Source organism: Saccopteryx bilineata, chromosome 1 (assembly GCF_036850765.1).
Source record: "Saccopteryx bilineata isolate mSacBil1 chromosome 1, mSacBil1_pri_phased_curated, whole genome shotgun sequence".
NCBI classification, from domain to species: domain Eukaryota; kingdom Metazoa; phylum Chordata; class Mammalia; order Chiroptera; family Emballonuridae; genus Saccopteryx; species Saccopteryx bilineata.
In genome coordinates, this window is record NC_089490.1 from 89,259,305 (window position 1) to 89,322,839 (window position 63,535).

General features: G+C 46.3%; 2 protein-coding genes across 3 annotated transcripts; one reads left to right on the top strand and one right to left on the bottom strand.

Moving 5' to 3' along the window:
• Nucleotides 1-343: 343 nt before the first annotated feature.
• EIF3L (eukaryotic translation initiation factor 3 subunit L) lies at nucleotides 344-33,506 on the bottom strand. The gene is made up of 13 exons (XM_066258555.1): nucleotides 33,376-33,506; nucleotides 32,819-32,867; nucleotides 31,153-31,363; nucleotides 25,136-25,215; nucleotides 20,880-20,941; nucleotides 15,774-15,843; nucleotides 15,093-15,166; nucleotides 8,300-8,471; nucleotides 6,113-6,267; nucleotides 5,068-5,238; nucleotides 2,807-3,304; nucleotides 1,442-1,522; nucleotides 344-566 (listed from the first exon to the last, which is right to left on the bottom strand). Exons 1-13 carry the CDS (start codon nucleotides 33,406-33,408, stop codon nucleotides 528-530), a joined length of 1,695 nt encoding a protein of 564 aa, XP_066114652.1. The 5' UTR covers nucleotides 33,409-33,506; the 3' UTR covers nucleotides 344-527.
• Nucleotides 33,507-40,966: 7,460 nt separating this feature from the next.
• On the top strand, nucleotides 40,967-54,134 carry ANKRD54 (ankyrin repeat domain 54). Of its 2 annotated transcripts, none has more exons than XM_066258569.1 (8): nucleotides 40,967-43,103; nucleotides 44,895-44,942; nucleotides 48,787-48,885; nucleotides 51,509-51,580; nucleotides 52,054-52,101; nucleotides 52,175-52,299; nucleotides 52,532-52,639; nucleotides 52,983-54,134. In XM_066258569.1, exons 1-8 carry the CDS (start codon nucleotides 42,779-42,781, stop codon nucleotides 53,055-53,057), a joined length of 900 nt encoding a protein of 299 aa, XP_066114666.1. In that variant the 5' UTR covers nucleotides 40,967-42,778; the 3' UTR covers nucleotides 53,058-54,134. The 2 variants fall into 2 exon arrangements, with proteins under 2 accessions (XP_066114666.1, XP_066114677.1); XM_066258580.1 differs by having other exon boundaries at nucleotides 42,964-43,103; nucleotides 48,792-48,885.
• Nucleotides 54,135-63,535: the final 9,401 nt, after the last annotated feature.

A 63,535-nucleotide genomic window follows, 5' to 3' on the forward strand; every position in this document is an offset into this window, starting at 1 on the left:
TCAACAGTAGCACTGCTAACCCTGAACTGTAACATGTGGGCAGTGTACATGGGCTCCTTGTGGCACGGCTCCTGGCAGCAGCCAGTGTTCACGGGCACTTCCGCTACTGTGCCTGCAAATTATGGCAGGTCCTTAAATGCTCACAGGATTCTCAACAGGTGCAAGTAAGATATTGAATGTAAAAATGTCCTGTGAACTCTATGGCACTTTAAGAATACAGAATTAAAATAATTCAACTTAAACACCAACAACTCACATACTGGGAGAAAGCATTGTGACACGTGGGAAATTACTCCTGTTGCCCTCATCCACAGATGCTCCCCAACAAGAATGAGACGACAAATCTGGCTCCAGAGAAGATCCTTTACTAAGACCTATATAAACATTTTAGTCCTTGATTCAAATCAACTTCAACTCAGTCGACAGCAGGCTGATGGCTGGGCTAGGTAAAGGCTTCCCAGTGGCAAAAATGCTCCCCACCAAGGATGACATCAAAATAGGTCCCTGACTAATGTGAGTATGAGTGCTCAGGGTCTCTGTCCCATCTTCTTCAAGGTTCGATTGAGCTAGAAGAGAAAGGGAAACAGAGTTAGAGAGTTTTCACCAAACGTTTCCGTACAGTCCGCATGATCACAAGCCAGACTCCGGGGGCTGGCCCTCTGAAGCCAGGGAGGGGAGTCTCTGATGTGTGCGCGGTCAGCTCCTCTGTGTCAAGTCCATTAGGTCCTCCACCTGACATTCACAGGGCCTCTCACAATTCTTGCAAACTGTTCTGCTACCTGCCCTTCACACTCAACAAAAACACACTCAACACTGCTCTGCCCATTTTATACTCAGGAAAGGGATTCAGGGTGGATCAACTTGCCAGGGCTGTATAACTACCCTGCAGGAGGAGCCTGGCGGCAGGAACCACAGCATAGGAGTGACCTCTGCTGGAGGACTCAAAGCAGCAGGACACAGTGGCTCCAGCTATGGCCACAGTGAGGTTCAATATCCTTGAAATATTTGGCCTGACCCACAAGTCCTCTCCTATGGCAAGACATGGAATGCACCAAGTCTGTCAAAACAGAGCTGCTCCCTGTCCTGTGCCTGTAGGAACTGGCCAGACCTGTCTAAGCAGCAGAGTTAACTGCCAACTGGGGAGGCACGGGTGAGAGCAGGAGCGAATCCACCCATATTAGGAAATACGAGTGAGAGGAGGCTAGCTGGCCATCTGCAGTGGGAGATCTTGGAAAGAGAAGCTCCAGAGAAGGCTGACACAGCAACTCTGGCAGGCCCAACTCCTCTCCCCAAACCCCAAGCAGTCAGCCAGTCTAGCTCAGAGACTTAAAGGGTCAATTTTGGGCTTTCTTAAAAATAAAAAGCAAAAAATTTAAAACTCCCCATGCAGTTCCTAACCTCTGTCTCCAGCCCACACACCTCTCCCTCTCAGACCACTAACCTCCTCAAATTTGTGAATCTGCCGGATGAAAAAATCCCCATAGCGCCTGGCGACTTTGGTGTCTGCGATGTGGATCATGTCCTGTGGGAAAAGCAGTCAGACAAAAGCAGTGAAGTGGAGCCACTGATGGACTGAAGATAATCATGCTGCTAATTGCTAGATAAAGCCAGAGAGTGCTTTTCCAGTTATTAGCAGCTTTCTTTCTAGATGACTGATTTTTATTTTCTAGTTAACTTATTTATTTTTGATTTTTTAAATTGATTTTATAGAGAAAGGAAAGGAGAGAGAGGGAGGTAGAAACATCGATTTGTTGTTCCACTTGCTTATGCATACTTTGGTTGATGCTTACATGTGCCCTGACTGGGAATTGAACCCACAACCCTGGCACATTGAGTGGCGCTCTAACCAACTGACCTTTTTGGCTATGGCTTAACTCATTTATTTTTATTTTCCAGTCTTTTTTGTATGTATGTATGTATGTATCTACCTATTCATTTTAGCGAGAAAGAGAGTAAAGGACAGATAGGGACAGACAGGAAGGGAGAGAGATGAGGAGCAGCAACTCATAGTTTTAGCAGTTGTTCATGGATTGTTGTTTTTTTTAGAGACAGAGAGTCAGAGAGAGGGATAGATAGGGAGACAGACAGGAACAGAGAGGGATGAGAAGCATCAATCATCAGTTTTTCATTGTGACACCTTAAGTTGTTCATTGATTGCTTTCTCATATGTGCCTTGACTGTGGGCCTTTAGCAGACCGAGTGACCCCTTGCTCAAGCCAGTGACCTCGGGTCCAAGCTGGTGAGCTTTGCTCAAACCAGATGAGCCCACGCTCAAGCTGGCGACCTCGGAGTCTCGAACCCGGGTCCTCCGCATCCTAGTCTTACGCTCTATCCACTGCACCACCGCTTGGTCAGGCAATGGATTGTTCACTGATCACTCTCATACATGCCTTTATCCGGGGGGCTCCAGCTGAGCCAGTGACCCCTTGCTCAAGCCAGCAACCATGCGGGTCATGTCTATGATCCCATGCTCAAACCCTGCATTCAAGCTGGTGAGCCCGTGCTCAAGCCAGATGAGCCCGCATTGAGCACCTTACATAATACTGCAAACTGCCCTTCATCACCACTACCCCAACTCCGTAACACCTGGCACTTCTAACCTACCACATAGTTTCATTACAATGTTTACTATTTTTTTTTAAACCGGAATGTCAGCAAAATGGCAGAAATCTCTGTTTGTTTACAATGTATCCTAAATGCCCAGAACAGTGACTGGAAGACAGTGGCAACTTACTAAATATGATATTTATCGCTAATGGTTGAACAGAGAGCACCCCACACAACCCAGCCCAGGGGGCGGCCATACCTTATCGATGTAGAAGTCAACCTCAGAGGCTGACTGGAACTCGCCATCTAGAGCGGAGATGCCGCTGGTCCAGACCAGGTTCTTCATTTTGTGCTTGAAGACAAGAAGCTGGATCCGGAACTCCTGCTCTGTGAGGTCCAGGAAGCCGGCCAGCTTTGCCACGGGCATAGTGGTGTAGAGCTTAAGGAAGCTGCGAATGGTTGAGAGCTGGGCCTGCTGCTGTACTTCATCAGAAAACACCTTCAGCTGCTGCAAGAAGGGTTCCTTGTGGTAGTTGGGGTGCACGTTGTCATAGTTGGGAACCACAGGAGACAGAAATTTGGGGCAGGAATAGCTGAAAAGCTCCTCGTAGACCTGCGGGTCCCCCTTCTGCATGCGAAGCATCTTATCCCCATACTTCTCCCGCAGCTGCAGGTGAATGCTCTCGTCGATGCGCATGGGGTACATGGTGAGGGCGATGGCCAGCAGTGCGTGCATCTGCTCATTCTGCTTGTTAATCTGGGGGCGGCATGAGATTGGTGTGAGGTCAAATGAAAAGGACTGTGGTCCCCGCAGCTAACATGGCCCCACCATTCACCCAAGCACACTGCACAGATTTTTGGCTTCTCCCTTTGTCTTGCACCAGTTAACTTTCTCAATGTCTTTCCCAAGCCTCCTTCTAGCTTTACTCTATTCCAGCCTAGTTCTCTCCTGGATCCTTTAACGATATCTCTTAGTCTCTCCATTCTGCCACACACATCACTGGCAGCAGGTCAAGCCTCCCACATCAGTTATGATCAAGTCACCTAGAAACCTGTGATGGAACTTCAATGCCAAAAAGAAAAAAATTTTATATTCATTTTGAAATGTCCCCTAATTTTTGTGAGCGGCATACTTTGCTGGGTAATGAAGGTTACCCTAGAATCTAATACCCCAATTTGACAACTGTCCTGTTCTCCAGCCAAAATGATTTACTGTGCTGCTACATCACCATCTATTTCCAAGTTGCTCAGCTCTGTTTTGCCTAAAAGCTCCTCCCAACTCTATGCATGTTTTGGACCCATCCTCCTCCAAAGCAAATTGCTTAAGCACAATACCCACATCTAACTCATTTTTAAACATCCACAGCCCAAAGAACATTCAGCAGTATAGGCACTCATGGAGAATAAATTTAATTGGTGTTAAAAGATACTGTCCTAGGCCCTGGCCGGTTGGCTCAGTGGTAGAGCGTCGGCCTGGTGTGCAGAAGTCCTGGGTTCAATTCCCAGCCAGGGCACACAGGAAAAGCACCCATCTGCTTCTCCACTCCTCCCCCGCTCCTTCCTCTCTGTCTCTCTCTTCCCCTCCCCCAGCCAAGGCTCCATTGGAGCAAAGTTTGCCCGGGCACTGAGAATGGCTCTGTGGCCTCTGCCTCAGGCACTACAGTGGCTCTGGTCACAACAGAGCGAGGCCTCGGATGGGCAGAGCATCGCCCCCTGGTGGGCGTGCTGGGTGGATCCCGGTCAGGCGCACGTAGGAGTCTGTCTGACTGCCTCCCCGTTTCTGGCTTTGGAAAAATACAAAAACAAAACAAAACAAAAAAAAACACTGTGTTAAAATGCATACTAAAATTGCAAAAATTTAGCCTGAGCTGTGGTGGCCCAATGGATAAAACTTAAGACCTGGAATGCTGAAGTTGCCAGTTCGAAAACCCAGGCTTGCCCGGCCAACTACAACAAGTTGATGCTTCTTGCTCCCTCCCCTTCACTATTTCTCTTTCTCTCCCTCTCCTCTCTCTAAAATCAATAAACAGGCCCTGGCCGGTTGGCTCAGCGGTAGAGCGTCGGCCTGGCATGCGGGGCACCCGGGTTCGATTCCCGGCCAGGGCACATAGGAGAAGCGCCCATCTGCTTCTCCACCCCCACCCCCTCCTTCCTCTCTGTCTCTCTCTTCCCCTCCTGCAGCGAGGCTCCATTGGAGCAAAGATGGCCCGGGCGCTGGGGATGGCTCCTTGGCCTCTGCCCCAGGCGCTAGAGTGGCTCTGGTCGCAGCAGAGTGACGCCCCGGAGGGGCCGAGCATCGCCCCTGGTGGGCGTGCCGGGTGGATCCTGGTCGGGCGCATGCGGGAGTCTGTCTGACTGTCTCTCCCTGTTTCCAGCTTCAGAAAAATACACAAAAATAAAAAATAAAATAAAATAAAATCAATAAACAAAATCTTTATATATATAAAAAAAATTTAGATGGCATTTACCAAAACCTGTTGGCAAGGCACCAAGGGGTCAAGTGGTCAGAAGCCCCCTTACCATCTCATACTTGTATGTGGTCCTCTGGAACATGCTCTTGGTCCTCTGGATATAGAGGAGGATGTTGGCAAAGACCCGGATGGCATCCTGGTAGCGGCGCATCATCAGATATGCAAAACCAACATAATAGTATGTGGTGACCTGGCACTCGGGCACACGGGAGTACATGCTCTGTGGAAAGAGATGGAAGAAACATCCATGAGGCCCAAGACCAATTCATCCCAGATAGGATTTGAAAGCTGGTGGGCCCAGTGCCTGCTAGAGTCAGAGGCTCTGTGCACAGACTACCATTCACCAATTAAGTTATGGGACTCAAGGCCTCCATTTTCTTAGCTGTAACAAAGGGACTGAACCAGGTTATCTTAAAATCTTTTAGCTCTAAACCCTCCACACTTCAGTTTTGTATTATTCCTTGCTTTCTATTCCTTGCTTTTATAAATAAGCCCTATAAAGGAACAGATAGGTAAGAAGACACACAAAAGTAAAAAAAAGGTGATTTTTATGTGCCTTGGAAAAATAACCACGGTTAATTATATCACTATTTTTTTTTTATTTTTTTTTTAATTCATTTTAGAGAGGAAAGGGAGAGACAGAGGAGAAGACAGAAGGGGGGGAGGAGCTGGAAGCATCAACTCCCATATGTGCCTTGACCAGGCAAGCCCAGGGTTTCGAACCGGTGACCTCAGCATTTCCAGGTCAACACTTTATCCACTGTGCCACCACAGGTCAGGCAATATCACTATTTTTATAATTATTATACACCAACTTAGAACTAAGTATAGACTAGTGAAACTTGAATAGTAAAAGTCCGCCATTCTCATTCTGTTTTTAGGAAAAGAATCAAAAGACTACTGAATATTTTAAGTAAGCACAAAAAAGAAATCACCTTGTCCAGGTCCAGATTTTCACTGCCATGGTTTCCCAGTTCTCAGTTTTCAACTGTGTACTGGGAAAGAGGCATCCTCTCTCACCTCTCTGATATCTGTCCTAATAAATGCTAACAGACTGGCCCTGAGAAGATGGGCAAAGGGAACAGGTAATTTACCTTCTTGTTCAGTTCGATATTCTCCAGCACCTTGATGGCCTGGTAGTAATCTCCCAACAGGGAGTGCAGACGCAGAAGCCCCACCAGGCTAAAGTAGCCAAGCATCTTGTAGAGAGAGTGCCGTCCATACTCCCCAGCCACACTCTCGGGGTCACCTGAGAGAGAAAGACAACTGAACACTTCACCAGAGACAGGAAGGCAGGCAAGCTTGACCCCTGAATGTCCCTCTAAACTCTTCACTCACTGCCAGCCTCTACAGCTTCCTGACACAGGAAATAACTCTGCCTTCGAAGGAATACAAAGAAAAGCATGCCTGGCCTTATGCTGATCTTAAATTTACCTACATTTGAATGGAAGGTAGTTCTTTTACTTTTTATATTTTTGGTCCTGAAAATATGAAAGGACCTCTCTTAACAATAAGTTACTTATCAAAGGCCCCTCATTTCAGGAAGCTCAAGAGGTCAGAGCTATTTTCCTAATAACACTAAGATGTTATTTGCCTTTCCCACTGAGCTGAAATTTGCACCAATGATGCAAAAACAATGCCAGGTAAAGCCACTGGCCACATGGCATAAGTCAGGCAGTGGCACCAGCTGTAAAGTAGTCAATGTATGCTTTAGCTCCACACACTTACAGGAAAAACCTAAAACTTTTTCCAAAAAACACCCTTTTTACTTGAAAGAATAATGGACACATAAGTTATAGTTATTTAGATTTGGGTCTTTAGCAGCCATTTTCTCAAAATCAATCAATAAAAGTAAATAAAGGAATAAAGCCAGCTTGTAACACTTCAGTGAAAGCAACAATGTTTGCTGCCAAAGAAAAATCTGAGCTTGTAAGCAAACATTAGAAGTTGTCTTTGGCCCTGGCCAGTTGGCTCAGTGGTAGAGCGTCGGCCTGGCGTGCAGGAGTCCTGGGTTCGATTCCCGGCCAGGGCACATAAGAGAAGCGCCCATCTGCTTCTCCATCCCTCCCCCTCTCCTTCCTCTCTGTCTCTCTCTTCTCCTCCTACAGCCAAGGCTCCACTGGAGCAAAAGTTTACCCGGGCGCTGAGGATGGCTCTGTGGCCTCTGCCTCAGGCACTAGAATGGCTCTGATTGCGGCAGAGCGACGCCCCAAGATGGACGTCGGGATCCACCCGACGCCCTGGTGGGCATGCCGGGTGGATCCCGGTCGGGCGCATGCGGGAGCCTGTCTGACTGCCTCCCCATTTCCAGCTTTGGAAAAAATACAAAAAAAAAAAAAAAAGAAGTTGTTTTTTTTAGAGAGAGAGGCAGGGACAGAGACAGAGAGATAGAAACATTGATCTGTTCCCTGATAGGGGATCGAACTGGCAACCTCTGTGCTTTGGGACAATGCTCTAACCAACCGAGCTATACAGCCAAGGCTTAAAATTAGACTTTTATAAAACTTGTTATCTGCCTCTATGAGCTCAACAGCTTCCAAATAGACTTATCTCATAAAGCTGACAGCAAAAATAACAAAGTAATTTTAAAACATTATACAACAAAATGTGTCAACATTTGGGAAGTCTTTACAACTCAACAAACTATTTTATAAAATCATGCATGTGTAAAAGACCATTAAAGCTTCAGGAGAGACCAATAAATTTTAAGTTAAATTAAAAATTCACTGATATGGTTTCAGATTCCTGGCTGCAACTAATTTAGTAAGACACTACACTTGTCAAGTTTCACTGTGATATCCAAGAACATCATACCCCCTGAAAAGATTGTTAAAAATTTCTTCCTTTCCCCACTAAGTATCTTGGTGAGGCCATATTCCCTTCATACTTCAACCAAAACAGCATACTGCAACTGCCTGAAACAGGAATAGAAATGAGAATCCTCTCTTCTACAAATCAGACACTAAAGAGATGTGCAAAAATGCACATCTTCTCAATCTATTAAGAGCGTAAAGTGGTCCTGAAACCAAAAAGTTAGAAAAGTGCCCCATTTTAAACAAATGTCCTGCAGAAAGAGTCCGAGTGTTACAGATGCACACTCAGAAGTGCTGGTTCAGTCTGTCAGCCAACAACTGCCAAGCCCAGTGGCCTCCAACTTGGGTACTCGGCCACTGCCACATCCAAACACCAAAGAGAATGACAGCCCATTACTAAAAGGTGGTGACTCGCCTGAACTTCCTGCGATATCTACTCGCATGGGACAGATGGCAAGCAGCACTCACCTCCACTTGTGTACACCTCCAACTGCCGGTTGATGTTGGACTTGTCTACCAGGGAGTGAAGGACATTGAGGACACTGTGCACATTCCAGATTTTGGGATTGGAACGAAGGAAGTCAATCTCCTCCTCCGACTTCTTGGCAGTCTTACAGCGGTACTGACTGAACGACTGAAACTGTTGGGGAAGAAGGGGACGATGCAGCAGTGGCATCAAATCCACAGTGACAGCCCGTGTGAACATGCTGAAGGGAGGCATGCCCAGGACTCTGGGCTGGGGAAGGTGAAGGCGAGCCTATGATCCTCATGCTAAACCTCTCTGTACACTGTTTTCAGAGGCTTCTTTGAGTAAGTTGTCAATTTTGTTCACTACTACGTTTTGTTCCACTGTTAAGTAAAAATCTCTAAGGTTTGAAGTAGTTTATAAAAAAAAACACCTCATTCATTTTGGAGTCAAACACAGCCTGAAGTAATTTCATATCTCTGAGCTTCACAACACAGTTAATCTGGCCACCAGGTAGTCTGTAACAAACCTCTATTTATACGTGACTCTACGTATGAAAGATGTTGTGGGAGAGTGGCAGTACGTATTCCTATGTGCGTGCCTTCCCTACCAGAGTTTTTTTTGTTTTTTTTTACAGAGACAGAGAGAGAGTCAGAGAGAGGGATAGACAGGAACATTCAGAAAGGAACGGAGAGAGATGAGAGAGAGATGAGAAGCATCAATCATTAGTTTTTCAATGCAACACCTTAGTTGTTCATTGATTGCTTTCTTTTTATTTTTTACAGAGGCAGAGATAGACAGGGACAGACAGGAACGGAGAGAGATGAGAAGCATCAATCATTAGTTTCTCCTTGCGCATTGCGACTTCTTAGTTGTTCATTGATTGCTTTCTCATATGTGCCTTGACCATGGGCCTTCAGCAGACTGAGTAACCCTTTGCTGGAGCCAGCGACCTTGGGTCCAAGCCGGTGAGCTTTTTGCTCAAACCAGACGAGTCCGCACTCAAGCTGACGACCTTGGGGTCTTGAACCTGGATCCTTCCGCATCCCAGTCTGACACTCTACTGCGCACCGCCTGGTCAGGCTTTTAAAAATTTTTTTTTAATTTATTTCTTACAGGGACAGAGAGAGGGATAGACAGGGACAGACAGACAGGAATGAAAAGAGATAAGAAGCATCAATCATCAGTTTTTCATTGCGACACCTTAGTTGTTCATTGATTGCTTTCTCATATGTGCCTTGACCGGGGGCTGCAGCAGACTGAGTAACCCCTTGCTTGAGTCAGCGACCTTGGGTCCAAGCTGGTGAGCTTTATGCTCAAGCCATGAGCCCGCGCTCAAGCTGGCAACCTCAGGGTCTCGCACTTGAGCCCTCTGCTGGCAACCTGAGTCCTCCGCATCCCAGTTCAATGCTCCATCCACTGCGCCACCACCTGGTCAGGCAATTGCGTTCTCATATGTGCTTTGACCGTGGAGCTACAGCAGACTGAGTAACCCCTTGCTCAAGCCAGTGACCTTGGGTCCAAGCTGGTGAGCTTTGCTCAAACCAGATGAGCCCGCACGCAAGCTGGAGACCTTGGGGGTCTCGAACCTGGGTCCTCAGCATCCCAGTCCGACACTCTATCCACTGCACCACCACCTGGTCAGGCCCTACCAGAGTTGACCATCGATTCTCCTGGAATAGGAATCCATCTGTCATTTCTGCGTCAAGCACAGAGCCAAGTGTAAGGCATACATAGGGAGACATGTCACAGATATTTGTTTGGGGAGTGCTCCTATCTGACCAGCCCACCCGAGAGTACACCACTCATCAGCCACCCCAAGAGTAACATGAGACCACCTACTTAATCAGAATTTTTAAAAGCACCCTAGTGCACACTCAGGTTTGGAAACCAGTGACCTAGAAAGGCTCTAAGTCCTAGATAACCAAAGAATGTTCCTCAAGTATTACCTTCCTCTAAGAGTGTAGGAGAAAAGATTGTCAAATCTACAACAAGCAAAGAATAATATCCAGAACATATAGGGAATTCTCATAAATTAATAAAAACAAAATGTTCCAATAGAAAAACAGGCAAAGGATACTCATCAGCCACTCCGAGAGTAACACAAGAGACCACCTACTTGATCAGAATTTTTAAAAGCACCCTAGTTGATTCTGGTGCACACTCAAAGGAAAGTGATGACCACTTCAAAGGAAAATAGGACTGGTCTATTAACAGGGAAAATGCTCAATCTCTTTCTCTTTTTTTTTTTTTTTTAATTTTTTTTTAGAGAGGAGAGGGAGAGAGAGAGAGGAGAGACAGAGAGAGAGAAGGGGGGGAGGAGCTGGAAGCATCAACTCCCATATGTGCCTTGACCAGGCAAGCCCAGGGTTTCGAACCGGCGACCTCAGCATTTCCAGGTCGACGCTTTATCCCACTGCGCCACCACAGGTCAGGCTATTTATTTTTTTTAGAAAGGAAAGAGAAAGAGAGAAAGGGGGAGGAGCAGGAATCATCAACTCCCATATGTGCCTTGACCAGGCAAGCCCAGGGTTTGGAACTGGCAACCTCAGCATTCCAGGTCGACACTTTATCCACTGCGCCACCGCAGGTCGGGCCTCTTTCTCTCTTTTTTAAAGACTTTATTTATTCATTTTTGAGAGGAGAAAGAGAAGAAAGAGAGAAGGGGAGAGAGGCAGGAAGTATCAACTCCCATATGTACCTTGACCAGGAAAGCCCAGGGTTTCAAAATGGCGACCTCAGTATTTCAGGTCGACGCTTTATCCACTGCGCCACGATAGGTCAGGCTCAATCTCTTTAGTTATCAGACAAATGTAAATTAAAATGAGATTACCATTTCTTTCCCATCAAATTGTCAAAAATTAGACAGACTAATTAATCTAGTGTGCTCTCAAAAGATTCTAGTAGTATAATTTTTTTTTTTTTCTTTACAGAGACAGAGAGAGAGAGTCAGAGAGGGATAGACACGGACAGACAGACAGGAACGGAGAGATGAGAAGCATAATCATTAGTTTTTCGTTGCGCGTTGCAACACCTTAGTTGTTCATTGATTGCTTTCTCATATGTGCCTTGACCATGGGCCTTCAGCAGACTGAGTAACCCCTTGCTTGAGCCAGCGACCTTGGGCACAAGCTGGTGAGCTTTTGCTCAAACCAGATGAGCTCGTGCTCAAGCTGGCGACCTTGGGGTCTCGAACCTGGGTCTTCCGCATCCCAGTCCGACGCTCTATCCACTGCGGCACCACCTGGTCAGGCAGTAGTAGTATAATTTGATACAGCCTTTTGGGAGAGCAGTGTATTACTACACTGCTCACAAAAATTAGGGGATTAGGGAATGTGCAGATACGCCAGTACTCTCAGCCTTTTGATTTTTGATTTTTTTTAAATTAATTTTTAGAGAGGAGAGAGAATGAGAGAGAGAGAGGGAGGGAGAGAGAGAGAAGGAGGAGGGAGGAGCAGGAAGCATCAACTCCCATATGTGCCTTGACCAGGCAAGCCCAGGCTTTTGAACCGGTGACCTCAGCATTTCCCGGTCGACGCTTTATCCACTGCGCCACCACAGGTCAGGCACTCTCAGCCTTTTGTATAGTGCATTTTCACCAATGAAATAAAAGTTGGTTTTGAATCTCATTTGCATAATCAAACTTTTTTTACTTTTCTGATGTTCTTGTTTAATAAAAAAAAAATCAAGTGCCTTTTTATTGCTTCATATTCATTTTGAAATATCCCCTAATTTTTGTGAGCAGTATATTTACTAAAAATCTAAGTGATTGAAATGTTCTATAACTTGAATTATGGTTGTGTATACACTTAAAATTGGTCCATTTACTGTATGTAAATTCTGCCTCTTATAGTTGTTTTTAAAGATATTTCTTTTTTATTTTTATTTTTCAGAGTCAGAGAGAGGGATAGACTGGAACAGAGAGAGATAAGAAGCATCAATCATCAGTTTTTCGTTGCGATACTTTAGTTGTTCATTGATTGCTCTCTCATATGCGCCCTGACCGTGGGCCTTCAGCAGACCGAGTAACCTTTTCCTCAAGCCAGCGACCTTGGCTTTGCTCAAACCAGATGAGCCCGCGCTCAAGCCAGTGACTTCAGAGTCTCGAACCTGGGTCCTCCGCATCCCAGTTGGACACTCTATCCACTGCGCTACCGCCCGGTCAGGCTGTTTTTAAAAAACTTTAAAGGCAAATATCCTTGAAGCAGTAATTTTACTTCTAGTTATACCTAAAGAGATACCTATATGTTACACATACAAGGATATTCAGACTCACTGTTTATAATAGTGAAAACCAAAACCCAAATGTTCACCAGGAGTGGTTTATCCACATTACATAAGGCAAACCTGTATACAGATATATCAAGTGTTTCAAGCCATAACAAAATAATCAATATAGTAGTATTATGTAAATGCTTCTCAGCTTCCAGACAATAACTGATGCCTCCTCAAAGCAAGGAAGACACTTTCATTTTACCTGCAGTTTGGGGAAGAAAAAAAATAAACTTTTAAAAATGGTGTTAACATAGCCCTGGCCAGATAGCTCAGTTGGTTGAACATTGTCCCAAAACGTGAATGTTGGGGGTTCAATCCCTGGTCAGAGCACACACAGGGATAGACTGATGTTTCTTTCTCTCTCTAAAATCAATCAATAATTTTTTAAAAATGGTATTAACATATTCATGTTACTTGTAATAAAAATAAACAAAAAAAAGTGGCTGGAAAGAGCCATTCACCCCACGTGGCATCAATCTGACTGGGAGTAACCACCAGGCCTTCAGTGGCCAGTCTTTGTTAGAAATGAGAACACCTTGCCTGACCAGTGGTGACAAAGTGGATAGAACATCAAAATGCAACACTGAGGTCCCGGGTTCAAAACCCCAGGTCCCTGACTGGGCAGTGGCGCAGTGGATAGTATTGGACTGGGATGCGGAAGATCCAGGTTTGAGACCCCGAGGTTGCCAGCTTGAGCGAGGGCTCATCTGGTTTGAGCAAAAGCTCACCAGCTTGAGCCCAAGGTTGCTGGCTTGAGCAAGGGGTTACTCGGTTTGCTGAAGGCCCACAGGCAAGGCACATATGAGAAAGCAATCAATAAACAAGTAAGGTGTTGCAACAAAACACTAATGATTGATGCTTCTCATCTCTCCATTCCTGTCTGTCTGTCCCTGTCTTATCCCTCTCTCTGACTCTGTGTCTCTTAAAAAGAAACAAAAACAAACAAAAAAACCCCAAGGTCACCAGCTTGAGCGTGGGGTTGCAGGCTGGAGTGCGGGATCATTGACATAATTCCAAGGTCGTTGGCTTGAGCAAGAGGTCCCTGGTTGAGGCACACAAGAAGCAATCAATGAACAACTAAAGTGACACACCTACATCTATGCTTCTCATCCCGCTAAAAAAAAAAAGGAAGAAAAGAAACGAGAACACCTTAAGCCCCTTAGGAAGAAAATACCAGCTCAACTGAGGGAATTATAATGGTTTTAAGGGGGAAGAGGAACCTTAGCACAGATGATCCTCCTTGACTTGCTTTAAGTTGACAGGATTACCAACCTTCTAAAATCATGCCAAATTAGAGGCTGACACAAGCCAAGGAACCAGAGAGCAAACAAGGCCAGTGTGATTTATGGCCAAAATTTCACAAAGACACTGAAGCCTCATCCTAAGCAGGAAGTCTCTTTCTCAAAGAGCCCTAGGAAGGTTTTCTCAGCTCACCAACCACAGCTTAGCAGCACTTTGTATTCACAAAGGGTCTTTGGTCCAGGGAGCTCAAATGACATCTTTTTTTGGGTGAGAAGGGGAGATAGTGAGGCAGACTCCCCCATGTGCCCTGACTGAGATCCACCTGGCAAATCCATCTGAGGCCAATGCTCAAGTACTGAGGTATCAAGCTATTTTCAACACCTAAGGCTGATGGACTCCAACCATGTTCGAACGACTCAAGCTACTGATTGTGGGAGAGGAAGAGGGAGAGAAGTGGGAGAGGCTGGGGGAGAGAAGCAAATGGTTGCTTCTCCTGTGTGCCCTGACTGGGGATCGAACCTGGGACATCCAAATGCCAGACCAACACTCTATATCCAATGAGCCATCGGCCAGGGAAATGGACTTCCCACTTGACCAATGGTGGCACAGTGGATAGCATCAATCTGGGATGCTGACTTCAGCTCTGAAACCCCACGATTTCCATGGTTAGTAATTTGTCCAGGGACCAGGGCTAGTGAATTGTAAAATCTAAAGTTTTATACCAGGCCCCACAGCTGCAGTACTTCACATCTGGCATAATTCTCAGTGAAACCTCAACAGTGGCACTCTGAGGGGATAAGATTCCTATTTTGATAAAAATGTTCTATTTTATTCTGATCTAGCATATCCTTGAGTAACAACTACCACAATCAGAATATACAGCATTTCTGTTTTATAGGCAAGGAAAGTGAGGCTTGGAAAGCTTAAAAAACATGTCACTATTGCAGAGCTACCCAACGGCCCCCCAGACTAAAACCCATTTCCACCTGTCCCCAAAGCCCGTAAGACCTATGTTCTTCCTGCCAGACCACCTTCTCAAGGTCAGGTAAGAATTTGGTAAAAGTTCAACTCTCTTGACTTCTAAGTTCCTACCTAAAGTTCTTAGGCCTCACTGACCTTTTAGAAAACCCCAAAAGAGGAGTCTACCTTCCTGGGAAATTTCAGATTATGATGGGCTTATTTTTATAGTATGCATCTTTTTAACAACACAAGCAATGGTAATAGCTGCACCTTGCTTGGACGAGTTATTTCAAACTAGGCCAAGGGCTAATCAAATACCTGATAGATGAACTCATCAATGATATCCCAGAGCCATTGGTTGGGTAGTTCAAGGGGAGCAGGACCATCAGCATCTGTGCAGATCACAGAAAGTCAAACCCACTTAGTAAGGCTGCAGACACATTTTATAATTTCTCTCTTAAAAAGACTGTGGCCCTGGCCGGTTGGCTCAGCGGTAGAGCGTCAGCCTGGCGTGCGGGGGACCCGGGTTCGATTCCCGGCCAGGGCACATAGGAGAAGCGCCCATTTGCTTCTCCACCCCCCCTCCTTCCTCTCTGTCTCTCTCTTCCCCTCCCGCAGCCAAGGCTCCATTGGAGCAAAGATGGCCCGGGCGCTGGAGATGGCTCCTTGGCCTCTGCCCCAGGCGCTAGAGTGGCTCTGATCGCGGCAGAGCAACGCTCCGGAGGGGCAGAGCATCGCCCCCTGGTGGGCAGAGCGTGGCCCCTGGTGGGCGTGCCGGGGCATGTGGGAGTCTATCTGACTGTCTCTCCCCGTTTCCAGCTTCAGAAAAATACAAAAAATAAATAAATAAATAAATAAAAATAAAAAAAAATAAAAAGACTGTGAATCACAAGGCATCCCTCCCCTCCCCACCTGCACGTTAAATCCTGCTAAAAGGAGCTGGAGGCCAATACTACACCTCATCATACCCTCCCCCACTTGGCCAAACCCTACACTCACTAAGGATGTAGTTGAAGAGATTGCAGTAGTTATAATAGGATTCAAACCTCTGCTCCAAGGAAGGTCCCCCCTGTAAAGAGAGCAGAGACATTAGAACATAGATAATTTAAATGTGCTACTCATGGCCTACCATGATGGCTAAAAACAAATATAAGAGAATTGTTGTGTACTCTTAGTATGCAAAGAGCACTGAAGTGAGAGGGAAGACAGTAAGTGCTATAGCAGTTCAAAGGGGCACTGAATAGCAGACCGCAATGGTCAGGTTTTATGGCAATAACCTTAACCAAACGTTAGCAAACAGATAAGCAGATCTGCCAAAGCAGAGAAAAGGTGTTTCAGCAAAAACAATACTAACAAAGGCAAAGCAATAAAACTGTGAGGCTTGAAGGTTGGAGAGTAAGAGGAGACAATGCTACACTGGGCTACACTGGGCTACACCAGGCCAGGAACAAAGAGGTCTTTAAGTTCCAAATGAAAATCTAGGCCAGGGGTCACCAAATCAATCACCTGTTTTTCTTAAAGAAAATACTGACTTTTTTTTTTTTTGTATTTTTCTGAAGTTGGAAACGGGGAGGCAGTCAGACAAGACTCCCGTGTGCCCACCACGGGGCGATGCTCTGCCCATCTGGGGCAATGCTCTGTTGCAACCAGAGCCATTCTAGCGCCTGAGGCGGAGGCCACAGAGCCATCCTTAGCGCCCCAGCAAACTTTGCTCCAATGGAGCCTTGGCTGCAGGAGGGGAAGAGAGAGACAGAGAAGAAGGAGAGGGGGAGGGGTGAGAAGCAGATGGGTGCTTCTCCTGTGTGCCCTGGCCAGGAATCGAACCCGGGACTCTTGCATGCCAGGCCGATGCTCTACCACTAAGCCAAACAGCCAGGGCCCTGACTTTTTTTTTAAAACGTGAGAAAGGGGGCCCTGGCCACTCGGCTCAGTGGTAGAGCATCGGCCTGGCGTGTGGAAGTCTCGGGTTCGATTACCGGCCAGGGCACACAGGAGAGGCGCCCATCTGCTTCTCTACCCCTCCCCCTCTCCTTCTTCTCTGTCTCTCTCTTCCCCTCCTGCAGCCAAGGCTCCACTGGAGCAAAAAGATGGCCCGGGCGCTGAGGATGGCTCTGTGGCCTCTGCCCCAGGTGCTAGAGTGGCTCTGGTCGCCACAGAGCGACATCCCAGATGGGCAGAGCATCACCCCCTGGTGGGCATGCCGGGTGAATCCCGGTAGGGCGCATGCGGGAGTCTGTCTGACTGCCTCCCCATTTCCAGCTTCAGAAAAATACAAAAAGAAAAAAAGAAAAAGAAAGGGAGAGAGAAAAACTGATTTGTTGTTCCACTTATTTATGAGTTCATTAGTTCATTCTTTTATGTGCCCTGACCAGGGACTGAAACAGCAACTTTGCTTAATTGGGACAATGCTCTAACCAATTGATTACCCAGCCAGGGCTTGTAAATAAAGTTTTATTGAAACACAGCCATGACCACTCATTTTCTACTGCTGCTAGAAAGGAATAGTTGAACAAATTCAACAGAAACAGGCCCTGGCCGGATGGCTCAGTGGTAAGAGTGTCGGCCTGGCGTGCAGGAGTCCCAGGTTCGATTCCCGGCCAGGACACACAGGAGAAGCGCCCATCTGCTTCTCCACCCCTCCCCCTCTCCTTCCTCTCTATCTCTCTCTTCCCCTCCTGCAGCCAAGGCTCCATTCGAGCAAAGTTGGCCCAGGCGCTGGGGATAGCTCTATGGCCTCTGCCTCAGGCACTAGAATGGCTCTGGTTGCAACAGAGCAACGCCCCGATGGGCAGAGCATTTTCCCCTGGTGGGCATGCCGGGTGGATCCCAGTCGGGCACATGTGGGAGTCTGTCTGACTGCCTCCCCGTTTCCAACTTCAGAAAAACACACACACATACACACAAAATCAACAGAAACCATTATGGCCCTTAAAGTCCAAAATACTACCTGGCACTTTTTTTTTTTTGCATTTTCTTTTGCATTTTTCTGAAGCTGGAAACAGGGAGAGACAGTCAGACAGACTCCCGCATGCGCCCGACCGGGATCCACCCAGCACGCCCACCAGGGGCGATGCTTTGCCCATCCTGGGCGTCGCCATGTTGCGACCAGAGCCACTCTAGCGCCTGAGGCAGAGGCCACAGAGCCATCCCCAGCGCCTGGGCCATTTTTGCTCCATTGGAGCCTTGGCTGCGGGAGGGGAACAGAGAGACAGAGAGGAAGGTGCGGCGGAGGGGTGGAGAAGCAAATGGGCGCTTCTCCTGTGTGCCCTGGCCAGGAATCGAACCCGGGTCCTCCGCACGCTAGGCCGACGCTCTACCGCTGAGCCAACCGGCCAGGGCCGGCACTTTTCATATCAATAGAAGTTGCTGACCCCCAATCTAGACTTTATGTTGCAAGCATCTGAGAACCACTTAAGGCTTCTGAGCTGGGGAACATGACAAATGATGCATTTATAATGGAGTAGAAAGAACACTGCCTTGCAGTCTTAGCCCTACTGTTTATTAACTGTAGTGTTCTGAAAAGATGTTCCATCTCTCTGTAAAACGAGATTATGTAGTACCTAAATAGTAAATGCCTTTTTTCCTTTTTTTTTTTTTTTTAATTTTTTCTTTATTTTTTCTTTATTCATTTTAGACAGGAGAGGGAGAGACAGAGAGAGAGAAGGGGGGAGGAGCTGGAAGCATCAACTCCCATATGTACCTTGACCAGGCAAGCCCAGGGTTTCGAACCGGCAACCTCAGCATTTCCAGGTCGACGCTTTATCCACTGCGCCACCACAGGTCAGGCTTTTTTTTTTTTTAACAATAAATGCTCTTTCAATGAAAAACCAGTCCTGGCCAACTGGCTCAGTGGAAAGAGTGACAGCCCAGAGTATGAATGTTCCAAGTTTGAGTCCTAGTCAGGAGAGGTGACTATCTGCTTCTCTCCCCGTCCCCTTCCTCCTTCCCTTCCTCTTCTCCTGCCGCAGCCAGTGGCTTAGTTGGTTCGAGTGTGGGCCCTTGGTGCTGAGGACAGCTTGGCTAATTTGAGCACTGGCGCCAGACAGGGGTTGCTGGGTGGATCCCAGTCAGGGTGCATATGAAATCTGTCTATCTTCCCTCCACTCACTTAAAAGGAAAAGATAAATTTCCATCTAGGGTTTTAAAACTGGTCATGTATGTGAAAGTGCCTCATTTGGTACCTAACAAAGAGGTTATGGGGCCAATAAACTTCTACTGAAACTTCATCTATAAACCAGAGGGAAAATTAGAGGTGGTAAAACCAGCTATACCAGTGTTTTTCAACCACCGGTCCACAGACCATGTAGGTCTGTGGAAGACGTAACCACTCTGATGTTGTATGAACACTAAGCTATATACTATGCATTCTGATGCCACTGTCTTCTACAGGCTGGCTAGATTCTCAGCCTATTCCATAAGTACCTGACCCACAGCACCAATGGTAGGAGGGATTCTTGACCTTCTCTCAGATAAGGTACTCAGAGATCTCACTGGGATGCCAGAAAGACAGGGCGCTCTGTATTACTTTGGGAACAAGAACTCCTCCAGTTCCTATCACTGATGGCGGCTCCTGCCAAGGCAGGAGTCTAGTTAGATCGAGTGGTTCTCAGGGATGAGAGGTAAGGAATTGTGAGTAACTGGGACCTCCTTGGGTGGAAACATTCTAAGGAGATTATAGTGCCAGTTTCCTTCATGTATAACATCCATACACATGCTCCAATAATTAACATATCCTCAGGGATTGGGCACTGGATTAGAGCAGTGAACAAGACAAACTCTATGCTCTGGTGGAGCTTACCCTTTAGTGGCTGAAACAAAGAAAAACTAAATAAACAATTTACAAAATGTCAGCTAGTGATACGTGCTCTAAAAGGCCACCGAGTATGAGAAGATGCCCAGGGAAAGTTGCAGGAAATGAGACTGGCTAGTGAGGGGCCAGTTCAAGCAGGAGGCTAAGACTTGGGATTTTATTTTAAGTATGATGGGAAGTCATGGTAGGCTTTAGGAGAGGAGTAATTTGATGAAACTACAATTCAAAAGGGTCGTGCTGATTTAGGCTGAGAATAAATTTAAGCGAGCTAGAATAGAAACTTGACAGCCGCTGAGCAGCTACACAGTAGTTCAACTATGAGATGAGAAAGCCTTGAACTAGGGCAGTGGTGGCAGAAAGAAGTAGTTGGTTTCAGGAAGTATGCTGAGGGTACAGTAAAACAGAATTTGCTGCAAAGTTGATGTCAAATGAGAGAAAAGTCAAGAATGATACCAAGGTGTTCAGTCCAAGTAACTGGGTAAATGGTACTATCATTTATTGAGATAATGAACATGTGACAAACAGGTTTAGAGAGAAAATAAGAGTTCAATTATGGGTGTTTTAAACTTAAGGTGACAATCAGCCAAGTGGAGGTGTTGAGCAGGTGAATAAATGAGTCTGGATCTGAAGAGACTGCAGCTTAAGATAGAGATTTTTAAGTAACTGGTGTATATAAATAGTGTAGACAGTATTTATAAAGAACCTTCAGGCATTCTAAAATTTAGAAATCAGAAAGAATAGAATAAGGACCCAAAGGTGAGACAGTGTGGTAAAAGGACACTGGTGTCACAGTAACACAGGTCTGGGTTTAAGTTTTGTAATTTAACTGGGAATTTGAGTAAAGCTCCCCCTTTGCACCTGTTTGCCTACTCTGCAGGAGACATGAAGATGTGTGCCAGGTGCCCAGCACTGTGCCTGGCAAACCTGACAGTGTAATTTACATTTTAGAGGGAAGGAGGCTCCGTGGCAATGCGCTGAAGGGGAAAAGCAAAGGCAGCAGAGACAGCACAAGGTGCTTGGAACACACTTAGGACGGCAGCCTGCAACCCAGTGCACGGTGATGACTGCCCAGCAAGAACCGGGGATGGAGAAATTGAAAAGGATATATAGGCCATGCAATATTATTGGTTGTCTGCAACAGAAATTCAGCTTTCTGGGCTCAATCACCCCACTGCTATTTCTTAAAAGAAAAATGCCAACCAGTCTTGAACAATGAACCAGTATAAAGTAGTGACTGTGTTCCGAGGACAAAATGGTAGAGTTTAAAAAACTGCCAGCAACATTTAGATACTCACACTGACTTTGGCATAAATATGCCTGTAGTATAATTCTTTGTACAAAATCAGGAAGACAGCATCTGAAAGAGATGGCAGAGTGGCAGAGGGATGCTTCAATAATTCACAAGTAGGGTCTTCTGGCAATTTTAGCCCCTTGGGGGCAGTAACCTGACTTCAATGACTAAACAACAGCTAAACTCTAACACATCTAAGAACACATTCAACAAGAAAATCTGTTTAGCCTGACCAGGTGGTAACGCAGTGGATAGAGCATTGGACTGGGATGCAGAGGACCCAGGTTTGAGACCTCGAGGTCGCCAGCTTGAGCGCGGGCTCATCTGGTTTGAGCAAAAGCTCACCAGCTTGGATCCAGGGTCGCTGGCTCAAGCAAGGGGTTACTCGGTTTGCTGAAGGCCCGTGGTCAAGGCACATATGAGAAAGCAATCAATGAACAACTAAGGTATTGCAACGCGCAACGAAAAACTAATGATTGATGCTTCTCATCTCTCCATTCCTGTCTGTCCCTGTCTATCCCTCTCTCTGTCTCTGTAGAGAAAAAAAAAAGAAAAAGAAAATCTGTTTATCAAGGGAAAGACTAGACTTCAAATGGTGAGCACGTACTAGACTATACAGATATCGTATTATAAAGCTGTTCACCTGGCCTGACCTGTGGTGGTACAGTGGATAAAGCATTAACCTGGAACACTGAGGTCACCAGTCTGAAACCCTGGGTTTGTCCCGTCAAGGAACATACAAGAAGCAACTACTAGGAGTTGATACTTCCAGCTTCTACCCACCCCCAATTTCTCCTCCCCTCTTAAAAAAAAACAAAAAAAACAACAAACAAAAAACCCAATAAAATCTTTAAAAAAATTTTTTTAGATAAAAGTTGTTTGCCTGAAATTTGTCATTAACCAATGTTACTCCAATAAATTTAATTAAGAAAGAAAAATTCGGCCCTGGCTGGCTTGCTAGGTGGATAGCGCGCTAGCCCCGCATATGGAAATCTTGGGTTCAATTCCCCATCAGGGCAAGAGAAGCTTCTGATTCTCTTCTCCTTCTCCCTCTTCTCTACCTCTTCCCCTCACAGCCAGTGGCCAACTGGTTCAAATGTTGGCCCCTGGCGCTGAGGACAGCTTGGTTGGTCTGAGCCTCAGCCTCAGGAGCTAAAAATTGCTCAGTTGATTCAAGAATTCACCTGAGACAAGGGTTGTTGGGTGGATCCCAGTCAGGGCACATGTGAGAGTCTGTCTATCTCTCGTCCTCTCACTTAAAAATATATAATAAAAGAAAAAAAAAATCTTTTATTTTACCTTATCAACCTCATCTAATCCAGGCCCACTTCTGTTCATGACTTAGAGACTTTTGCCATATAGTTGCTTATATAAACCAGCACATAAGTAAATGGTATCAGCTCCATGAAAACCAATATAATGCTACCTATCAAAATTGCAAGTACATGGGTATCATTGACTTAGGTGGACCTTGGATGGCATATGGGAACCTAGATTTCAGGAGGGTTCCCACTACCTTGATAAGGCGCTCTTTCTGCTGTGCCTAAACTGTGCCAACAATAAGGTTTATTCTGAACACCTCCTATTCCTTCTAGGAGTCTGGAATTTTAGTACATGCTGGGCAGAGTGTGTGCCACACGACTGACCCCCAGTAAAATTCCTGGACACCGAGTCTGTAATAAGCTCCACTGACAGACAACTTCCCACACATGTTGTTACAATTCCCAGCTTGAGGAGTTAGGTTTTAATTTTTGATTTTAGAGAGAGGAAAGGGAGGGAAAGGCAGAGTGGGAGAAGCAGGCTTAAGCATCAAATCCATATGTGCCTTGACCAGGCAAGCCCAGGGTTTCGAACTGGTGACCTCAATATTCCAGGTCAGCCTGACCTGTGGTGGCGCAGTGGATAAAACGTCAACCTGGAAACGCTGAGGTTGCCGGTTCAAAACCCTGGGCTTGCCTGGTCAAGGCACATACGGGAGTTGATGCTTCCTGCTCCTCCCCCCTTCTCTCTCTCTCTCTCTCTCTCTCTCTCTCCCCCCTCTCTATAATGAATAAAGTCTTTAAAAAAAAAAAAAAAAGAACCTTATTAAAAATATATATATATATATTCCAAGTCAACGCTTTATCCACTGTGCCACCACAGGCCAACTCCTAATGTTCTTAATATACACAATATTATGTTCTTTATAAGCAAACAGGCTCTATATTAAACAGAGCATAAGGTCTGGGCAACATAGAAATAACATTTATTTCAGAATGAGTTCTAAACTTGTGTAATAGCGATTGATGATACTAATAAAGTATTCAAAAAAAGTTAGGTATGCCCTGGCCGGTTGGCTCAGTGGTAGAGCATCGGCCTGGCGTGTAGAAGTCCCGGGTTCGATTCCCGGCCAGGGCACACAGGAGAGGCGCCCATCTGCCTCTCCACCCCTCCCCTCCCTTCCTCTCTGTCTCTCTCTTCCCCTCCCGCAGCGAGGCTCCATTGGAGCAAAGATGGCCCGGGCGCTGGGGATGGCTCCTTGGCCTCTGCCCCAGGCGCTAAAGTGACTCTGGTCGCAAAAGAGCGACGCCCTGGAGGGGCAGAGCATTGCCCCCTGGTGGGCAGAGCGTCGCCCCCTGGTGGGCGTGCTGGGTGGATCCCGGTCAGGCGCATGCGGAAGTCTGTCTGACTGTCTCTCCCTGTTTCCAGCTTCAGAAAAATACAAAAAAAAAAAAAGTTAGGTATAAAAAAATGCAAGATATATACACTGAAAACTACAAAACTTTGCTAAAAGAAATTAAGACCTCAATAGATGGAAAGACATCCTTTGTCCATGGACTAGAAGACTTAATAAAAATGGCAATCCTCCCCTAAATTGGTCTTCAAATTCAAGCTAATCCCTATCCAAATCTCAGCTGGATTTTTTATAGAAATTTATAATCTGATCCTAAAATTCATATGGAAACCCAAGAAACTCAGAAGAATCAAAACAATCTTAAAAGAGAACAACTCGCCTGACCAGGCAGTGGCGCAGTGAATAGAGCGTCGAACTGGGATGCAGAAGACCCAGGTTCGAGACCCCGAGGTCGCCAGCTTAAGTGTGGGCTCATCTGGCTTGAGCAAAAGCCCACCAGCTTGAACCCAAGGTCGCTAACTCCAGCAAGGGGTTACTCAGTCTGCTGAAGGCCCGCGGTCAAGGCACATATGAGAAAGCAATCAATGAACAACTAAGGTGTTGCAACGCGCAATGAAAAACTAATGATTGATGCTTCTCATCTCTCTCTATTCCTGTCTGTCCCTGTCTATCCCTCTCTCTGACTCACTCTCTGTCTCTGTAAAAAATAAAAAAATAAAAAGAGAACAACTCACTACAAAGTTACAGCAATCAAGACAGTGTAGTAAGCCTAAGGATAGGTATGTAGAACAATGAAATCAAATTCTAAGTCCAGAAACAAACCCTTACAACATTTACATGATAACCAATTTCAACAACCATGCCAAAACAATTCAATGGGGAAAGATTGGTCTTTCCAAAATTGGTGCAGGAACAGTTATATACCACACTCAGAAGAATGAAGCTGGACCATCCTAATTCACACTGTATATAAAAGACACCATTAAAAAGTGAAAGGCAGGCCCTGGCCAGTTGGCTCAGTGGTAGAGCATTGGCCCAGAGTGTAGAAGTCCTGGGTTCAATTCCCAGCCGGGGCACACAGGAGAAGCACCCATCTGCTTCTCCACCCTTCCCCTTCTCCTTTCTATCTCTCTCTTACCTTCCTGCAGCCAAGGCACCATTGGAGCCAAGCTGGCCCTGGCGCTGAGGACTGTTTCATGGCCTCCACCTTAGCTGCTAGAATGGCTTTGGTTGCAGCAGCGCCCCCTGGTGGGCATGCCTGGTGGATCCCGGTAGGGCACATGTGGAAGTCTGTACCCCTTCATCCCCCACCCCTGGTTCTCACTTTGAAAAATACAAAAAAAAAAAAAACCCAAAAAGTGAAAGGTAAAAGGAGGCTGAAGAGCCAATCCCCAAGTCATTGTAATGACCCCAAAATTATAGCAGGAAATGGAAACAAGTCAAGACAAAGATTTCAACTTCAGTTTTCACCAATTGTGAGAGATCTCTGTCCTCCTCCTTTATTTAGCCTTCATTCAACAAGCTATTTACTAAGGGTCTACCATGTACCAAGCCCTGGTACATGGAAATAAATGGTGAGCAACAAACACAGATTATCCTGAGCTTCTAATGACCCCCAGCACACAGGACAAAGAGCTCTCACCTACCGTTGCCAACCTGTGGAGCAATGGCTTCAGCCTCAGGCCAAGGTGTATTCTTGAAGAATCTTTCTGTCAGCTTCGTCCAGCTGAAAACCAAGCAGAATAATTCTAGAACTCGAAAACGAAAAGGATCTGAGAGAGACAATCCTTACATTTTACAGATAAGGACCTAGGCTCAAAAAGGGGAAGATGTCACAGAAATAGAGCCAGGGCCAGAGCTTTCCAAGTCTACAACTTTCCTACAACCCAATACTGTTCCTCAAACCTCTTTCTCAATACAGTCAAACTCTCCTTCTATATGAGTTAGGCACACTCTTCAGGATCATCTCTGCCTCTGCATCATAAATTCTGGCTGCTGGCTAGTCCCTGATTTGAGAACTACTTTTCAGATATTCCTACCCACTCCCTTAGCAATACTATGTCCACTTCCTGGAGCGCTGTGCCCACCCCTCCAAACATGGAATCAAATCAATTTGTTGAAGTCTGATGCCACAACTGACCTAGAGCATCCAACAATACACACTGCTGTCCAAGATGCTTCACAGCCCTACAAGAGGTTTCTGTTCACTTTTCCTCCTGACCCTTTCAGCCGCTACCTCCACTTTCCCTGACTCTCAAGCCCCACCTCTCTCTCTTCCACTCAGTTCAGCACAGAAACACACTCAAGTCCCCGCAGCAACCAATGAGTACTTAACTGAGTGGAATGATGAGTTGATGCTTCTTTCTCTCCTCCTTCCTCTCTTTCCAATCAATGGAAAAATTCAAACACTCACACACACACACAGCAAAATGGAAACGTGTCTCAATAACCCTGTAAGTCCTCTACACTTAAAAATTCCCCTTTCTGCCTGACCAGGTGGTGGCGCAGTGGATAGAGCATCAGATTGGGATGCAGAGGACCCAGGTTCGAGACCCCGAGGTCACCAACTTGAGCGCGGGCTCATCTGGTTTGAGCAAAAGCCCACCAGCTTGAACCCAAGGTCGCTGGCTCCAGCAAGGGGTTACTCGGTCTGCTGAAGGCCCGTGGTCAAGGCACATATGAGAAAGCAATCAATGAACAACTAAGGTGTTGCAACGCGCAATGAAAACTAATGATTTGCCTGACCTGTGGTGGCGCGGTGGATAAAGCATCGACCTGGAAATGCTGAGGTCGCCGGTTCAAAACCCTGGGCTTAACTGTCAAGGCACATATGGGAGTTGATGCTTCCAGCTCCTCCCCCCTTCTCTCTCTCTGTCTCTCCTCTCTCTCTCTGTCTCTCCTCTCTAAAAAAATGAATAAAAAAAAAAAACTAATGATTGATGCTTCTCATCTCTCTCCGTTCCTGTCTGTCCCTGTCTATCCCTCTCTCTGATTCACTCTGTCTCTGTATTTCTCACCCCACTATTATCTGCCTCCTGGACCACTGCACTGAAACTGACTTGCTAAGGTTACTAAATATCAAGTTCAACTGGTTCCTTTCTCATCTCAATCTCGCTAAAGCAAAGAACAGATCTGTTAATCATTCCTTGCTTCAGTCTCCCCTCTCTTTGGTTCCTGCGACACTTCTTTTCTTTTTCCTTTTCAGTATTTTACTTTTCATTTACTTAGAAATTAAATTTAATGGGGTGAGTGTGGCCTGTGGTGGCACAGTGGATAAAGTGCCAATCTGGAATGCTGAGGTCACCGTGCTTGCCCAGTCAAGGCACATATGACAAGCAATCAATGAACAACTTGAGTGAAACAACTATCAGTTGATACTTCTCACTCTCCCCTCCCCCACTCTCTGTAAAATCAATAAATAAAATCTTAAAAAAAATTAATGGGGTGACATTAATCAGTAAGGGTACACAGGTTTCAGGTGAACATCTCTATAGCATCTGAACTGTTGATTGTGTTGTGTGCCCATTACTCAAAGATCATTTTCCATCACCGTATATCTGTCCCCACCTAGTAACCACTTCAGTTTTATCTGTGTCCATGATTTTTGTTTTTGTTTTATTAAAGATTTTATTTGATTTGAGAGAGAGAGAGAGAGAGAGAGAGAGAGAGGAGAGCAGGAAGCATCAACTCGTAGTAGTTGCTTCTCACATGGGACATGACTGGGCAAGCCCGAGGTACTGAACCGGCAACCTCAGTATTCCAGGTTGACACTTCATCGTCTGCGCCACCACAGATCAGGCCATGACTCTCAGTTTTATATCCCACCTATGTGAGGTATATACTTGTCCCTCTTTATTCCCCTTCCCCACTTCTTTCAATTTACTATCTACTTTGCTAACACTTCTCTGCTCACTATCTAGTTTTCTTTCTGCTGTTTCCTTTGCTACTTCCTTTTTCTATTTTTTTAAAAAGATTTTATTTATTGATTTTACAGAGAGAAGGGGGTGACAAGTAGTTGCTTCATTCTAGCTGTTCACTGCTTCCTTGTTATACGTGCCTTGACCGGGCAAGCCCAGGGTTTCAAACAGGCAACCTCAACCTTCCAGGTCGGTGCTTTACCCACTGCACCACCACAGGCCAGGCAGCTGTTTCCTCTCTTTGCCCACACCACCAAAAACATTATTTCCCGAGGTGCCAGCCACTCTTCTCACTATGCATTCTCCTAGGGCAGTGGTTCTCAAACTTTCTGAAGTCGGGGCACATTTAAAATCCTACAAATAATTGTAGGCGCACTGTTTACAAATTTCTGAGAAATATGCTATAATAATTAAGTCAAATATTAAAGAAAAAAATATCAAGTCCAAGCATGCTTTTATGGTAATTACATGAAATAAATACGACAAAATTAAATTTATTCTGACATTAAAAAACACGTTTATGTTACATTTTTTGAGTTATGCTTTTTAGAATTAGTAAAAAAAGAGGGGTTAAAAAATTTTAAAATGACGCCTGACCAGGCGGTGGCGCAGTGGATAGAGCATCAGACTGGGATCCGGAAGACCCAGGTTCAAGACCCCGAGGTCGCCAGCTTGAGTGCGGGCTCATCTGGTTTGAGCAAAAAGCTCACCAGCTTGGACCCATGGTCACTGGCTTGAGCAAGGGGTCACTCGGTCTGCTGAAGGCCCACGGTCAAGGCACATATAAGAAAGCAATCAATGAACAACTAAGGTATTGCAATGTTCAACGAAAAACTAATGATTGATGATTCTCATCTCTCTGTTCCTGTCTGTCTGTCCCTGTCTATCCCTCTCTCTAACTCTCTCTCTGTCTCTGTTAAAAAAAAAAAAAAAAAAAGCCCTGGCCGGTTGGCTCAGTGGTAGAGCATCGGCCTAGCGTGCGGAGGACCCGGGTTCGATTCCCGGCCAGGGCACACAGGAGAAGCGCCCATTTGCTTCTCCACCCCTCCGCCACGCTTTCCTCTCTATCTCTCTCTTCCCCTCCCGCAGCCAGGGCTCCATTGGAGCAAAGATGGCCCGGGCGCTGGGCATGGCTCTGTGGCCTCTGCCTCAGGCGCTAGAGTGGCTCTAGTCGCAACATGGGGACGCCCAGGATGGGCAGAGCATTGCCCCCTGGGGGGCAGAGCGTAGCCCCTGGTGGGTGTGCCGGGTGGATCCCGGTCGGGCGCATGCGGGAGTCTGTCTGACTGTCTCTCCCTGTTTCCAGCTTCAGAAAAATGAAAAAAAAAAAAAAAAGATGTGGGCCTGATCTCTGGTGGCACAGTGGATAAAGTGTCTACCTGGGAACACTGAGGTCGCCGGTTCAAAACCCTGCACTTGTCTGGTCAAGGCACATATGGGAGTTGATGCTTCCAGCTCCTCCCCCCTTTCTCTCTCTCTCCTCTCTAAAATGAATTAAAAAAATTAAATATATATATATATATGACAAAAAAGTTATCTTTTCATATACATAGATACATTCTTAGTAAGATTTAGTAAATTGAGCAGGTCTCGGCACGAATGTGTTAAGTTTTTCCATTCTTGTGTTTATGAGAAACATAAGCCTGATGTGTCCTAGCGATTTCTTCCATGTTTGGGCATATATTTGAAAGGCAAACTCTCATTTCCTCATCAATACATTAAAGAATTCCTCTCTTTTTACTCTTAACTGTGTTGAGTGCAGAAACCCCCCCCGCATACATATCACCTTAATTTTACACCAAACAAAGGATAGAAGAAACTTGCCTCCAGTCTTTCTGGGGAACATGGGGGGTAGTGTAAACAATCCAGCACCACAGCTTAACAGCCTTTTGCAACCTAATCAGGCAAGTGAGGAAGGGGGTTGGGCAGACTGTCAGCTTACAGCCATTTCCCCACACCTCTGTCCCCCAAAAATCTAAACTTCAAAAACCCTGTTGGTTTTTTGGTCCCCAACAGGCACATATTTCTCTGGAATACCATAGGGTACACCTGGAAATCTTCTAGGGTGTACCAGTGCGCCCTGGCGCACACTTTGAGAACCACTTTCCTAGGGGAATACCTACCACATGCTTGGCTAAACTACTATCTATATCTGCCTGTACTGTTCAGTACAGCAGCTATTGGCCACATGTGACTAAACAACTGAATTTTTAATTTTAATTTAAATTAAAAATATTTAACTCAGTTATTGGGACTTTCAAGTTTTAGAATATATTTTATATTTGGAACGATTTGGGTATGTGAATTTACTTCCCTAATTGTGAATATTATGAAATCTAGATAGGGATCAAGTATTTCTACAAACTGAGCACTGATATAAGTGTAAAATAGGGGATTTAAAAGACTACAAAGAAAAAGTAAACTATCTTAACAATTTAATACTAATTAATGTAAAAATCTTTCAGACGTTAGATTAAATTAAATTACTAAAATTAACTTCACCTAATTCTTTTCATTTAATAAAAAATAAAAAAGTAGCTGATACATGAGGCTAGCATTAGACAGCACTGGTCTATACATTTCTACCAGAAAGACTAGGAAGATGAAGGAAATACAAGTCAGGGACTAACTGGTATTCACTGACCCAATCGGCACTTGGCTACTTGCTTTCTACCCATCCTTATAGAAATTGCTTAAATTCTATTTCCTTGGTGAAGTCTTGACTAACTATCCCAACCCTGACTGACCTGTCTCATCTCTAATGCCCATTACACAAGGGCAATCCCCATTACATTAGTGGTTTTGGGAAGAAACCAACCACTCAAAGCTCAGCTCACCCTTTTGATTCTGAGTATAAATATAGTACAGCTTAAAAATTAGGCTCTGCAGCCTGACCAGGCGGTGGCGCAGTGGACAGCGCGTCGCATGGGGTTACTCTGTCTACTGAAAGCCCACGGTCAAGGCACACGTGAGAAAGCAATCAATGAACAACTAAGGTGTCGCCATGCGCAACAAAAAACTAATGATTGATGCTTCTCATCTCTCCGTTCCTGTCTGTCTATCCCTCTCTTTGACTTTCTGTCTATGTAAAAAAAAAAAAAATTAGGCTCTGCAGTCAGATGCTGCAGATTCAAATCTCAGCGCCTCCACTTAGTTATGTGACCTACTTTTGTTTCCTCATCTGTAAAATGAGAATAACACCTACTTCATGGGGTTACTGTGAAAGATAAATGAGTAAATACAGGAAAAGCACTCTAAACATTGCTTGATATGTACTAACCATACATATTAATTGTTACTATATTATCTTTTAAAATTGATGAGTGAGACAGAGAGAAACAGGAAAGTAGAAAGAGAGGGAGGACAGAAATGAGAAGCATCAACTCACAGCTGCTCCAAGACCCTTTGCTCAAGCCAACGACCCCACACTCAAGCTGGCAAGCCCCACATTTAAGCCAACCAGCCCACACTCAAGCTGGCAACCTCAGGGTTCCAAGTCAACACTCTATCCACTGTGCCACCACCAGACAGGCTAACTGCTATTATAATGATTGATAGTGATGTTATTTTTGCCCTTGTACAAACTCTGGGAACAGAGTCCAACAATATAGCATGTCCTTAACCCGAAGGAATCACAGAAAGTATTCTCTTTGTAGAAAAATTATTACATTGCACCCCCATTTTAGGGGTTACAACACTAAGCCAGACCTACCCAGAAAGAAATCATTTCAACTGGCAGCCCATACCTGTTCTCATAGATGTCTTGGATCTCATACACTTTCTGGTCAATGACATCGCTGGAGACACGACTTGCCTGTAGCTCATACACCTTCTGGTCTATCAAATCTGAGACGGTTTTGTGGAAATACTGGATGAAATTTTTGATCACTTCGGGGATCACCTGATAGGTCTGTTGTTCATACTGCCGTTCATAAGCCAGATCCTGCTTTGGATCTCCTAGAGGTTGGATGTAACAAATATTTTACAAAGTGTTTTCAAAGCCATATATGTGATATAACAAAAGGTCAAGACCATCTCTCAACTAAACTTAAACCTACAAAATCAGATAGACTATTCCCCTTTTAAATACTCCCGAAGGCACTCCCAATCCCATCACCCGGTTTCTTCAAAATATTTACCACTAAAGCTATTTATGATCTGTTTCTCCCACTAGAACCTAAAGTCTATGAGGGAAAGAACCTTGTCTGTCTTGTACCAGATGTACTTTCAGGACCTAGAAGAGTTGTATGTGTTGCAGGAGGGGGGAAAACTGTGAAAAGGGAGAAGAAGTAGTAGGTACTTAGTATTATTTGAATGAATAAATTACTGCTATTTTCTACCTATATGACTTGGTACCAGTAACTGAACTTCTCTGTGCTCAGTTTTCTCATCTGCAAAATTGAGACAATATTAATTTGCACTTTAAAGAACTGTTGTAAGAACTAAGTGAAATACTTCATACAAAGTACCCAGAACAGCCTGATCAGGCAGTGGTGAAGTGGATAGAGTGCTGGACTGGGACGCAAAGAACCTAGGTTTGAAATCCCAAGGTCGCCAGCTTGAGCATGGGCTCACCAGCTTGAGTGCATGGTCGCTGGCTTGAGTGTGGGGTCACTTGCTCTGCTGTAGCCTCCTCCCTACCCCGTCAAGGCACACGAGAAAGCAATCAATGACCAACAAAGGTGACACACAATGAAGAAATGATGCTTCTCATCTCTCTCCCTTCCTGTCTGTCTGTCCCTGTCTGCGCCTCCCTCTGTCACCAAAAAATAAAAATAAATAAAAAGTACCCAGAATAATGCATAGCACTAAGTCGAGATAAGTCACTATTAACATTTCAGGAAATCTCAAAAACCTTGCAAAAAGATTTCATTTGGGATTGGTTTGAATCACTTTAATTTTTTACAAGATATTCTTCTTCAGCTAATAGTTTAACCAAAAAACAAACAAAAATCACAGCCAGAATAATAATACTTAAGAGGTTTTTGGGTAGATCATAAAAAAGGATTGGTTTATTAGGCTCTATGCCACCCTCCTGTTGAGAGCTAAAAATTGACTCCAACCCTAGACCATCAAGCAACATTAAACAGGTTCTCGTTAGCGTCATCGCTGTTTCAAGACATTAATAAAGGGGCCAATCCCTGTAAGTACCCAGCTAAGGAGACAAACTCTTTTTTTTATTTTTTATTTTTTTTATTTTTATTCATTTTTTTTTTTAAAGAGAGGAGAGAGAGGGAGAGAGAGAGAGAAAGAGAGACAGACAGAAGGGGGGAGGAGCTGGAAGCATCAACTCCCATATGTGCCTTGACCAGGCAAGCCCAGGGTTTCGAACCGGCGACCTCAGCATTCCAGGTCGACGCTTTATCCACTGCGCCACCACAGGTCAGGCAGGAGACAAACTCTTAGTCTTACCTGTGTGCATATCGTAGTCGCCTGGGTAAGCATAGGGATCATACGCAGCCTGTTTAACGAAAAAGAGAACAGTCACCAATTCGTGAATCCAAAACGCTCGTTCTAGGACTTATGTACCAAGCAGGGTACTAAGGATACAAAGTTGGATAAAACAGTCCCTGCCTTTGAGGAATTCATACGCCTCTAAAAAGAGAGAAAATAGACAATGACGATACAACCTTACGGCGATTTAAGGTAGAGGAAAGCAACAGAGACTGTGGGAGTCAACGGAGTTTAAACAAGACTGAGCCCAAACCTTAAGAAGAGTTGTTACAGAGCGCAGAACCCATAACCAGCCTCTGTTCCAGGGGACCGGACACGGGAAGTGGACGGGCAGAGACAAGCCTGATGAGGACCCGAGAGGGGTAAGAGCCGCACAGGCAAAGCAGCAGGCCCGAGCTGGTCGCGGCCCGCGGGGGCTCCCAGAGACGGCGGAATACCGTCTCACCGCGGGGCCCAACACTCAGACAGCCCCGCCCCCATCGCGGAGCCCAGCACTCGCTTTAGGGCCAGGTTACCTCAGACTCGTAATCATCAGCCGGATAAGACATAGTTGCAAGGCTGTGAACACCGCCGGAGAAAGGAAGAGTTGCCTTCGCTTCTGTCGTGAGACCGGAAGTTCAACCCCGTAGAGGCCTGCAGGGAAACCGGAAGCCTTTCCAGGACCGCCGGCAATGTGAGACAGCCATGTTAGGAAAGGTAAAAACAACAAACGCTTACATTTTTCTTTCTTCATCAAATAGAGGCCTTATAAGCCAGGTAATTCTGAAGTACCTGAGTAAATTTAGAAATAAGGACATGAAATGGTTTGGCATAATAAACAATGGGCAAAGAAACCCCGAGTAATGCCACACAAAAGATGGCTAACAGCTTCTTCGGGCCGGATTCTCGCGGGAAGGGAAATTCGATTCGAGAGGGCTTGATGTTAGATTTAGGTGTAAGCGGTTTGCCAGCGGCGACAAATGTCTGCAAACGTTCCGGCCTCAAAGGACTAAACTTTAAGAAAGAAGAAAAAAAAGACAAACTTACTGGGTGTAAAAGTTGAGAGTTGGTCCCATGTAGTGAGAGGGCATTGAGAAAGGCGTCTCCCGACTTTGGAGGTTAAGGTTGGAACAGGCAAAAAGGAGGCCAGCTCTGCTGAGGCCCTAGGTGGGTCCTGGAACCCACACGTGCATCATTGAAGTCGCAGGCTTTGGGTCTTGTCGGATTGCTGTAGTAGTGTGGTTTTGTGTCCCCGGGAAGCCGTGGAGTTAGGGACGGGGTTATAAAGCAACAGAAATCGGTATATGGTTTAAGCGCCTTAGCTCAATTCTCTGCCCATCCACAACACCCTGCTTTCTCACTGATGTACATACAGTGTTACTAGGAGCATACATAGCTCACCCTCCTTAGGCGCCAGCTTCCGCATTCTTTTGTCACACAGGCCTCCTTGCTTTTCCCAGCGTGGCACACTCCCCCTGGGGGCTTTTGCTTTGACAACTACCTGGTCTAGATCCTAGAATGCAGTCCTCCTCCCTTAGAATTGCAGCGCCAGGTTTCAACTCCCTGCTCTGTGTTTTTATCCTGCTTTCCTTCTTTGCAGTATCACCAAGCGGTGGTACCATCATGGAATTAAAGCTTAAGCTTTAGGGCCCCTCTATTCCCTGGGACTCTTCCATGGCTCGAGGAGGGTTCCCAGCAATTTGCTCCCATGAGCCTATATTTTTGTAAAATTAAAAGTAATATTTTTAGGGCCCTGGCCGGTTAGCTCAGTGGTAGAGCGTCGGCCTGGCGTGCAGGAGTCCCGGGTTCGATTCCCAGCCAGGGCACACAGGAGAAGCGCCCATCTGCTTCTCCACCCCTCCCCCTCTCCTTCCTCTCTGTCTCTCTCTTCCCCTCCCACAGCCGAGGCTCCATTGGAGCAAAGTTGGCCCAGGCGCTGAGGATGGCTCTGTGGCCTCTGCCTCAGGCACTAGAATGGCCCTGGTTGCAACAGAGCAACACCCGGGATGGGCAGAGCATTGCCCCCTGGTGGGCATGCCGGGTGGATCCCGGTCGGGCGCATGCGGGAGTCTGTCTGACTGCCTCCCCGTTTCCAACTTCAGAAAAATACAAAAAAAAAAATTGTGTCCAAAAAAAGTAGTATTTTTATTGCAATCACTTAAAACCACACTCTATTCTATTTCCCCTCCATAATACTTTCCCTTATTTAGTGGAGTTTGGGATCCAGCTAGAGGATATCCAATTGGAAACATTTCAGTTTAGTAGAACCCATTTATGTGTACGGTTATTGCTGACCTTGAGTGTGTAAGATATACCTACTATCCACTATGATCAGTGTGTGTCCTCTATGGAAGGAATATTTAAGGTTAATCAAGGCATTGGAAAGCTTGAAATTACCTGAAATCTTACAGTTCATATAAGACAAAAATTTGATATGGGTTGCCCCAACTCTGACAAATCTCAAAATGTTTATGACATTACTAAAAAGGAATTAAGTCAGAAGTTTTCCTAAATTATGAATAATAAAAAATAGGCCTGGCCCTGGCAGAGTGGATCAGTTGGTTGGAGTGCTGTCCTGACATGTTGAGGTTGCAGGTTCCTTCTGTGGTCAGGGCACATATAGGAATCAACCAATGGAAAAAAATAATTAGTTTGATCAGGTGGTGGTGCAGTGGATAAAGTGTTGACCTGGCACGCTGAGGACCTAGTTTCAAAACCCCTAGGTCGGCCCTGGCTGGTTGGCTCAGTAGTGGAGCGTCGGCCTGGTGTGCAGGAGTCCCGGGTTCGATTCCTGATCAGGGCACACAGGAGAAGCGCCCATCTGCTTCTCCACCCCTCCCCCTCTCCTTCCTCTCTGTCTCTCTCTTCTCCTCCCGCAGCCAAGGCTCCATTGGAGCAAAGTTGGCCCAGGTGCTGAGGATGGCTCTGTGGGTTGCAACAGAGTGACGTCACACAGATGGGCAGAGCATCGCCTGCTGGTGGGTGTGTCGGGTAGATCCGGGTTGGGTGCATGCGGGAGTCTGTCTGACTGCCTCCCCGTTTCCAACTTCAGAAAAAACAAACAAACAAAAAAACCTAGGTCAATGGCTTGAGCACAGGCTCACCAGTTTGAGTGCGGGGTCACTGGCTTGAGTGTGGGATTATAGACATGACTCTGGTCTCTGGCTTGAGCCCAAAGATTGCTGGCTTGAGCAAGGAGTCACTAGTTCAACTGGAGCCCCTGGTTAAGGCACATATGAGAAAGCAATCAGTGAACAACTAAGGTGCTACAACTACTAGTTGAAGCCTCTCATCTCTCTCCCTGTCTAAAAAAAAAAGAATCAACCAATTAATGCATGAATTGGTGGAACAACAAATTTCTCTCTGCCTTAAAAATAATCTATAAAGCGTAACCTGTAGTGGCGCAGTGGATCAAGCATCAACCTGGAATGCTGAGGTCTCTGGTTCAAAACCCTGGGCTTGCCTGGTCAAGGCACATATGGGAGTTGATGCTTCCTGCTCCTCCCCTCTTCTATCTCTCTCGCTCTTTCTTTCTATCTTTATCTACTCTAAAAAAATGAATAAATAAAAATTAAAAAATAATCTATAAATAATTTTTTTAATTTAAGCAATAAAAAAATAGATCTAACATTTCAAAGCAGTGATTTTCAACCTTTTTCATCTCATGGCACACATAAACTGATTACTAAACTTCTGAGGGACACCAAAAAATAACTTTTTGCTGATCTGACAAAAACTTTAGGTATAATTTTGATGCATTTACACCAGACAGCTATTGCTGTATTAGCTACTATCACTGTTTTATTTGATAAACTAAAGGAAAAGAGGTCTGTACCCCTGATGAAATAATCAGGTATTGCATATTTTAAAAATTCTTACAGTGCACTGGTTGAAAGTTCCTTGCTAGAGGAAAGACAAGTTATCTTAATATTCTCATTATGGAAACAATGACACAAAATGATTGTTATAAAAAGAGGCTATTGCCCTGGCCATATAGCTCAGTTGGTTAGAGAGTCATCCCAAAGCATGGAGGTTGCTGGTTCGATCCCTGGTCAGGGCACATACAGGAAGGGATCAATGTTATTGTCTCTCTCTCTCCTCTCCCTTCCTCTCTCACTAAAATCAATAAATAAAAAAATTTTAAAAAGAAACGGTCAAAGTATATTCAGGCTAAAATAGAAAAAATATTATGGAGGTTTAAGAAAACTAACAAATATGTTTCTTTTCTAGCTTTTGTGATTATGTTATTTCTCAGCTTTTCTAAATTGCAAATTGCAATTTGTAATTGCATGGTTTCTCCCATGACTTGTGTTGTAATTCCTTGTTCTAAATATTCTCTTCTTCTACCTGGCCATGGCCAGGTAGCTCAGTTGGTTAGAGCTTCCTCCTTATATGCCAAGGTTCAAGGTTGCAGGTTTGATCCCTGGTCAGGGCACATACAAGAATAAACCAATGAATGCATAAATAGAACAACAAATCAATGTTGGTGTTTCTCTCTCTCTCTCCCCCATTTCTCCCTCTAAAATCAATCAATAAAAAGAAATTTTAAAGGCAACCAAAAGACTAACAAACTTTTTAAAAAATAAATATTCTCGCCCTGGCCGGTTGGCTCAGTGGTAGAGCGTCGGCCTGGCGTGCAGAAGTCCCGGGTTCGATTCCCCGCCAGGGCACACAGGAGAAGCGCCCATCTGCTTCTCCACCCCTCCCCCTCTCCTTCCTCTCTGTCTCTCTCTTCCCCTCCCGCAGCGAGGCTCCATTGGAGCAAAGATGGCCCGGGCGCTGGGGATGGCTCCTTGGCCTCTGCCCCAGGCGCTAGAGTGGCTCTGGTCGCGACAGAGCAACGCCCCGGAGGGGCAGAGCATCGCCCCCTGGTGGGCAGAGCGTCGCCCCCTGGTGGGCGTGCCGGGTGGATCCCGGTTAGGTGCATGCGGGAGTCTGTCTGACTGTCTCTCCCTGTTTCCAGCTTCAGAAAAATACAAAAAATTAAAAAATAAAATAAAATAAATATTCTCTTTCCTACCAAATTTCAATTTTGAAATTTTCTATTCTGTATTCTTCACATAAGCTTCAGTTACCAGAAACTTGAATCCCTTGTTTATAACCATGTAACATACATTTTATTTATTTGTGACTTTCTACCTCTCCCAGAATGCACACTCTAGCTTAAAGAATTGTAAAGTCTCTGAGAGGACCTTCCTCACTGGCTACTCTTTCTCCCTTTCATTTGTTGATTCTTCCTCTCTCTCTAACCACTATATACCAGTAGTAGACTGCTCCTTTACTCTGGGTCTGGTCCCCTCTCGATCTACCTTCACTCCCAGGGTGGTTTATCCAATCCACAATGTTTAAATTAAGGTGATCAGTCGTCCTCCTTTAGGGAGGACTGTCCTTCTTTTGTAAGTTCCGTCCTCCTTCGAAAAGTGTCCTCCTACATGTCCTCCTTTTTTATATTGGAAGACTAATCTGTAAATGTCCGTATTCGATCGATGCAGAGTCAATCTATTGCGTGTGATGTGACATATTTGTATCTAAATGAGTACTTTTTTCTTACAATTATTAAAAATTAATAGGCATGTAAGCATAATTACAATATAAAATATTACAAATATTTTTATTATGCATTTATCATATTATAGTGTATTATTGTTGCAATGAATAAAATGTTTCTTTTATTTACAATATTGTTTTCTTCCATTTATTTTTGTCCTCCTTTTCATTGTAAAAATGTTGGTCATCTTATTTAAATATCATCCATATGTTGTTGACTGTCTACATATCTCCATTCCAGAGCCCACCCCTGAATGGGTTCAATGGCCTAAGTGAGTACCTGGAAATCTAATAGTCACCTCAAACCTAACATGTCCAATCTTACCTTCTGATTTTTTGCCTCGAATTTGTTCCTCCCTTAGTTAAGTGCAGCTTCATTCTTTCAGTTGCTCAGGCCAAAGCCTTCAAAACACCCTTGATTTGACTTAAAGCACACATTGCTGCATCTACATTCTGTTGGCTCTATACTTCAAAATATTCCCAGACTCAATTCTCACCACCATGTCTCTTGTCATTCTTGTCCCAGCTTCCATCATCTCATTTGCATTGTAATAGCTACTTCCTGTTTCCAATTTCCAATCCATATTTGTAGAATTGCCTTTGGTTTGAAACAGGTCACTGCTTGGCAGCACATTATCAGCTTAGAAATGCAACTTAGATCTGAAAACAGCTGGAACTCCAGTACAGACTATAAAATATTTGATCAGAGTGATTTTGCAAGGCTCCCTTGCTAGTGGAAAAACAGTACTTCAAAGGGAAAGAAACTGCAGACAGACCAAAGCTCCTGGAATTTTATGTGGGAGAGTTGTTGAGAGAATTTAGCAGCTGAAAAACTGCCCTGGTTCTCTTCATCTTTTATGCCTGGGATATGAGCCTGGAGGGAGGAGGTAATCAGAGGGTTATCTGGACATCTAGCGTATGCCCAGATGTATGTCCAGGCATTAACACAGAGCTGGAAAGTTAAAAGATTAAGTTAACGGTCTAGTTAGGACAAGAATAGGCTCTTCTCATGCCTCCACCTGACTCAGAAAAGCCATTAGTTATATTTTACAGTCAGCTTGGGCTCTTCATCTGAGTTCATTTCAAGCTTCACTTCCCCAAAACCTCCTGTTTGTAGTTCACTTACTGTCCTGTTTGTTTCACTCTCCTAGTCAATGATCTGTCTCACAAGTCCCTGCCCAGTTCCTTTGCTGCAATAATATGTGGGCCTTATGAGAGCAATAGCTCAGTCTTTATAAGTCAGAAGTAAAAGCATCCTTAAGAATCTTCTAGCACAGGAATCCACTAGATAGAAAAAAGACAGTGAAGTAGCAGGCTTTCTCCTGACCACATGTTAAGTTGTATCCATTCTTTCACCAGACTTTGAAGACTATTGTTCTTGCCCACAAATATTCACTTTTCTGAAAACACAGGGCCTGCTTTCTGTAGCCTAGAAGAGCAATTCTCAAATTCTTTTTATTTATAAATAAATTTTTATTAATTTTAATGGGGTGACATCAATAAATCAGGGTACATATATTCAAAGAAAACATGTCCAGGTTATCTTGGCATTCAATTCTGTTGCATACCCATCACCCAAAGTCAGATTGTCCTCTGTCACCTTCTATCTAGTTTTCTTTGTGCCCCTCCCCTTCCCCCTCCCCCTCTCCCTCCTTCCCTACCTCCGCCCCCCTTAACCACCACTCTCTTGTCCATGTCTCTTAGTCTCGTTTTTTATGTCCCACCAATGAATGGAATCCTGCAGTTCTTATTTTTTTTCTGATTTACTTATTTCACTCTGTATAATGTTATCAAGATCCCACCATTTTGTTGTAAGTGATCCGATGTCATCATTTCTTATGGCTGAATAGTATACCATGGTGTGTATGTGCCACATCTTCTTTATCCAGTCTTCTATTTTTTTTTACAGTGATTAAAGCCTTTAAACAAACTCTTGGCCAATACAGCAAGAATCCATAAAAGAGTAGTGTCCTTAACATGTTCACCAAGTCCAAGTTGGCCCCAACACCATGCCAAATCCCTGAAAAATGCAACCCAACCCCAGTTCAGTCTGTTAGGAGCTGTCACTAGGAGCAGGAATCCAGGACAAGTCCACCTCCAGGAAAAGTCCGCATGGCACTGGAATTGTTGTCACGATTCTATACTTTGCAGCTCATGTCCAAGTCTCAATGACCTCTGCTTCTAGCTGGTAATGATTCAGGTAGACTGGAAAAGCCATCTGCAGCATGTGTGGAGATGGAGCTTCTGTTCTCCTCTGCCTGGAGAGATGAGACCAGGTTGCTTTTCCCTGGTGCTCTGCGACTGTGGCTTGGTAAAGTGAACCTTGGGATACACTAAGCTGGGTGGCAAAGGTAAATTCATAATAGAAGTTGGCAAAAGGGGGAAAGAGAGCTCTAAATTAGGAGTAGGTCCCAGCCTGAAATGTGAGTGGGGCATTGAGGTAGGAGGAATAAAGGAAACACTATATATTAAACAAAGCAGCAGAAAATAGGACTATCAACACCCACAACAGAGATCTTCGAGGGAAGAATAAAAAACCTGACTATTCAGGCAAGACATAGTTAAGTGGCCCTTGTGCAAATGAGATCAATTTACCTGCTTCTTGGAAGAAATACCCTAGGCTCGTCCACAGTGTCATAGATGGGGCAATTCTCAAATTCTTAAAAATATAGTTGTCATCTTACTATATCTCCACTGGGGTGGTTGTTGCATAAGTGTATACATTTGTCAAAAATCATTGGTTATGGGGTAGAGTTCAAATAACATATTCTCCTTTATACAGTATGGTGGTAAATCTCATAATGGTGTTCTAAGAGCACTGCAAATTCTGAAAGTGCTTTAAATTGTCAGAGGAAAATTACATTTTAACTGGGTTGAATGAGAGGGAAGAACTTTTCCCTGGACTGAAGCCCTAGTTCCAAGAAAGCTGGGCATCTATGAACAAATCCCTTATCTCTCTGGTTTCAGCTTCTCATCTATAAAATAGGGATGGTCCTACTTGTCTACCTTATAGAAGTGTTTATGAGGTATGTTAAATGAACTTGAAAAGTCTGGGGCTTTGGCTAGAAATGAATAATAAAGATTTATTCAAGGGTCTTAGTACATGCAAACTGGGGACAGAGCTAGGCAAAAACCCAGAAGTGTTTCAAAGAAGAAAGAACAGTTCTTAGAGTAAAATGTACATTCTTGAGAATTATCAGTCCTGCATTCTTAGCCCTAAAATTGGTCCAGGACAGTTATCAGTCAGAGGTCAGGCAGTCTGGATATGGGAGCCTAGAGGGAGGAGGTAATCAGAGGGTTATCTGGACATCTAGCATATGCCCAGGTGTATGTCTAGGCATTAACACAGGGCTGGAAAGTTAAAAGAGTAAGTTAACTGTCTAGTGAACAAGAATAGGCTCTCCTCATGCTTCCACCTTCATAACATTAATAATTATAACAGGTTGCTTAAAGTGACTTCATTTTATATATTCCTTATCTTCACTAGATTTCCTCTGATACAGGGTTGTGAAAATTCTTACCCAGTTGCACTGTTGCTAAGCTCATCATTACCTATTTGCGTAATCTTTCCCTGTTTCTAGCTCTGACTTTTCAGTAGGGCTGTGAGCATCTCAGCGGGAATGGAGTCTGAACCTGCATCCAGAACCTAACACAGTTACCTGGCGTAGCGACTGGCTCTCGGACTGAAGCGTCGCTCTGGTGTAACTACGTTGAATTGAACTTCTTTGTAAATCAGTGATCAACGCTGGGGTTACTGAGAGAACCCTGAATAAAGGTATTTATTGCATATTGAAGCTATTATTCCTTAGTTCATGGTGCTAGTCCCCAGTTTTAACATATTCTCATTTTCCTACTTACACTATACAACTGTGGGAAGTTCTTTTCTCCACATTCATTGATTTAAAATATATCTAATATTTATGTATTTATCTCCCCTAGAAGTTTGGTTTCTTGACTTTCCTTTGCGATTGGCTGCATGTCTTCTTGATGTGATTGGTTAAAACATCTGCTCGTTACTTTCCCATGATCCGACGGAGGAAATGGAAAAAAAGAGTGTCTTCAATTCACGTTTTAGTGGCTCCGTTGTAGCGACGTACAGCAAAGGCTTTGGCACTTCAAAAATATGACTGGTTCTTATATCCGTCAGTCATGCTGCCGGAAACCAAGTCTATTTCCCTAGCTGTACCGGTGGGAGGGAGGGATTTATGGTAGGAGGGTTTTCATTGGTTCGGAGCGCTCCAGCTTACGAGTCTGTACCCACTCGGTTGCCGTGGTTGCAGGCCCGGCCCGCCCGCTAGCCCGCTGACAGTGAGGCACAAGGTGGAGGGAAGTGGGTCGGTTGGTCGTTCGGGAACGAGGCTCCAGCGGCCAGGTCCGCGCGGAGCTGTTGCCATGGCAGCCGCCGCCGGGGGCGCCGACAACGACCCGCGCTCAGGCCGCTCAAGCTCGGATGGCGAGTGCGCGGTGGCGCCGGAGTCGCTGACAGGCCCCGAGGGCCTCTTCTCCTTCGCCGACTTCGGGTCTGCGCTGGGCGGCGCCGCGGGCCTCTCGGGCCGGGCATCAGGCGGGGCCCAATCCCCACTGCGTTACCTCCACGTCCTGTGGCAGCAGGACTCGGAGCCCCGCGATGAGTTGCTCTGTAAGATCCCCGCCGGCAGGCTGAGGCGCGCCGCCAGGCCCCACCGCCGGTTCGGGCCCCTGGGCAAGGAGGTGCACGGTGAGCAGCGCGGGCGGCGGGGCGGGGCCGGCCCTCCGCCGGAACCAGCCCCTGACCTCTCCCCAGCCCCGGCAGTCTGGAGCCCTCCAACGTCCAATCTAAGGGCCCAGAGCGACCCCTGGTTCTCCTTTCAGTAGTAATTATTACGTGTAACTGCTGAGGACTGTGAATGTAAAGAAAGAAGAAAAACAAGTCTTTTTCTGCTCAGAGCCAGTCACCCAAGGTTTTTCACACAGTAATTCCCGAATAGAAACTTTTCATGACTCCAGGTGTTTATTAGTAGATAATAAAATGGAGTACTGGGAAATACTTTAACAATCAGGAGGCCAGAGCCTGTAGCCAAGTCCTACTAACTTGTTTTAATGCATAGACCTGGATTGGATTCCTCTACCTCATTTCTGCCTTAAGCAAACTATAAAATCTTTCAGCCTTAGTTTTCTCGCCTGTTAAATGAGTACAATACCTGCTTTACAGAGATTTTGTGAGAGTTAAGGTAATACATGTGTAGCCATTAATCTGCTTTTGCTTTGTGCCAAACACCGCTGTGATCATTTCTAATCCTCACAATAATAACTCATTGAGATCCAGATACTGATCCCATTTTATAGAGTTAGTAAATAGGCTTAGAGAAAAGTGCCTTGCTCCAAGTCACATAGCTAGAAAGTGGCTGCCCTGGTATTAGAACCCAGGTCTGCGAGACTCACACTCCTGCTCTGATAAGTCTATAGTATTTTCTTTACAGTTTGTGGATGACATGGAAACCAATGCCCTGAAAGATATAAGAATGGAGACTTTTAGGGTCCTTTCTAGTACTGCCTGTGTGATTCCACCCACATCTTAACAGTGTTACAAAGATTAAATGAGCCCTGGTTGGATAGCTCTGTTGGTTGGAGGGTCATCCCACTGCACAGAGGTTGCCAGTTTGATCCCCGGTCAGGGCACATGTGGAAACAGATTGATGTTTCTCTCTCTCTCTCTCTCCCTTCTCTCTCTAAAATCAATAAATTTAAAAAAAAAAATTAAATGAGAGCCCTGGCCAGATAGCTCAGTTGGTTTGATTATCATCCAGATATGAAATGGATTCCCAGTCAGGGCACATGCACGAACAGATCAATATTTCTGTCTTCCTCTCTACCTTCCTTTCTCTCTAAAATCAATGTTATAAAAAAAGATTAAATGATAATTTGACAGTGCCATATAATCCACAAAGTACTCTATGAAAGTAAGGAATCATTATATATCTGAGTTGCAATTTTTGACCATTTTTGTGATGACAAAGTCATTGTTTTTATTAATCTCTAATATGTATAGAAGTAGTGAGTGTCATTGTAGGAAAAAATGTTTCTGCTCAGGAATTAGAAAATTTAAATAAATCATTTGGGAATGGTCTATTTTGAATGAACATATAAGATTATCTATGTAGCCTGTTCACAGAGAGCTTTCATGTAAACATCTCATTTTGTCTTTGCAACTGGGCTCTCAGGACTGAGCTGGGTTAACTAACCTGCTCAAGTCACCCGACTACTATACATGGCAAAGTCAAGATCTGGCTCCAAAGGCCTTGGAGGATTTGCTACAGAATGTGTCTTTTGCACTAGTTGTGCCATATGTCAAGTTTCTCCTTATTCCCAGGGTAGTGTCTCTTGTATCCTGACACTTCTCTTTCTCTTTAGATGCTACAGTGGCTGAATGGTGGGTTAACTAGGAAGCCATCCATCCACATTCTCCTTCATCATGGCTACTGTTGTTGGTGGTGGTTTTTTAACTGGTATTCTCTTACTCTCTTCACAGCTCTGAAGAGGCTGAGGGACTCGGCCAATGCCAACGATGTGGAAACAGGTGAGTGTGCAAAGCGGATCCAGCTCCATGGGCTGATTTGGGAAGGAAAACTCAAGGTAACCACTACCTGGGAAGACAGTGCTTGAATTTAGTCAGCCTGATAGCTCACCCCATGGACCATGCTTACTGTAGTTATTGCAAAACTGCAGCCATCTTGCAGAAGCTATGTCTGGCTTACATGCTCCCTCTTCCCATGCTTCCCTGTCACTGTGAACTTTCTGATGTCTCAGTATTTGTCACCAGTGGGCTCCTTGATGGTGGGGACTAAGTCTGCTTTTGTATCCCTGACACCCAGCAGATTAGGAACTTTTGGAAACTTCTGGGTAATGGGAATGAACCGTCAGTTTTAGCTGCCAGGAGAGCTGCCATTTGCACAGAGCAACCACCTTCAGCTGCTCACCGAGGCTTTGTGGTAGTTGGGTCACTGGTTCTCAAACTTGTGTTTTGGCAGAAAATCTGGAAGACATGGGAGGCACTTCTAGCAGACATCCCTCTGTATTTTTGTCATTGCTCTCCAGCATTCACTAACTGATAGGGCAGTAGGAGTATCAAAGGACAAGTTAGAGGGAAAAAGTTTTAATTTTATCCACTGTCATAATTCTTTCTGTGAATCTGGGGAAAGTGGTATATTTGTTTCTATGGCTGCTGTAACAGATTACCACAAGCATGGTATAAAACAATACACATGCATTATCATTCAGTTCCCTGGGTTAGAAGTCCAAGAGGTCTCACCATCAGTGTACCATCAGGGTGCCTGCAGGGCTGTATTTCTTTTTGGAGGCTCTAGGTGAGAATCAGTTTCCCTGCCATTTCTGGCTTGTAGAAGCCATCCTTCTCCATCTTCAAATTCAGCAATAGTGGACTGAGTTCTCACACTGCTGTCTCTCGGGACCTCATAGCGGAAAAGGTTCTCTGATTTTAAGGACTCATGTTATTAAATTGAGCCTGAATAATCCAGGATAATATGCCTAGTTCTAGGTCTGTAACCTTAATCACATTTGCAAAGTCTATTTTGGGCGTGTAAGGTAACATATCCATAAATCCCAGGGATTAGCACGTGGCATCTTTGAAAGCTATTATTCTGCCTACCTCAAGTGCATATCATTCTGTTTTTGTGTGTGGTTAACAGATAGAATGTGAGCACGGATTTGGCCATGGGGTAAGAGAGCCCATGTACAGCAGGTGTGGAGAGGAAGTTTACATCAGGAGCTGGGGTGTTGCACTGTGGGCCTTTAAATTCTACCCTTATTCCTTTTGTCTCTTTTCCACAAACTTTAATATTTTGGAATATTTGGACAGCAATCTAGATAGCTTTTCAAGGAAAAATGATAAGTGTTCTCTTTTTAATATCTCTAGTGTGTGACCAAAGAATATTTTCATTATATTTCCCTTCTAGAACCTATGCTTTGTCTACTCTAAAGGGCTGCCTCCTGGGAGCAAAGTAAGCCTCCACCAACAGCTTGGCAGCTGTGTACACTGGAGTGGATGTGCATCCTTCCACAGAAAGTCTAGTTCATCTTGAATCAGGTGTTCACATGGTGGTTTTATTATTTTGATAGAAAGGATGTAATTTTCCACTCAGAGCCTCTGACACACCCATTTTCAAGCCTAAATGGCCTTTAGCTTTATGAGGCTCTTAAAGGTCTCTGATGGTGAAAGTAGCTACAGGATTAGCTTCTTCACTCCTTTTCTTTTGTGGTTAACATTTTGTTTTAATATACGTACTTAAAATGTTTTGGAAATTAGAGAAATATACAAGTAAAACATCCAGCCTGACCTGTGGTGATTCAGTGGATAAAGCATTGACCTGGAACACTGCGGTCATAGGTTTGAAACCTTGGGCTTACCTGGTCAAGGCACACATGGGAGTTGATGCTTCCTGCTCCTCTCCTCTCTCTCTCTCTCTCTCTCTCTCTCTCTCCCCCTCTCTCTCCCCCCCCCCTCCTCTCTAAAATTAATAAAATCTTTAAAAACAAAAATTCCATAATGTCAGTAGAGGAACTGATCTCCATTACTGTTTTGGTGAATATCCTTCCAGTTCTTCCTGTGAGAGGAGCTTTCTTTATGGGTTTGCACACTTTTGTAGCCCACATAATTTTTGGTATATCACTAATATTTTTAATAGTCTTTGTAACTGTTTATTTTTCAAAATGGAAGCATCATTTCTATTTATAGAATGAATACATGACTAGGATTTTTCTAAAGCTTATAAAGTAAAAAGCAATAAACACTTTATAATTTCATTCCCCAGTTATAATCACAGTATTTCATGGATGCACACTAGCCTATAAAGGGAGAAAAAAATTGACTTAGTCATATATTTGCTCATTGGTATTTCATTTTTAAGATAATTTTCCAGGTATAGAATTATTATATCAAAGGGTATGCATATGTTGATGGCTTCTGATGGATGTTGCTAAAATACTTTCCAAAGACTATAACTGCACAAATCACAAAATAGAACCAGCTACTTTAGCTTTCCGTACCTCTTTGATCCTGTCCAATTTTGGTGATCGTACTGATGAACACTGAGAGAGCCCGACGCTCTTTTATTTCTCCTCTACTCTCACAAACATTTTCCTTCCTTCAGTCAGTCAGCCAGCAGCATTCATTGGGTAAGACAAGTAATGTCTTGGTTCGAGGCATTAAGATAAACAAAACAAAAACCCTATAATATAGTTGGAAAAGAAGACTATTAAAGTGATACCATTTCTAAGACAAAACTCTCCCTGAAACTGAAGTTTTATGCTTAACAAAAGAGGTGTAAGTTCTGGAGCCAGAGAAGCCTTAGTTTATATCCCAGCTTTGCCAAAAGTAGATAGGGTGAATGTGGCTTGGAGTCGTCACATGAGTTCTCTGGGCTGGAGTCTCCTGGTCTATAAAATGGACATGGTACCTAGCTGGGTGGCCAAGGGGCTTAGCCAGTGTGCAGAAGCAATTACTCTAAAACAGCATAGCATGTTAATAGTAAAGTAGCAGGATGAACAGGGCACTAAGATGCAGGAGAGGAGTGGCTAATCAGCTTGAAGAGACGGGAAAGAGTCATAGAAGAAGAGATAGTTGGTCTTTGTCCAGAAGGACTCAAGTTCTTGAGAGATTTGCTGAAGCAGATGAAATGTCGCTTGCCTTGAAATGATGTTTGGCAGCAATTTCTACATTTCAGTTGAACAAGTATATGTAATACATAATGCCTCACATTTTATAATGGCTCCATACTTTTCAAGGGAATCTCACATCCATTATTCTCATCACTGCAGCTCTGGAGCTTGGCAAAGCAGATATTACTCCAATTTGCTGGTGAATCAGGGCCTGAATCTGGACCTTCTCACTCCCAGTTCAGCTCTTCCCACTGCCCCATGCTATTGGCAACGTACACCTTTAGTTTTAGCTCAGCTTAGCCTGCGGTTTAGTCTGTGACTCCAGAACCTGGTGCTCTGTCCACTCTAAAGTGCTGCCTCCTGAGAGCAAAGTAAGCATCGACCAACAGCTTGGGCAGCTGTGTATCCAAATTCAGGTGGTAGCTGGGGCCACAGTCTGTGCCGGGGATTTCCCTGACTCTAGAATTCCTGACTCTGAGGGCCAGGATCCTTTGACAATGTTCTATCCCTAGACAAGTAGTTTGAACACCCAGAATCCTTAGAAGTCAGTTGTGCCCTCAGGAGAACAAGTCCGTTGTTATAGCAGTCCCCATGGGGCAAGCATCCAGGAAGTACTAACTCTCCCCTGCATTATGAATGCCTTGCCTGGAAGAGTCCCTGAGCATCCCTCCCCATTCCCTAGGGACTGCAGCTTAGCTAACACTGTCACTCTTTCCCCTTGCCTCCCTGTGTCTTGGTGGTGTCAGTGCAGCAGCTGCTGGAAGATGGTGCAGATCCCTGTGCAGCAGATGACAAGGGTCGCACAGCTCTACACTTCGCCTCCTGCAATGGCAATGACCAGATTGGTGAGTCCTCGGTGGTGCAGGAGGTGGGGGGCATGGCATAGCATCTTTACAGAGGCGCTGGAGAAAATCTGCACAGCCAGGGGCGGTGCCCTCTCCTCTCACTCTCTGAGCCTGTGGCTCTGGCGCTGGCAAACTGAGGAAGGGGTTAACCTGGGGGAAGAATGTGATTGCCTCCAGGGTTGGGACCAGTCCTTCAAGACATTCAAGCCATATTTACTCGGTGCCAAGGGCAGCAGCGGGGCAGCCTCTTTTTAGGAGTCTTTTTAGGGTATGGTATAGCTATACACAGTGAACTTTATGTGTACCCTAGTATAACCACCACCTGGATCAAGACAGTATATTTTCAGGACCTCAGAGCCTGACTGCCCCTCCCAGTCCTTACTTCCATGTGGATCTTGTTCATCGTAGATTAGTTTTGCCTGTTCTTGAATTTTACATAAATGGAGGCATACAGTATGCACTCTTTTGTTTCTTGATTTCTTTCACTCTAAATTATATACTTGATATTTATTTCTGAATGTGTTCTTTCTTATTGCTGGATAGTATTTCATTGTGTGATGGATGGCAATTCACCCATTCTACTGTCGATGGACATTTGTATTATTTCCAGGTTGAGACTATTATGAATAAAGCTGCTGTGAATATTCTTATACATGTGGCTTGGTGGATATAAGCACTTACGTACATTAGATATAAACCCAGGAATGGGGTTGCTGGGTCACTAGGTACACATATATTTAGCTTTAGTAGGTACTGCCAAACTTCTTCCAAGGTGGTTGTACCAATATACACTCCCACCAGCATTATAAGAATGTTCCGAATACTTTCACATCTTTGCCAGTACTTGGTATTATCTTTTTTGAATTTTCACCATTTTGGTATAGTAGTATCTCGTTGTGGTTTAGTTTGTGTTTCTCTGACAGCCAGTGATGTTGAGCACATCTTCCATGTATGCATTGGCCATTTTTATATCCTCTTTTGTGGAGTTCCTGTTTGAATCTTTTGTCTATTTTTTAAAACAAATTGCCTATCTTTTATTGATTTATAGAAATTCTTTACATATTCTGGTTGCAAGTCATTTATCAAATATAAATAACTTATCTTTCCTGAGCTTGCCTTTTTGTTCTCTGAATGGTGTCTTTTGATGAATACAAGTTCTTTTACATTTTTTTTTCTTTTTTGTATTTTTCTGAAGCTGGAAACGGGGAGAGACAGTCAGACAGACTCCCGCATGCGCCCGACCGGGATCCACCCGGCACGCCCACCAGGGGCAACGCTCTGCCCACCAGGGGGCGATGCTCTGCCCCTCCAGGGCGTCGCTCTGTTGTGACCAGAGCCACTCTCGCACCTGGGGCGGAGGCCAAGGAGCCATCCCCAGTGCCCGGGCCATCTTTGCTCCAATGGAGCCTCGGCTGCGGGAGGGAAAGAGAGAGAAAGAGAGGAAGGAGAGGGGGACAGGCGGAGAAGCAAATGGGCGCTTCTCCTGTGTGCCCTGGCCGGGAATCAAACCTGGGACTTCTGCACGCCAGGCCGACGCTCTACCACTGAGCCAACCATCCAGGGCAAGTTCTTTTACATTTTAATGAATTTATCAATCTTTTCTTTTTTGTGATATTTTTTTACCTATTTAAGAAATCTTTGCCTGACCAAGCGGTGGCGCAGTGGATAGAGCAGAGGACGCAGAGGACCCAGGTTTGAAACCCTGAGGTCGCTGGCTTGAGCATGGGCTCATCAGGTTTGAGCACGGGCTCACCAGCTTGAGCACGGGGTTGCTGGCTTGAGTGTGGGATCATAGATATGACCCCATGGTCGCTGGCTTTAGCCCAAAGGTCACTGGCTTGAGCCCAAGGTCACTGGCTTCAGCAAAGGGCCACTCGCTCTGCTGTAGCCCCCCACACACACACACACCGTCAAGGCACATATGAGAAAGCAATCACTGAACAACTAAGGAGCTGCATGCAACATAGAATTGATGCTTCTCATCTCTCTCTCTTCCTGTCTGTCCCTATCTGTTCCTCTCTCTGACTCTCTCTGTCTCTTGTCAAAAAGTAAATAAAATATTTGCCTATCTGAAGGTCACTGTCCTGTTTTCTTCTAGAAGCCTGACTGAGCTTTCACTTTGAGGTCTGTGGTCCCTCTGAATTAGTTTCTGTATGTGGTGTGACATTCAGCCTGGCCCCGCTGAGTTAGTCTGCCTGCACATCCATTTGGGTAACTGAGGAACCCTCATGTTACCACAGCCACCCTTGAGGTGGCCTGGAGACCCTCAGGGAAGGGATTCTCAGCACCATCTGCTCTTCTAATTCCCAATGTGGCACTTGGCTGTGAAAGGAGCAGAACATGCCCCTGAGAAGCTTCCCCAGCAGCCACTACTGTTGGAAGAACTTCCTTTAACCCTTAAAATCTCATAACTCCTGCGTAGACCAGAAGGCCCTCCTGGAATCCTCAGTTCCTAACCCTCAGAGTCCTGCACATGAACTCTGTGAGAGAGTGAGTGAATGAAACAACATAAGGAACCATGTTTAGTTTCAGTGTCCACACTTTTAAGTGAACCACTTTAGCTAGGTTAGGGTCCAATCCACAGAAGCCTCTGACAGCTCCTCTTGGGTATTCCCATTTCTAGTGCAGCTGCTCCTGGACCACGGAGCTGATCCCAACCAGCGAGATGGGCTGGGCAACACACCACTGCACCTGGGTAAGTGTCTGAAAAGCTGCCAAGACACCCTTCTCTGCAGCACAGGTAGGCTCCTTTGATGAAGAGCCTGGGGCCCTGCAGGCTCCCAGCAGGATCCCTTATCATCTAGGGAGAGCCTCAGCCCCCACCTGTGTACATGGACTTCCCAGTCGACCACTAGTTGGCTGTGCCCTGAGAAGAGCTGACTTAGCAACCTAAACTGACTCAGTGGCAGCTCGGTTAGGGAAGGAAACCTGCAACAGGTTCCTGCCCTGTGGCTGACTCACACCACAGCTCACGGTGAGGCAGCTACCATCTCCAAGCCTCAGTTTCCCCAGAGGGAGCTGGACTTGATTGCTGAGTCCTGATGAGTTGCTGCCTTGGTGATACCTTCTTAGGAGGTGTAACCTGACACAGGCACACTCGGAAACACAGTCCTGCTCCCTCCAGCGGGTACACAGGGCCAAACCTCAATCCCTGTTCTTCTTCCTCAGCGGCCTGCACCAACCACGTCCCTGTCATCACCACACTGCTACGAGGAGGTATGTGGTGCCTTCCCCTTCTCCTTCACACTCACCCCCCTCCCACAGTGCTCACCTCTGCTTGTTCCCACAGGGGCCCGTGTCGATGCCCTGGACCGAGCTGGCCGCACACCCCTGCATCTGGCCAAGTCAAAGCTGAACATCCTGCAGGAAGGCCACTCCCAATGCCTGGAGGCCGTGCGGCTGGAGGTGAAGCAGGTGAGCACCCCTCTAGTGCTGAGCCCACGGCACCAAGCAAGTGTTACACAGGTGGTGCCCGCGCCGCACAGGTGCTGCCCTCGCCACAGACACTCCCACCTCCTGCACCAGGGCTCCCAGGCCATTTCACAGTGACTCCAGTTGGTACCTGCCACTGTGCCTCCTGGCAGCAGCGTCAGCCACTTTGGGCTTCCTAGCTAGGACTGCTCAGCCCAGCCCGCCCTCGTTTCAGATCATCCAGATGCTGAGGGAGTACCTGGAGCGCCTGGGGCGGCACGAGCAGCGGGAACGGCTGGATGACCTGTGCACCCGCCTCCAGATGACAAGCACCAGGGAGCAGGTGAGCGGTGGCCGCAGAGCAAGCCATCGCGCTCTGATGCAGACAGACCCTCACCGCAGAACAAGGCTGCAGCTGTGGGTTTGCACGCCACTGTGAACCTCAAAGCCTCTGTCCACTTCCTTTGAAGCTGCTAGTGTTCCTTCTCTCTGGGATGGTCTAAGACCCCTGCTTTCGAGGATTAACCCTTGGACAGCCATTCCATAGTCACAGGGAAGCCACCATATGCCTTGGGAAGAGACAATACCTGGCTGCCCAGCCTGTGGTATTGGAAAGGAGACCTAGGGGCCCAGGTGCCTAGGCCTGTCCTTGCACCCTATTACAGAGCCTCACTTTTGTCCTGCAGGTGGATGAGGTGACCGACCTCCTGGCCAGCTTCACCTCCCTCAGTTTGCAGATGCAAAACATGGAGAAGAGGTAGCAAGAGGGACTCCCTGCTTCCTGCCCTGCCCCTGCCCATTCTGCCCGCCTAGTCTCTCATTACAAAGAAAAGCCTGATGCCTGGGACTTTAGAGCTCTACTTATCTGGGATGCCCTCGCCCCCACCCCCTGATGCTGTGGCCAGAGATGCTGTCCTGCCAACCTAGAGCCTCTCCCAGTCGTGTCTGTGTTGTGTCTGGGCTGGGACCACCGTCTCCTGCTTCCTCCTGACTCCCACATCACTGCAGCCACGCCTCTGCTCTGACCAACATGCGCTGTCCCAGCAGGGCTCATTTGTCCCATGGTCTCCCTGGCACCCTCAGCAGGCCCAGACCCTTCTCTGTGTCCCTTCCCGGTCATGGCTTTGTTGCAGCCAGCAGAGTGTGGAATTGGGCAGGCGCCCTCGGGCCTAGGAGGTTTCTTTGCTATCCCTGCACCTCTCACCAGCACTTCGATTTAGACTTGGCACTGGACTTTCAAGGAGACATTGCAGTGAGTGGTTGGAAGGGGAGGTTTGGGCTGGTCAAGCCTAGACCTTAGAACTACGAGTTTGAAAAGAACCCTGCTGAACCCAAAGCAGAAGCTCCTCACCCTTTTTCTGCCCATCACTTAAGCAGCAAGAGGGCAGAGCAGTTCTGCAGCCTAGTTGAGGTAGGCTGAATAGTGGCCCCAAGATGTCCATGTTCTCATGCCAAGAATTTATGAATGTGACCTCATATGGCAAAAGGGACTTTGCAGATGTCATAAATTAAGGATTTTTGACAAGGTGATTATCCTGGATTATGCAGGTAGACCAGATGTAATCACAAGGATCCTTATGAGAAGGAAACAGATCAGAGAGGAATTAGTAGGTACAGTGAAGGAGACAAGAAGCTGGAGTCATGTGAGGAGGGGGTCACGAACCAAGGAATACAGGTGGCCTCCACCAGTTAGAAAAGGCAAGGAAATGGGTTCTCCCCTCAGAACTTCCAGAAAGAACCAGCCCTGCCGACATCATGACTTTAGCCCAGTCAGTCTGATTTTAGAATTCTGACCATCCAAACTGTAAGAATAAATTTGTGTTGTTTAAAGCCAGTAAGTCTGTGGTAATTTGTTGCAGCAGCAATGGGAAACATATACTAGAAAAGGCTCAAAACTCACTAGAGAGGAGGCACTACGCCCACTCCCGCAGGAGCAGACGTTCCCTTTGTTGTAGGCCATGGACACACAAAAGCCAGCTGCCCCTCGTGGCAGGGGTCGCCACAGAGGGAAGACCAAAGGGAAGGCACTGCCTCTCTAAGGAGGCATCTGACTACAGAGTAAAGACAAACCTGTTCCGGGTCATCAGTCATGTTCACTCTGGCTCTGCCTAAATTTTACTCTCACCAAATTGAAATCCTAACTACTTTTCAGAGGAGGAGAGCTTGTTCCCCAAGTCCCAGCTTGATCAGATCTGAATTAAACTCATGGAACCCAGCTGCTCTCCAGACCCAGAAGAAAAAAGGGTCTCTGTGGGTATGAGACCCCTGTGAGGGGAAGCCGAAAGCTCCACCAGGTAGGCAGGGTTGGGAGGGAGTGTTGTGGTGGCCCCAAGAGTGGGCGAGGGGGGCAGAGGAAGCAGTAAGCTGTCTCCATGGAACTCGGATTCCTGCTGCGGTGAGTGAGCTGGCTGCCTGGGCTGTGGTCACAGTGAGCTGAGGAGCGAGTGGGAGAGGGATGAGGGATGGGATGGCTTTTCTCCCTTTCTCTCCATGTTATTAACCCTCCAAGTGAGCCTGCCCACTCAGGCCCAGAGGCCTTGTTGAGCTTCCCTTCCTGCAGGTACTCTGCTAGGCTCCGTGCCTAGACACAGTTCCCTTTGGCCATAGTCCCAGTGATGGGGTTGGGAAGAGAAGAGTCCTGGTCAGTGGAGAGGCAGGGGACTGAGGGAGTGGACTTCAAACAGGCAGGCCCCTTCTCTTGGGACCTGCTTCTCTGGGCCTCCCCCTGCCACACCTTCAGGGCTGATCACCCTGGAGAAAGCTGAGGCAGGGTTTCTCAACCTCAGGTCTAAGGGGTTCATTTAACAGGCCCTTGATGTATGAAGCCCCTGACACAATATAAGATTTTGTATGGAGAGTGCATGTGTGTTTCTGATAAAAGGCTCCACAGCTTTCATCCTCAGCAGGGTCCACACTCAAAAAAACATTAGGGGGGGGATGGGGTGAAGAAGGAGAGAGGGGTTAGGGGAGGAGAGGGGCACAAAGGAAACCAGATAGAAGGTGACAGAAGACAATTTAACTTTGGGGGAGGGGTATACAGCACAATCAAATGTCAAAATAATCTAGAGATATTTTCTCTCAACATATGTACCCTGATTTATCAATGTCACTGCATTAAATTTAATTAAAAAAAAAAATTTTAATTTCAAAAACAAAAACAAAAAACATTAGGGCCTGACCAGGCGGTGGCACAGTGGATAGAGTGTCGGACTGGGATGCCGAGAACCCAGGTTCCAGACCCCGAGATCACCAGCTTTAGCGCGGGCTCATCTGGTTTGAGCAACCAGCTTGGACCCAAGGTCGCTGGCTCAAGCAGGGGGTTTACTCAGTCTGCTGAAGGCCCGCAGTCAAGGCACATATGGGAGGGCAGTCAATGAACAACTAAGGTGTCGCAATGCGCAATGAAAGGCTAATGATCGATGCTTCTCATCTCTCTGTTCCTGTGTCTGTCCCTGTCTATCCCTCTCTCTGACTCTCTGTCTCTGTTAACAAATAAAAAAATTACTTTAAAAAAAACATGGTAGGATCTCTTGCTGTAGAGCTTTGGGAGTGGCTAGGTAAGGGATGTATCAAGGTCATCCTGGGGACTGCCTGGGCCCTTCTGGGACAGATAATCCCCTCGGGCAGGCTGCTTTGTACTGGCAAAGCTGAGGTGGGGGTGGTGCTGAGAATCTGTGAAGCTGTGCTGAGATGACTGTGTGTTTCCAGGACAACCTGACACAGAATCACTGGCTAACACAACAAGTCCTTGGCCTGGACCAACCCGTCCCCATCTGAAAATCAACATCCTCCATTCTGGTGGTTGCCGCCTGTACCCTGGCCCTGTAGCCAAATAACCATGGGAACAGGCTGCTGGGGGCAAGTGAAGAGGTCATTGTCTACTCCCTCCCTGGCCATGTGGACAGTGAACAAAGGGCTTGACAGATGAAGGTGGCTTATAGGCCCGTCATCGAACACTTGCTAGACAGTGAGGCAGCTAGACAATCTGTCTCGCCCCATATCCAACCAGGATTTATCCTACAATCCCAAATCTGGGAAGAGCCAGCCAGTTCAAGTCAGCCCGACCCTGGAGTGAGTCAGAAAGCACACAAGTAGGCTGGGCAGGGGCAGGAGCAGGAACTTCACAGGGTTGCCTGCACAGAGTAAGCTCTGTTACTTGCTGCTCTGGGAATTCCTGAGTTTGTGGAGTGAAGCCCAGAAGGGAGTGGTGGGGGATACAGGAAGAAAAATCCATCTTTCTTGATTTCAGCTCTGGAAGTCCCTTGCTTTATACCTCACCTTATTCATGTTAGAAATACTAAGCACTTGCTGTGCACTAGGCACTGTTCTAGGTGGGAATGCAGCAGAAACAAAAGAACAAAATCGCTGTGTGACATGGTCCATGGCGAATTATGGGAAGTGCTTGGAGAAGAATAATCACAGGTTCTCACAACCATCCTGTGAGGTAACTGGCTTGCTGCTGCCTTTGATAGGTGAAAAAATGCAGATTTGCCAGGGTGACCCAGCCAGGCAGCTAGACTGGAACCTCGATCCACCCCCAAGCCTGTGTGGTTTCCACCTGGCCTGAAATTAAAACCTTCTTGGAAGCAGTGTCCTAAAACGAAGGGCAGTGACATTTGTTGAGCTCCTACTGTGTACAGGCAGGCCCTTCATATAAGCCCTTTGATTTAGTGTTTGCAATAAAATGTGAGGTAGCCAACAGTATTGCTCCCACTATTTTATAGACGTGGAAAATTGAGGCTCAGAGAAAGAAACTTGTTTGAGGTCCAATAGCTAGATTTCGTCCAGGTTTAGCATAATTTCTACAAAAGTTTCCAAAGTGCCGACATCTCCAGTGGCCCCAGGACCCAGTTGGTAGGAATCCATGGACCTTACTGAGCAAGTCTCTCTGTGACCAGCCTCAGGTACAGGACGGTCTGGCCCTTTCCTCACTTAGCACAGGATACAGTGTGCTTGGTGGATAAGACATGTATCTGGTCACCTGGGAGAAGAGAAAGGACAGCATGAGGCAATGGGGCTGAGCTGAGTCTGGAATGGTCATTGCTAATTTTTGGTGGCTGCCTCCACTATTAACAGGCCTCCAGAGGTGGTCTGAGAGCTGGCTGTGGGACCAGGAGGGTGACTAGCTGGCCAGAGAGGAAGGTACAACCAGGCTACAGAAGTCCTGAGGTCTGAAGGTGGCAGAAACCAGATGAGGCAGGCTGTCACCTCGATCTGGAGGTAAGATGTGTCCTTACTCTGAGCAGACACCATGAGCTCTGGGGAAAAGCCCCTCTGGAAGAAAGCCTCTGCCCCCACCAGAGCTGCCTGCTCCCCAGACTGCTTCAGATGCTGAACCCAAGCCCACATGAGGAGGTCGGGAAGCTGGACTGATACCTAGGTAATACCAACAAAGACCCTGGCTCCCCACCAGCTGTGGAGCCCAAAGAGCATTACAGTCCAAATGCCCAGATGCTGGCTCACCAACAGCCGACACCAAGGCCTCAGTGCCTGCAGGAAGAGATGGCCAGCTCACTTTACAGAGGAGGAAACAGGCTCTGAAGCAAAAGAATCCTGCCTGAAACCCCAGAGCAGAGACCAGAGTGTTCTCTTGTCTCTCTGACTGGCCCATGCCAACCTGGGACTCTCCTGCTTTGGAAGCCTGGGGGGATGCCATGTGCTACAGAAGCACTTGCCAGTCAGTGCATCTGAGGGGCACAGGTGGATGAGCCATGTCTCCTCAGCTGGAAACCAGGATCTGCCTGGGGGAGCCCTTGAGATCTCACATATGGTTAATAGCAGCCAATGAGCAACATGAGGATGTGTGCCTCCAGAGGGACTGGCTCAGGCAGAGAGCTCTGTGCAGGTCACTGAGGCCCAAACAGGTCATAGCTCTGAAGTGCAGGAACCCAGATTCCAGCCCAACAGTGTGGTTTGAAGTCCACATCTTGAACCCTGCACTATGCCACCTGTGTTGACCTGTGCTGGCCTGGGCCAGTGCCACCACTGTTCAGAGGACCTTCAGGTATTCCAAGCTGGCACCATGCCCCTTAACTCTCCTCACCACCTTTCCTCCTGCTTCCATCTCACCCCTCCCCTGAGCCTGGGCCACTGAAACATGGCACTAAAAAGACACCTTAAGTAAATCAGTCTTGGCCTTACACCAGAAACAATTCCAGCCTACATAGCCTGGCTCTCCGGCCTCGGGCCATCTTGGATCCAGCTGGCAGCTTGCAAATGAGCCCTGCATCAGGACTGAGGAACTGATGTTCATTAATGGGAAACCTTGGGCTCTTAATTGGTATTGGATGTTCATTAATGGGAAACCTTGGGCTCTTAATTGGTATTGATGTCCCTGGGTACACACCTCAAAGTTGATAGACGATACTGTGCCTGCCAGCCTGAGGCAGGGAGAGGGGTGGGTTAACATGGCTGTGCCAGGGCCCTCACCTCACCCCCCACCCCCAGGACTGAGCTTTAGCCCTGACCACAGTTGCTAAGCAGGAGGGGTTACCTTCTTTGCACATCCAAGTTCCTCTCTCCCCCTCAATCAACTCCTTTCTGCCTCTTCTCTTCCCTAAAGACCATAGAACCGAAATCAGACAAACCCAAATTAAAGATGCCAGTTCTGCCTGACCTGTGGTGGTGCAGTGGATAAAGCATCGACCTGGAAATGTTGAGATCGCCAGTTCGAAACCCTGGGCTTGCCTGGTCAAGGCACATATGGGAGTTGATGCTTCCAGCTCCTCCCTCCTTCTCTCTCTCTGTCTCTCTCTCTGTCTCTCTCTGTCTCTCTCTCTCCTCTCTAAAAATGAATAAATAAAATTAAAAAAAAAAAAGATGCCAGTTCTGTTTCTGACTAGTTCTGTGATCTTGGGTAGGTTACTTCATCTCTCTGAGCTTCAGTGTTTTTATCTTCAAACTCCAAAGCAGATGAAACCCACATTCTAGGCCAAGCCCAAGGCCTGAAAGGCAATAGGTGTCCCATGCACCAGTGTCCTTGGACACCCCTCACATGTCCCACAGGCCCCTCAGTCTCAAATCTTCCAGTCAAGCTCAACATGTTCCCCTTCGAGCCTGACCCTCAACATTCCCATTGCCATCCATCATAACCCAAGACAGAAGTCTGGGGTGTCATCTGAGACACCTCTCTCCTCCCACCACATGGTCAATCACCAAGTGTACTTCCCAAGTGGCTATCCCATCTGTTCTGTCTCACATCTCCCTACCCACTGCCAACGTCTTAGATATCTTCATCTCTGGGTTCTCACACCAGCCTCCTGACTACCCTCCTCTTCTTCCACCCTAGGAAGGCCTGTTTTGTACCCAGAAAGTGTTTCTGAAAGAATAAATCTGACCTGGTCATTCTTTTACAGTATTTAAAACTCACCATTGCCCTCAGCACAAAGTGCAGTCTCAGTTTCAGAGAATAATTTACAGAATCCTTTGTGACTGCCCCCACCTCTTCTTGCTGGGGCTCCCATGTGCCCTGTTCCAGGCCCTCAGTACGTCATGCTGTGCTTGACTCCAAGCAGCCGTGCACATGCTTTTCTACCTCCCTGTCCCTGTCTGCCCTGATTAACTCCCACTTCAGGAGTTGGCTTGGGTACCAGCTTCTCCAAGAAGTCTTCTCTTCCTCTCCATGCTGGCTTAGGGCCCTCCTCTGGGTTTCCACCATCACCTGTGCCTTTGTCTTTCTTTCCTGCAGGAGAACCCTATATCTACTAGGTGCCCAGACATGAATGCTGCAGGCCCATCCCTAAGAAATTTGTACAAATAGGAGAGTGAAATGGATGCAGAATTTAAACCTCCCTCCAACTAAACCTTCCTTCTCAGTCCTCCAGGCTGCCCCAGGCCCAGCCTGAGACCTTGCAGGGTGCTCAGGTCAGGTGGCTTCTCCTGGGCCGTGGGGGGCAGCAGCCAGGGCTCATTCAGCTTCTACTCCATCCCCTATTGCCTGCCTCTGGCCCTATAGGACTCACAGTTCTCTCCTAACCAAAGTACAGTAAGTTCTCACTTAACATCATCAATAGGTTCGGTGATTTTAAGCAAAATGACATATAATAAAACTGATTTTATTATAGGCTAATTGATATAAACTAGAGTTAAGTTCCCATGACATCTCATCAACGTTATAATAAAACAACATTGAATGAAATGATGTTATTGGAGGATCTGCTGTATTAGGACTATCTGTTGTTCCAAGCATTTCATTAGCCCCCTGGAGGAGACCCAGGCATCTCTGCGGCTAAGCCCACGTCAAGCAGCAGACCATCAATCTTCCTGCCAAATCCATGTCAAAAATAATTTCCCACCCCCAGGCCATGACCTTGGTGGCAGCTTTCCTGGCCAAGGGCTCACAGAGTAGCCCAGGATTGGGCTCCTTGCTGCCAGCTTGGCACCTCCCACCCAGCCTCTAATATTGCAACCCTGGGGCTTTCTGACCACACGTCTGATGGAGCCCCTTTGCTCCTGAGAACCTTCAATGGTATCACCACCAGCCAGAGGAGAAAGTTCCTGCGCTCTAGGAACTTTCATGGCTGGGGAGGCCCTCATGACCTCACCACACCCTCCCAGCCTCCCTGGACCTCACCTGCCCTATTTCAGTGGCATGAACCCACTTACTGCTCCTTTCTGTACTCTGCCTTGGCACAAGCTGTTGCTCCATCTTGCAGGCCCTTCCCACCTTTTCCCAGGAAAATGCATATTTATTTATTTATTCGTATTTTTCTGAAGTGCGAAGTGGGGAGGCAGAGAGACAGACTCCTGCATGTGCCCTCCCGGGACCCACCAGGCATGCCCACCAGGGGGCGATGCTCTGCCCATCTGGGGCGTTGCTCCGTTGCAACTGGAGCCATTCTAGCACCTGAGGCGGAGGCCGTGGAGCCACCCTCAATGCCCGGGCTAACTTTTCTCCAGTGGAGCCTTAGCTGCAGGAGGGTAAGAGAGAGATAGAGAGAAAAAAGAGAGGAAAGGGTAGAGAAGCAGATGGGCGCTTCTCCTGTGTGCCTTGGCCAGGAATCAAACCTGGGACTTCCACACTCTGGGCTGATGCTCTACCACTGAGCCAACTGGCCAGGGGCATAAAATGCATATTTAATAGTTACCTTCTTCGTGACTACTGCTTGGAGTGCCATAGAAGGCAGGACTGTCCTCTGTGCCCTTTCAGAACAGTGAGTGTTCTGTTTCAGCACCCCATCATATGCTGCTGTCCTTTCTTCTTTTTTTGTGTGTTTTCTTTTTTTTTAAAAAAGACTGTATTTATTCATTTTTAGAGAGGAGAGACAGAGAGAGATAGAGGGAGAGAGAGAGAGAGAGAAGAGGGGAGGAGCAGGAAGCATCAATTCCCATATGTGCCTTGACCAGGCGAGCCCAGGGTTTTGAACCGGCGACCTCAGCATTCCAGGTCGACGCTTTATCCACTGTGCCACCACAGGTCAGGCTGTCCTTTCTTCTTTTGATGTATGGCTCTCCAGCTAGATGGAGAGCTCCTGGAAGGGAGAGACCAGTCAGCTCATGCCATCTGTGTCCTCCCCTAAAGGCCTAGCTTAGGGCAGGCACTCAAATGTCTGAGGGATAAAGGGAAGACGGAAGAGATGGGTTATGTCTTTCCTTCCCTGGCACTTCTGTCATCATGTGTCAAATATCTGCTCTGGGCCTACTCTGGGCCAGGCTGCACTGTCCTCCATTAATCAGGGCCTCTGGCTTCTTTATTTGACTCCAATGGGCCAAAGAGACCTACTTCAGAGGTAGGAGGCCTCAAAGTTCAGCCAGAGGCCTGGGCCATACAACTGTCTGCCAGTTGAGCAGAGCCCCAGGCCCCTGTGGAGGGTTTCCACCAACCAACCCCCTCCCTGGGGCCTGGGGTTTCATGCAGGTTCAGACTCTGACTCTGCTGCTCCCTGCCTGGGTAAACTTGTCTCCTGCTCCTCCTAGATGGAGGCCATTCCCAATTGGTCGGCTGTCCATGCCTACAGAAGTGGCTGTGGAGAAGCAGCAGCCCAACTGGGAGATTTTGTTTCCTTTGTTTGCTTTGCAGGCACTCACCATTGTTGTGCAGTAACCTTTGTCAGATGCTCTTAGATGTTTCTCCCCATGCTGCCTGGGCTGCAGTGAGAGCCATCCCTGGGGCCCAGTTAGGATACCAGCCCTGCCGAGAATTTGGCTCTGGTCAAACTACCTAACCTCCTTAAACCTCAGCTTTTGCTTCTGAGAATGGAAGTAATATTCCTTGCCAGTCAGGGTTGGCATGAGGCCCAGTCGAGCCAGTGCAGGTGTAAGTGAGGCCACAGCGAGAAGAGGCCATGCTGGGTGCTGTGGAAGAAAGCATCACTCCCACTGCTGTGACCCAGGTCAGCCATGGAAACCTTGGCAAAGGCCTGGGAGAAAGAACATGGGATCGGGTGTCAGGCCTCTGTGCTGGGCCCTTGAAGCAGTTGTTCCCCTAGCTGGGTCTTAGCTTCCCCCTGTGAAGAGTGGCTGCCACTCTGACCCCTGGGTCTGTGGCAGCTGGTAGGCAGTGACCAGAACTTAGCAGCTGCCTCCTGTCGGGAAGGGGCCCTCCCAGAGTGCCCAGCAGCCAGAAGATGTGCTGGGGAGATGTGGAGGCTGAAAGGTCTCAGGCCCTGGCCAGAAGCTCATCAACATTATTGGCATGTGGTGAGGGAGGAAGGGAAGTTGTCTGATCTACAATACAACCACTGAAACTGATTTATTGTTTAATTAGGAGGTTCCCACAGCCACAAGATTACCCCAGCTGTGTGCAGAGATAGGGAAAGAAGGGTACATAAGGCAGTCAGGGCTACTGGGAAGCCAGCTGGGACCCGAGTGTGGCTTAATGTCTTTCCTGAGCCAGAAGTGCCAAATAGCTGAGGAATGATGCAAAGGGTTTAGGTCAGGCAATGGGCCCAGGGCTAGAAGCTCATCAGGACCCGGTAGGCTGAGTATCTGAACAGAACTCTCCTAAGGAAGGGAATTGGGAGTCCTCTGGGGTTTCCAAGGCATCCGATCAGTGTGAGGAAGAGGACTGATGCAGAATCAGGAAGCACATCAACACCAAAAACACCCACTTGGAAACCACGGAAACAGAACAGAGGCCTCAAGGGAAAGCGGAGGTTCCTCTGAGAATTTAGACCCCAGTGGGTTTTAATCCAACCTCTGCCAAACACTTAGCCATGTGAATTTAGGCAAATCACTAAACCTCTGATTCTTGATTTGTAAAATGGGACAAATTATATCAACCTTGCAAAGCTGTTTTGAT

Bases quoted from the DNA above. Each gene is read 5' to 3' on its own strand.
- EIF3L (XM_066258555.1), bottom strand. From the start codon at position 33,408: ATGTCTTATCCGGCTGATGATTACGAGTCTGAG. The intron at 32,868-33,375 runs GTAACCTGGCCC...TTCGTTAAACAG, and splicing joins CTGATGATTACGAGTCTGAG to GCTGCGTATGATCCCTATGC. The intron at 20,942-25,135 runs GTAGGTGAGAGC...CATCTCTTTCAG, and splicing joins TGCTCCACAGGTTGGCAACG to ATGCTGTCTTCCTGATTTTG.
- ANKRD54 (XM_066258569.1), top strand. From the start codon at position 42,779: ATGGCAGCCGCCGCCGGGGGCGCCGACAACGACCCGCGCTCAGGCCGC. The intron at 48,886-51,508 runs GTGAGTCCTCGG...TCCCATTTCTAG, and splicing joins CAATGGCAATGACCAGATTG to TGCAGCTGCTCCTGGACCAC. The intron at 52,300-52,531 runs GTGAGCACCCCT...CCCTCGTTTCAG, and splicing joins TGCGGCTGGAGGTGAAGCAG to ATCATCCAGATGCTGAGGGA.